Source organism: Parasteatoda tepidariorum, chromosome 12 (genome assembly GCF_982258835.1).
Source record: "Parasteatoda tepidariorum strain Cologne lab strain chromosome 12, Ptep-v5.0, whole genome shotgun sequence".
In the NCBI taxonomy this organism is placed as follows: domain Eukaryota; kingdom Metazoa; phylum Arthropoda; class Arachnida; order Araneae; family Theridiidae; genus Parasteatoda; species Parasteatoda tepidariorum.
Window position 1 is genome coordinate 38,795,484 of NC_141766.1, and position 72,089 is coordinate 38,867,572.

Genomic DNA, 72,089 nt, shown 5'->3' on the forward strand with positions numbered 1-72,089 from the left:
CATTACTGAATTATTTCTATAAAATACATCTTCTATAAAATGCATCCTGTATATATAAACTACATCCAGCGAAGATTTAGTACCAATCAGTCTAAACTAAAAGGAAAAAATTATGTATTTTCCTTAAAAGAAAATTTTATCTTACTTTGAAAGAGAATTTGGAATAATTTAACAATTTTTATAGTTCCTTTTTATAACTTTCCGTATTAATTATTATTTAGTTACAAATATTTTCTAGTTTTCATTTTATTTTTAACAAAGTCTCTTTCTTTGTAACAAATTATTAATTAATGTCTAAATTTCTTTATACAACGTAGCCTGCGTATACACATAAGCTGTATTCAAAACTTTTTATTTAAAAAAAAGAATTTGAATTTAGCAATTTTTGTAGTTTCCCATTTATAACTTTCAATATTAATTATTATTTAGTTGAAAATTATTTTCTAATTTTCATTTTATCTTTTGCCAAAGCCTCTTTCTTCAGTACAAACTGTAAAACAACGTCTAAATTTATCTATACATTAAACTGTGGTAAAAACGTTTCCTTTAAAAAAAGAATTTGAATTTATAAATTTTTGTAGTTTCCCTTTATAATTTTAAATATTAATTATTGTTCAGTTAATAATCATTTTATAATATCTATTTTATTTTAAACTACAAAGTCTCTCTCTTTACTACAAATTATTAAACGTCTAAATTTCTCTATACAGCGTAGTCTGCTATACACTTAAGCTGTAGTGCAAGTCAATCTAAAACTAAAGGATCCAAATAATGCTTCTCCTGTATAGTTTGACATCGATCAAGGTAGAAATATCCGATGTATCAACCGATTCTTCTAAAGCACTATCATCTATTTCGTTATAGCCTTAGAATCTGACATTTTGCTATGCAATCTAAGCAACAAAATCGGCTACTCTCTGTTTTCCTTTCAGAAAATATTCCACAAAAAATTATAGTCTGGAAACAGTAAATTGTGTCCCTAAGATTTACTGATGTGGTAGAAAATATGTTTCGGTATTATTTTTTGAAACAAAATGTAGTCATCAATTTTTTAAGCTAAAAGAAGAACTTGAAGGTTTAGAAACATAAAATAAATCAAGCTAACTTTTTCAAACGTTCCTAACTAAAAGTGTGCTACGTTTTAAATGATAATACTTATTTAATCTTGTAATTTTGATTTCCGTTTATAAAAGCTTTGAATAAAATCTCATTTTGAAAAGTGTGAGAAAAATAAAAGTCGATCTCTAAAAACCAAATAGAAACTTTGACAAAACTACTTAAAAGAATTTCCTTTGACAATTATTTAAAACTTCAAATGAACTTTAACATTTCTCAGTCTGTCATAAGATTTAAACAGGGTGATCTTCTTCGGAATTTATGTGAGTAAACTTGAAGAAGTTTTTGTCTTGTAAAAAACAAAGAAAATTGGTTCACGCGGTTCGAATTTTTATTTTAAAATTACGGTAAAGTAACCGGTAGCCGTCCGTGTATCTAATTAACCGTAAAGTTTAAGGTAAATGAAATTTTTTGACTAGGTGGTTTTAAAACCGTTTACAACCAGTATGGTTGAAAAACCGTGAATACGAAATTATACGGTTTTTAGCCGTTTACAATTTCCATAGCTTCAAAACAGTAAAAAAGAAATTTAACTGGGAAATATTAGTCGTATTAAGCAGTTTTATGATGTTGTCATCTATGCGTGAATGAGATTATAGTATTCTAATAGCCCAGGGTCACACATTGATTAGTGTAGTACAGTAGAAACTCTTCTTGATTTGAAGAAAATGTGAGATATAATATGCTGCCAACGCTGGGATTCGAACCCCTGATTTGTTGGTCTTGAGATTAACAGATTTGCCCTATCAGCTATAATATATATCCAGTGGCAAAGAACAAATTGGTTCCATTAGGTGAACCTAGTTGGTGCTATAAAATTCTGGTAGTTTAACCGTATTAGGTGTAAACAGTTAATACGCGGTTTTTCTCACAGATACCAGTTTAAATATCATTTTATTTACGGTAATTTGACTGTTTTGTTTAAATATGGGAAAAACCCATGGTTCATGAGTTGAGTAAATACCATGGTTTGTTCATTGAGTTAAGCCCATTGTTTATGAATTAAGTGGAACCCAAGGTTTATGAGTTAAGCGACGTCTTTAGTTTATGAGTTTATTGAAGCACATGGTGACTTGAGAACACAATTTTAAGTTATTTAAATACACAAGTGTAAATATGAATAATATATAGAAAAACTTGCGACTGATATTAATATTTTTTGAACTTTCAATAGCCATCCATGTACGAATAAATAATGAAATTATCTATAGACAATATATCTGAATGATTGTTGCATATCATTACTCAAATGAGCATTTATTTTTCTTACATAAAATTTTAAGGAGGCATTTTAATGGTATTTAAACAAGTATAAATAATAGGATTACTTACGAAAATTGTTATCTTACATGATTGTAACATTTTACAACAACGGGAAGAAAAACCAGAAACATTTTCAAAATATGAAGAAAATATTGGATTTTTCGACCATTTGTCTTTTTAAGATTATTGTATCAAAATTATGAATTGATTTTCGCAGAAATTTATGAGTTACAGCATATATGTCGAAAGCAAGACGCATATGAAGGAGAGACGCAAGACCCACATGAATGAGGCACGCAAGACGCATATGCATGATCTTGTGAACTTGTGAGCTCAGTTGATTAATGGAATTACTCAATCCTATCATGACAGTTTAGTAAGATACTATTATTTTAACTATTTTTTGAAGTAATTTTTCAAATTGTGAAAGAAAAAGAATTCATGGTTCTTTCTATACATGTTGAAATTGAATCTTATTTAGATGTAATAATTCTTGTTTAAGGTTGTAAAAGGATATTGATAATTATGGACTAAAATAAGTGTAAATCCTGCAGCCAAACAATATGTTCAAAATGAAGATGACCGCAAAATTTCGACGACTACTCTAAAAACATATGAGACGTCACATGAGGGTAGATCGACAAGGTAAAAAGAGCTAGACTAGAACTTGAGACTACTGAAGATCAAGGAGAAGAATTATCCCATTTACCTGGTATTAATGCATCATAGATAGTTTAAAAAAGTTTTATATATTTATTTGGATAATTTATCACAAAACTTTAAGCCCAATTTACTGGAAACTATATTTCTCTTACTTCCTGTACCTACAACTAATACAGTTTCAAACCGATTTACTTCAAATTTTGACAAAATGTTCACAAAAAATATTGTTTTTGTTGCAGTTGGATTTTTTAATTAGGGTAACTGATTTTGAGTAATCCAGTAAAGTGCAACTATATTTTGGGTGATTTTTTTTTAAATTTCTTTTTTCAAAATACCACCATTTTGCGAGAAAAATAAAAAAAAATTTAAATATTACTTGCAAACGGAGACTGGATTCATGTAGTTTTAAAAATTGAAAACGACATCAAATTTGGAATTTTCATTTTATTAGAGCAGCAAATTATAGATAATTTAAAAAAAAAATTAGTTATAAAAATTGTTTTATATAAGCAATGTTTTTTTTCAATTTTGTATTTGTAAGATGATAAAATAAAGATTAAAATGTCTACAATAAGATAAAAATACATATAAATTAAATTAATCTCAATCTTTCAAAAATAATAAAAAAAACTCTTCTTGTGTACAGGCTTCTACTGCTCCTTTATGAATAATAAGTAATTATTTATAAATTAATAAGCAATTATAAACAATTATAGTGCCCTTTAATAAGCAATTATTTTTCATCAATACAATTTTTTCATCAATACAATTGATATGACAATTACAATTGTTTCTAAAATACTTATAAATATCAGGATTATCTACAAGCAATGCAACTTACATGTTTATGATATATTTACTTGAATAAAACAACTATTTAGCATCAAAAAATAATGACAGAAAATACAATCTATAACAAAAAAATCGACGCACCAAGAACGGACTGAGACACGCAAAATCGACTCTCGATCAAGCTGGAATGATGCCGACTGGGGACTTATAGTCTTTAGCGACGAATCCCTTTTCCAACTGTGTCCTGACGATCATCGAAGACGTGTTTGGAGACGCACAGGGCACAGGTGGGATCCTGCCTTCACTATTGCACGCAACACCAGCCCTCAACAAGGCATTATGGTTTGAGGTGCCATTTCCTTTGACAGCAGGACCCCTTTGGTCGTCATTAGAGGTACACTTACTGCACAGTGGTACGTCGGCGACATCCTAAGACCTGTTTTGCTACCGTTCCTTTTGCAGCTCCCTGGGCTGGTTTTTCAGCAGGACAATGCCACACCACATACGGCACGTGTTGCTATGAACTGTCTGCAAGCTTGTCAAATTCTTCCTTGGCTTGCCAGATCACCAGATCTCTCTCCCATCGAGCATGTCTGGGATATGATGGGAAGGCCACGGAATGTTGATGACCTCGTTCGACAATTGGATCGAATTTTTGCAGGAAATACCGCAAGAGACCATTCGGGAGCTTTATCGGTCTATGCCACGTCGTGTGGCAGCTTATATCCAGGCTAGAGGCGGGTCAATACCTTATTGAACTTGTTACGGTAACTCTGAAATAAATTATTCAATTGTTCTGAAATTTTAATCATTTACCATTCTGTACATTGTCTCCCTATCCACCTATTTTCGTTTCAATCGGACAACTCCTTCTTGGTGTGTCGATTTTTTTGTTATGGAGTGTATATCAAAAAATTGCAATTTATTATTAGTCAAATAAACAATTTAAGCATTTCTTTTCATCAATATATTTGCACAAAACTTATAAAGACTTCTTTTCGCCATGTTTCTCAAATTGAAGTAAGTTTCTTGCTTGAACGCGTCTCAGAAAGATGGAACTTCAAGACCATATGTCACAGCTTTGGTCTTGTTAAATTGTTCTGTTACTAGACAAGCACCGGGCACTCTTGCACAACAGCTTTATGATAGTAATTACTATCAAACTTCTCCTTTAATGCCTAATGAAATAACGATAAGCATTTTTAACACGAAGGAGAAACGTGTTATTTTATTATTACTCTTTCAACAAGCTTTACCTGAAGACATTGGGATTAATTAATTTACAGATGGCGATTTATTTTCTAATTACGTGAAATTATTATTAGATATTAGTTTCTGAAGCAGTGTTATTAAAGTACTGCTACAAGAAAAAACTATAAATAGTTCCTTCGAACGGAAATATTTTTGAAGCACTGATAGAAAATATCAAAAATTTCCCCATATACACTGAGAAAAAAAAAGGTCAAAGCTGCCAGAAAATGGTAAAACTTATCGTGTTTCCGAATCTATGAGAACACCAAAATGCTCGGTAATTTTTCGCCGAAGTGCTTTATTGATGATTTAGGTAAAATTAATAATAAAATGCAGTGGTCTTATAATATGTGGTAAAATTTGATAATCATAGTAAAAATTAGAAGTTTTATCAGGATACATTAAAGCAAGGCATGAAAACTATTTATAGGTAATAAGAACTATTATTTTAAAAATCTGAATTTCAGACTTACCGTTAGAATATAAACGGAAAAATAACCAAATGAATTGTATAAATACCATATATTTTGACATTATTAAGCAGAATTAAGTTTTTTTTATCGTAGTTGTCATCACCATACGTTACGGTATTCTCACCATATTTTTTCCCCGTGTCAAATGTGAAAAATGTTTGATGTTGGAAATTTTTGTAATTCATTTACGTAACAGATTGCTGATTTTTCAAACATTAGTATTTTTCATTTTCTCAAAAAAACATTTTAAACCAAAATATTTACTCTAATATGGAGTTTGATTTTATTCGCAGGTCTTTTTAAAAAGCTGAACATTTCACGTACGGAAAATGTAGTGATACCTATAAATTATCTTGCAACTATTAGTGTTAAAAGCTGTATTTTGGGTTCAGAAAATCTTGGATTACAAGTCTCTGGGCATCCTAAAAGCAGTGTGAAAAGAAGTTTTAAAATAATAATAATATTCTTAATCATCGAATGAATAAACGCAAAAATATCACATTTGTAAGTAATATATCAAAAATCCAAAACTTCCCAAAAATATCTAGTATTCAACAACAATTTCCGATTCATGCTTCATCTACAAAATTTTAAAGGCTTAAAAAAACTAATATTTTAAGAAATTAAAAATAATTCCAAAAATAAATAGAGAATTTTATGTTGAGTAGAAACTTGTCATTTTACTCTGCGATTAGAAAAAAAAGGTTCTTAAGGAAAATAAGTCACCGCAAGGCTTATTTTGAGACAAATGTTTAAAAAAAGTTGTTCGGTGTTGTTTGCTCAAATAATTTCAGATTTAATGTAAAAGTTTTATGTCTTGAGGTACTAAGAGATATTAATATTTTTTAAGCATTTTACAAAAATTTCATTTCAATATATTTTTTCTAAAAAAATTTCCAAGACACAAAATTGCAGACATTTTGCAGGTTTAAACTTTAAAACTGCACAGACTTAAAACTAATATAGATTGGGAGAAACCACTATCGCTTACTAATTAAAATGCTCTCTAATTTATCAAAAAAATAAAAACAATTAACGAAAGTTATAATATGTCATTTTTTCAAATAATTGTCAATTAGCTGAAAGTCTTAATCTAACTATACTAAAATATTAACTAAAGTTTGCTCCAAATTTACAGAAATTATATTTCAGCAAAATTTTCTAAAATTTGAAATAGAAACATTTTATAAATTTTGCAGATGCAAGCTTTAATAAATGCATATTAGGACAACCAATACTCGCTCGCTAATGTAAACTTCCTATAACAATCAAAACTCTTTGTAAATAATTAAAATAATGAGATAGAACATAATAGTTTACAAAAACTATGCTAGGACGTTGCTAAAATAAAGCATCAATTAATCAAAAAATTTTAATCTGAAAGTACGAATGAATTAATTCAAAATTTACACATCTAACTCTTCATTTGAAAGAAGCCAAATTCCATACATTCTGAATAACACAAAAACACGCATATTTTAAAAGAAACATAATACAATGTAGAATAAAACCAGACTTGTTAATTAATTTCACCTAATGAAAATATTCTAAAATCAAAATCAATTATGGCGATATAAATTAACTACAAAACTGGAACTAACTTTCAAACCAACAATCCTCTTTATCAGAAATTGTATACAACATCAAATATAAAAGCACTTAATTGCAAGTGCTTAGGGCTCTCGAGTAAACGAAAGAGGCTGTTTCATTAATTTATGAACGAGTATTAGACAGTTGTAGTTATACTTGTCGCTTTCTAAAGATCATGTTCACTTTCAGGTAAAAAGGTCTTTAATTTTCGAAACTCATCGGAATTTACATAACACATTTTATATTTGAGCAAATTTGTTGCAGTATTAATTACATAAATTAATTTGCTGGAATGAATTTATGATAAATTTAAAATAGTATTGAATATTGAAATGGAAATAAATGGCTATTTAGCTAAACGAAGTTTATTATTAATTCGACAATTAAATTATAAAATTTATTATTGCAAATCAAAAAGTCAAAATCAACTTTTATAAGCATAAAATTAACACATAATTAGCTTACTACTGAACTTTACTTAACACTCAATACTGCGTTGTAATCACTATATACAATTTTTTTAACGCATCATGATCCACAAATCAATGACCAAATTAAATTTCTTTGGCGTCTTAAGAAGCAGCTGCAAACGCTTTTAAAATAGAATAAAAATAAACAGGGTCAGTAGTAACAGTTAGTAACAGTAGTTATCAGTACAGTAGTTAAAAACTTGAGGAAGAATTAGTGTTGAATATGATGATTGAATCAAGGTATGTAATTTGTCAACTACTGACCAATTGCATGCTTTGTGATAAATTCTGGAAAAACAAAAGAATTCAATATCGATACATTTTATCTCTTTATCTATTTGAATGCTGTGTATGACAGCATTATTCAACAGATACGTTCCAAAACAATGAAAAACTTTGATATAACAGCTAAACTATTTTACCTGACAAAAATTACATTTAAGATGGTGAGTGCTACGTGAAACTTGAGAATGACTTTTTTGAAGTCTTTTAAATGGATAGAGGATTTTGGGGAGAGTATGATAGATGTTCTGTCATGCCTATTGTTCAACGTGGTCCTAAGAAAGTTATAAGAATGTCTGGTCTAACAGCTGAAGAAACCATCTACCAAAACACTTTACATACCTTAGCATTTGCTAATGACGTAGCCTTAGTAGATACAAAAAAAGACACAGAATCATTCAATTTGTTTAAGGCTGAGACCTTAAATTAGGACTTAAAATAAACAAAGATAAAACGAAATACACAGAGACTTCTCACCGTACACATCTACAGCCACTTGCAGCGAAAAATTGCACTTTTAAGGAGATTCATGGTTCAAATATCTTAAAACTATCATTGCTAATAACAATCATTTGAGCGTAAGGATACACAACAAGCTCGATATGTCAAACATGGCCTCAAAACCAAACTAAAATCTCGTTTCACAAGTTTAAAAGCAAAATTAACGTCTATAAAACATTAATTTGACCCATTCTGCTTTTTGGATAATATTGACATTTGAAAGAAAAATTTGAAGAAAAATATTTTGTGCAGTTCATGAGAATAATAGCTGGGGATCACTGTTTAAATTGAAAATTTGCCAAATGTACAAACAACATGATAGTTTTAAAATTATAAAATGCAATAGACTGTGATTGTTCTGATATCTATTCAGATCACATTATACAATTCCAGTAAAAAATATCACTTTTACTAATACCATGGGAAATAGATACGAGGAAGACTACCAATTACGTTGTTTGACCCGGTGGAGAAAAACTTTAATATAATAAAAGAGGGAAACTATAAGAGCTTTGATGAGAATAGGGCTATATGGGAAAAACTACTTGAAACAGACTTGACATATACTTGACTTGACTGTAGCGCCTTGAAAACAGAAGAAAGGTTTCTAACATTTGAAGGATAAAAAATTTCATAAATTTTGTAGGTTTAAACTAAGATTAAAAACAACTAAGGATAACCAACAATCGCTCGTAAAACTAAAACTTTCTATAATAATTAAAACTCTTTGTAATTAAACAAAATAATGAAAGCAGAATAAAATAGTTTACAAAAATGTTGTTATCGCGTTGTTAAAATAATATATCAATTTGTAAAAAGTTTCAAATCTAAAGGAACTAATGTATTAATTAAAAAATTTCGCGTATAAATATTTTCTTATGATCTGAAAGACAACGAATTTCAAACATTTTGAAGACATAAGCATTAAAAACACAATATATTTGAAATAAAAATAATGCAGTGTAGAATAAACCACACTTGCTTATTAGTTTAAACGAATGGAAATATTATAAAATCAAAATCGATTATAGCGATATAAATTAACTGCAGGACTGAACTAGCTTCAATACTAGCAATCCTCTTTATCAGAAATTGTATATAACATCAAATATCAAAGCACTTAATTGCAAGTGCTTAGGGCTCTTAAGTAAACGAAAGAGGCTGTTCCATTAATTTATGCACGTGTATTAAACAGTCGTAGTTATGCTTGTCGCTTTCTGAAGATCATGTCCATTTTCAGGTAAAGAGGACCTTAATCTTCAAAACACATCGAAATTTGCATTATGCATTTTATATGAGAACATATTTGTTGCAGTATTAATTATATAAATCAATTTACCCGAATGAATTTATTATGAAGTTAGAATAGTATTCAGTATTGGTTTGGGAATAAATAGTTATATAGTCTAAATAATTATACAAACTATTACAATTGAAACTAATTATTGTAACATATATTAGTCAGAACTACCTTTCATAAACATAAAATTAATACAGTTAGTTTATGACAGAACGCGTAGTATTTAACGTACAATAATGCATTGTTTACACTGTATATAATGTATTGTTTAAAACATAGTAACACACTATTCAATGAAAAAATTAAACACCACAAATGACTTACTTTTATTAACGTCTTAAACAAACAGTTTTGAACGCAATTTGTAGAATAGAATAAAAGAATACAGCCAGATTCGGTATAGAAGTTAAAATTTGGAGAGGAGAGAGGATTAATTAAAGGGATTAAGAATTGCTAAGCAAGCCTTGGACGATATTTCATTGTAAGCCGCTAGGAAAACTTCCTTATTATGGACTGGCTGTTCGAACATTTTCGAATCGGTACTTTTATTTATCTACCCCAATTTTAGATTTTTAACTAATGATTGTGAGAATAGTATTCATATAGGCCCCGAAAATAGCTGCTTTATTGTCGTTATTTGGCGACTAACTTGCTGAGATTACCGATTTAGTTGCCAACTGAGTAAATAAAGATAGAATACATAGGTATGCTTGGGTCTATTTTAATGAAATTTTTTAAAATAACTATTAGAAATTTCAAAATTAAAGTAAGAATTAATTGATTTAGATAGATTAAAGTACCAGTTCAAAAGCTCGTGAACAGGTAGTTTATAATAATTAGGAAGCGTCCGTAGCAGCATGCGACGGGTCATAAAATTTGTAAAAACAATTTGTTTCATACAAAATGCTTAATTCAACTAACAAATTTAGAGGACTGGCAAAGACCACCAAGTGTATGAAAGCTTACTATAGAACATACAGTCAAAAATTCGAGATCAAATTACGGTAAAAAGTTCCGGTATTTCAATGAAGCATCATCCTTGAAGTCCATTTTACCGTAAAATGTTATACCGTAATTTTTGCAGTAATATCTAGTTAGAGTGATTAAGTGATTTTACTGTAAAAATCACGGTATATCAATTTTTTAGTTCCTAAATATGTGCCGGTATAAACTGATTTTTACGGTATAGGTTTTACCGCAATTTTAATCCGGAATATCATCAAAGCATCTAAGCATCAAAACGTAAAACAAAAAAATTCGCTTTTTATAAAAATTTTGATATTTCCATAAATATTTAAGCTAGGCTTACGAAATTTTGTGCAATTATTGCATATAATAACCAAAATAATAGTTATGAGTTAAAAACTTTGTACTACATTGTTCGGTACACAGTTGTCAAAAATATTTTTTTAAAAATTTCATAAAGTGAGATTTTTTAAAAAGTATCGAAGTGTCAGCATTGTTTTATCAAACCCCTGTATGTTAAAGAGAAATTTTTGTACAAACTTTCCCAAATTCGAAATTACCGTTTGAGGAAAAATTACTTATTTGCTTATTCATTTTTAAATACCTTTGTTTCATATTTGTAAAGAAAGTATGACCTTTTTATTGCGCTCTTGAAAATTATTTTTGTTTGAAACTTATCTAGATAATAGCATTAAAGAGTTTCGCTTCCACGTGACTCACGTTAAGAATCATAGTTATAAAGAAATTTAAATGTTGGGTTCGCTTAAATGTTATAGACGGCAGCAAACGAGAGTAATGAGTTAATAAATTTGGAAGCCATTATTTCAATGGATTAAATCTTCAATAGTTATCGAATCAAATTAAAGAGATTTCTTTTAAAAATCAGTTTATCTGAAATTATTAAATTAATATGCATCACGCATTCATTTCCGTAATTGTAAACTATATCTTTTGACATTTCCCCATGAAAGAGAGTCTGCCTATCTCATTAAGAAAATAAAAATTAATTAACGAAACTTCTTTTATTATAAACATTCTTGATAGATTCTGATAATTAGTATTTGCATTTATCGTTCAATCTATATTTTGCATTACTATTTGTTAATTTTTAAAGCCTGATGTTAGCATTAATAACTTAAGTGATAAACAAACTTTCTAGAAGAATCTTATAAATCTCATTTGAGTTTACTTTCATCAATAATTTCTTTAAAGTAATATTTCTTAAACAAATAGATCTGATTGGGGATTTCTCTAATCAGAATGCATTCAAGAAAATCGTGCTTCCTTTTTGTTTTTCTCTTATTCAGTTAATAATTTGATGATCATAAATAAATAATCTGAATTTGTTTCCTAAGAATTCAATTTAGAAGTTAACTTATGAAAGCAAAGAAAGTTTCCTCTCTTGAAATGTTCTAATTAACTCTCATTCTGTTGCCAATGAGATTCTTAAAATCACTCAAATCTTCGCTTAATGAGCCTACTTCAGAGAGGAACGCACCTCCATGAGAGCTTAAAGCTAATATTGTACATTGTTGAGTAAGCATAAAGAATTGATGAAAAACAAATACATTGCACATCGTTGTGGCAGACTTCCAAACATTCTTTCAGTGACAAACGTTATTAAAGAAAATTACGCTCAGTAAACAGAAAAGGGACTCTAATTTTTGAGCTGTCTTGGTTGTGTTCTTGCAAAGCATAATAATTCTATTATTTGTGCAAAGGCGAACAGCTCGGATAATTATTTCTTAGTGCGTGATTTTTGTTTTCTGAAATATTTTGTTATCTGTTATTGAGAGCAATACTATCAAGCTTTAAATATATGAAGTTTTGCTCCTTTTAAAGAATTTCAACCTCTCATCTTAATAGAGAAAATTGTATTTTCATTTATGAAACATTTTTGTCTAATGGTTTAGTTGTACTAGTTCACCACGACATTGTAACTTTTTATCATTCCGACCGAAATCTTAAGATGGCGATAAAGGAAAGGAAGTGCCAATTTCGGAAGATATTGTAAATGCAGCACATTCAAATTTAATTTACATTTACTAAACAATGAAAGCAGTAAAGGTCTTAAACGGTATTAAACAGCAAAGATTTTGGAACAGTAAGTTCTAATCTACTTCAAAATATTTTAGCATCATTCAGACAACTTTAAATAGTGTCTTTTCATAAACTCTCGGGATTTGCAGCAAAAAAACTTTTAGTCGTAAAGTTGATGTTTTTTTCTATTAAAGATATCTTGTAATGACTAAAATAGTGATTCTAGAATCTGAGTGGATGAGGTCTTGCAAATATGGTGAGCAAGTTAGAACATTCCAATCGAGTTTGAAGTGTTTTAAAAGCCACGTAAGATATCAAAAAACTTTTCGATTTGCTTTTTCATCATTATTAAATCGAGGGTGTTTAAGGAAAATATAGTTCTATTGTTTTACAATTTTAATGCAAATAATGTTAAGTCGAACCACGTTATCGTGCCTTTTAAATTTGATGGTACATTAAAATAGTTCCAATGACGCGGAAACATGGTTGAATTTATTCTGTACCAAATTTACATCACATTGATGTTTAAACTACCAATATTATGGTTTTTATCAATTTTTCTGTGTTCGGTATGTTTTTGTTAAATTGTAGTCTTTAATTCGCCTGATTAAGAGCAATATTTTTCTTCAGTCATTTATTCAATTTTTTAGAATAAGCACGCTCACTATTAACCTTCAATTTTCTTAGTAAATTCAGATCAGACCTTACTTATTTATATTAATTAGAATTAAAATATTTACAAGTAAGAAAATTTAATAGTAACAGGTACAGCCGCGATGGCTCAGGGGATAGAGCGTTCGCCTTCCAATGAGGCGAACCAGGTTCGAATCCCAGTACATCCGGCCTGCACCGATCACAGTGCTGACGTGAAATATCCTCAGTGGTAGACGGATCATGGGTTAGAGTCCCCTTGTCGTCAGGCTAACCGTGGAAGGTTCTCGTGGTCTTCCTTTCCATGTAACGCAAATGCGGGTTAGCTCCATCAAAAAGTCCTCCACGAAAGCAAATTTCTCTCATTACTCGATCCAGGAGCTCCCTTGTCTTCTGGATTTCGTTCAAAATTGCAAGGCTATGGAGTTGAACATTAGTCGTAAACCCATAATATTGGATCGGCTGTTTAACGACGGTTATAAAATAAAATATTAACAGGTAAGACAATTTCAAGAGCTAAACCGCACCAAATGATAGCCTAACCCCTTTTAAGGTATTACAATTATGCTCTGATTTTCTATGATTTTACCTATGTTGAAATTGAAGGAAAATATTTTTTTTCCTTTGAATTTAACATATTCATCAACTTTTGTATCATTGTAACGCCATTAGCGAAAGCCTTACTTCTCTTCCCACATTTTTAGAAGAAAAGAACTGAAGGTCATCGATTGCTATATGATCGCTATATAATTTAAGTCACACTTTGTCAAACTGAAAACAAAATAGTTTCTTTTCTGAATTTAACATTTATTGACTTTTGTGTTGATGTAACGCCATTTGCGAAACCTTACTTCTCTTTTACATTTAAAAAGAAAAAGAAGATGTAATTCATCGATCGCTATATGAGGCATATGGAGACATGCTTCATCAATTTCAAATTGTGAGATGCTGGTTTAGTCGATTCAAAACTGGTATTTTTAACAGAAAGGATAAAGGAAAGCTGGAGGTGTCAAAAGATTCAGAATAGGAGGTAGTATTGAACGAAGTTTCGTTCCATACCTAACGCGAACTTAAGGATTCTATTGGGACTTAACTTAACAGTAAAGCCACAGAATTTATAAAGATGTTCTGAAAGCTAGCACATCAAACATATTAAAAATACTATAACATATATATATATATATATATATATATATATATATATATATATATATATATATATATATATATATATATATATATATATATATATATATATATATATATATATATATATATATGCACCGAAAAGCCATTACATTATGACATTATGATCAACCGGCTAATTGACCATCTTTAGCCCTTAAAACTGCTAGCACCCGCCGTGGCATTGATTCCACAAGGTGCTGATAGGTAGTGTGAAATATCTGGTACCAAGAGCTCACCAACTGGTCCTGAAATTCCCTTACATTGCGAGGGGGTAGCGTGGCACCATGAATTTGGTTTTCCAAGTAGAACTACAAATACTCTATTGGATTAAGGTAAGATGACAGACGTCAGGGATTGTTCTATGAGGATTATGGGTCCTAATGTACCCCATGAAAACATTGTTCCTGGGCGAGAAACCATGAGAACTTGGGCGTGCCCATTGTTATAGATGGAGGGTGGTCATAATGTAATGGCTCTTCGGTGTATATATATATATATATATATATATATATATATATATATATATATATATATATATATATATATATATAAGCCTCTATTCTGGTTCGTCTTCAAGAATAGACATTATTGGCTAAAAAATGCTAAATTTATTGCATGAAAAATTATAGATTTTAGCTGTTATAGCCACTCATAGTTAGAAAATAAGTTTATTAAAAAGTAGTTTACTGATATTAACTTCAAACTGAATAAAATAACTATGAAATTAGTCAAAATGAAAAGTGATCAATTGAAAGTGAAACTTACTATTAAAGCAGGAAGATCAAATTTATCACACGATCAATCGTAATTAATACTTCTTTCAATCTCAAGTCATGAATTCCTTTTCAATTTCTTTTCTACTTTAAATTTTTAAAAATTTCTTTCTTTACGTTCCCAAAAATTCAGAAGGAAATGCAATGATACGATTTTAATTGTTTGCTAGTAGACGAAATAAAATATAAATGGAATATATTTAAAATGAATTTATCAGATTCTAAATAAAAATTATAATTAATATAATTTTTAAAAGGCTGAAATATTTTGTGTAATTAAATAGAAAGTGATATACAAGTAAAACGAGCAATTGCATTGAAAACAATTCAAAACATTTCCACTTACCAGAGATTAAATTTCTAAGAAAGGACATACATTTCAAACGTAACGCTTATTTACTATATGCCAGGTTTCTATAACAATCCCTTTTTTGCGCAGAATGACTTCTTTTTAACTAACAACGCGCACCTTTTTTAAAAAGGCGATCTTATGAGGAGCAACAAAACTGATAGTACTAAATGTTCCTATGCTTATATATTTTTTTTGCTCTGTATAGTCTAGGCTTATCAATAAATGTTTACTTTCACCCTCTCAGAAATAAAACTCTCACTTTTGACGATTTAGCAATCCTTGAGATGTATTTCGTTAACTTTGATAATCATTTCACCTCGAAATCACGTGATTTGAGACGAAACGGGAACGCTCGAATATATGACGAAAATGATTCCTCAACTCTTATCCTCATTGCAGTGCATCGTGAGAGATTGTTAACTGGAATGACGAATCAAGAATGAAGATTCCACGATCGAAACTAAAATGATGATATATTTATTTAACTTTGACGAAATTCGTTTTCTCGAAGATATTACGATAATTATTTCGTCTCTCTGACGAAATATTTGCTCGAAACATATACTAGGAAACGGTTTCGTCAATAACATTGAAAAATTCGTGAAATTTGTGTATCCATTTTTTACAGTGCATGTTTATACAAGAATGATAATTATGATGATTAAAAATTCACTTTTTCTGTGGAGACGAGCAAAGAGTCTCGACATTCAGTTAAACAAATACTTATTAATCAAATTTTTTAATCTCTCAAAAATACAAAACAATTCCAGGGTAGTTAGACAATAAAAAATTATGTTTTACACATATTTTTATGAGTACCATTATATCATTGTTAAGTACTTACATTTAGTATTAAGATAGTTAAAGCCTAATGAATACTTACAAAATACTTTTGTCTAATACATTTAATAGCTTCATTCATTACGCTCAAGATACAACAGTAGAATCTGCCTTATAAGAATTAATTATCTGTTTAAAAAAATTCATTGAAAATTATTATAATTATGGAGTTAAGCTAATAAATAATTTGCACATTTTCAATATAAAAAATAAAAATATGTATAATTTTAATACAATATTCATAGTCAAAATACAGTGCACATTGTTAAAAAAATCGTTTATTTAAAAAAAAAACAGGTGCCGTATTTATTTGACCCTTAAAATGTTATTATGCATAAAAATTAATGAACACAAACTTTAAAGAGCCTAATGTCTCATAGAAACTGCGCAAAAGTTCTCAGACCATTGTGAAATTCACTTTAGAATCTCAAATATCAAGTTTATTACTTTATCGATAGCAATTACTTCCCATTTCAGCACCGTTTCTAAATTTCTTCTTCAAAATAACTTATTAGAAGAGTCTAGTGAATTAACTTTTGCATTTTAAGAGGAAAACCCCTTAACCAAAATGTCTTGCATCGCCAAGCAATTTTCCAGACGTAATTGTGAATGCAATTCTTCATTTGAAATGTTTTCAAGGAGTCAAAATAAAAGATAGACGGAGTATCCGTAGAAAGGAATTCCTGAGATACGAAATAAAACCCAGAGTGAAAATTTCTCTCTGGAGATTTAAGCCTTCTTTGAAAGCACACGTGGAGCTATGCGTGGCATGCAAATATGGCGAATTTTAAGAGGCTAATGAACAATTGTAAAGAATTCAATTCCCAACAAGATGATTTCCAGAATGCAGCTTTCTTAATGAAGTTATGGAGCCTTCGATTTACGGCAAAATCTAGGAGAGATATTGAATTGTACAAGTATTTATAGTTACATTAAAATACTTATAGTTAGAGTACAATATTTATTGATAGAATGATATAGATATTATTAAATGATACTAAATTATTTAAATTTGAATACATGGTTTTAGCTATTTTAATCTCATATACAATTAAAATAGTTACCAAATAAATAAATTTCATTAAAATTTATGGATGCAAAATTTAAAGATCATTTAAGAAATTACTAAGAAATAATGCAGAAAGTATCAGCTATAAACAAAATTGCTTAAATATATATATATATATATATATATATTTATTTTATCGGAGGCAAATACGTCATACCTGAGTTCTATGCTATAAAATTCTTTTTTCCAAATAGAGAGTTAAGTGAAATAAAGTTTGCATGTGCAGCCAACATGTATTGTGTCACCAAGCAAATTTCAAGGCGTAATAGAGAATCTCAACTTTAATGGGAAATATTTTGAAGGAATCAATTTCTAAGGTGTGAAGGAGTAACCAAGGATATAAATTCCTGAGATTTGATGTAAAACATTCAAGGTTAAAGTTTCTCTCCTGAGCCTTCTATGAAAGTACATGGAGAGCAATGCGAGGTATGTAAGTACTGCGAATTTTAAGAGACTAACATGAAGCTCACGAGAATTTAATCACTAAGAAGGCGATTTCTAGAATAAATATTTCTTAATCAAGTAATGGAGACTACAATTTACAACAGAATCTAGAACCGAAATTAAATTATAAGAAATTTGAATAAGATACTTAGAATACATTATTTATAGTTAGATTGCTGCAGACAAAATTGAGAAAAACAAGTCATTTTAATTAAAATCGCTGGTTTTAGTTATTTTAATCAAACATGCTTTTAAAAATTTTCTTAGTAATGAATTTTATGAGAATTTATAAACAATCTCTAAAGAACGTAAAATTTCTAATAACTTACGTATTGCAAATGCTGTCAACTCATCGTAAAATTCACTATGGTAGCTCAAATATCAAATTTGTTCCAAATATTCTTCAAAATAACTTATTATTTCTTAATAAGTTATTATTTTAAGTAAATTAACTTTTGCATTTAAAGTGTGGCCAAAATTCGCGGTATCGCAGAGCTGTTTTCATGGCGTAATTGCAAATACCATCCTTCATTGGTGAAGGAGTCAAAATACAAGATAGACGGAGTATCCCTGAAAATGAATTCCTGAAATTTGAGATAAAACACACAGTGAAAATTTCTCTCTTGAGATTTAAGCCTTCTAAGAAATTACAGCGAGAGCAATGCGTGGCATGCAAATATGGCGGATTTTAAGAGGCTAACGAACAATTGTAAAGAATTCAATTCCCAACAAGACGATTTCCGGAATGCAGCTTTCTTAATAAAGTTATGCAGACTTCGATTTACAGCGGAATCTAGACCGGAAATTGGATTGTAAAAACAATTACGAAGCTCTTTCTTTTTCTTCCGTTTCCAATTCTTACTCGTATAATTTAATACTATCTTCCTTTAAAACTACTATAAAACAGTATATCTTTTTTCCAGAGACTTGAGAATAAATTTTTAATATCTTATGAGGAAGGGTAAAGAGTTTTTCTTCGTTGAAACCAACACCGTATCGAAAACTAATTTCGTTATTCACGTAACTTACATCATTTTTAAGAGGAATTAGGATTAAAAGAGAAATAGAGAAGTATATTACTTTCATTTTAGCTATTATTTTCATTCATTTGTTGAATTTAGCCAAAAATATTTCTCATCTCGTGCATTTGTTCATTGATTTGTTCATTTCCTTATAATAAAATAAGATAATTTTATTATTTAAGATAAAACTTAGGAATTTTATATTTCATTTACATGATTTTATTCTTCGCATGCATCAAAAAATTTTGTTTTTGAGAACAATTATTTTTAAAAAAACAGGCACATTAAGCAAACTTGACTCTTGGCAAGGATTACTCTAAGCAAAGATTACTCTGAGAAACTTTTTTCTCTTGTTACATAATTTTTTTAATAGATCTTAGATACTTTTGTATCGCAGATTTCAAATCTGCAATCGGTTCACCTCTCCAAACTAACCATTAAAATGACATTTGCAGTCTATATTTGTCGAAATGTAAGTTTAAAACGTTATACGTAACAAATGTTCTCCTAAATGTAGCGAAAAACGTCGAAAATAGTTAGGGCACATCATCAGGATTAAAGATGCATAGAAACCCATGTCCTGAAACGTCATCATACGCCACTAAGGGTTCCTCCCAATTTTAAAGTATTTCTTCGTGTGCTTCTGAACAAGTTATAGAAAGAAAGCGCCACTAGCTACGTGCAATTACATTTCCAGGCATAGGTTTCTATACAAAAAAGGCACAGGCTTCTATACATGAAATCCGTCTCCGTGAAGAAGCGGTGGTAGTTATTTCGTTCCTCTGGCAAAATGTTCGCTCGGAACATACACCAGGAAATGGTTTCATCAAAAACGAAGAAAGTTTCTTGAAATCTGAGTATCCATTTTTTATAGCGCTTTTTACCTTTGGTCACGGTATCAGAGAGTTGTAACCTCCATGGCATAACTGACCCACAGCGAGTTGTAGCAGGAATGCTTTTCTTAACTTTTTCAGTTTATATCACAAAGTGTCTAACCTTAATTTCTTCTCCTTTTTTCAAATGCTTACCTAGAGTAGTATTATAATGTTTCAGTAAAAAAAAAAAAAAAAAAAAAAAAAAAAAAAAAAAAAAAATTTACTGAAATTTGTTAATTTTGTTCAGAAAACCGTAGCGTAACTATTCTTAACATTTCACAAAAAAATAAAGCTCTTAAACCATTAAACATGACTAAAACATCAAAGTATCGAAACCAAAAGAATTACTAGAAACACTTAATTGTGAATTAATTGGCTCCGCGACAATAAAAATCATTTTTAAATGATTGTCCCCTGTTTTTGTTTCATGTAACTTCTTGTCGCTAATCATTGCTTTGATATTAACATCTTTTGTTTTCATATTTCCACGTGTTTTCCCTTGTTAATAAATTAAAAACAGACTAAAAGTGAGAAGCGAAGAAATATAACAGTTGAGCTGGGAAAAAAAACTATGAACAATGGCCCAAATCTTTGACAAAGTGCTTTCACTAAATGAACAAAATGATCCTTCCGAAGAAGTTATAAGCCGACATTATTTTCAAACGCTACGCAACTTGCTTAATTAGTCACCTCGGTTTTCGTTTTTGTTTCACTTTGTCGCCCGTTCTTAATTTCCAATTTAAAAATGAACAGCTTGTTCTGTAAAATGTTTGAAGGGAGATTAGAATAAAGTAGCTGTGATTATAAAGTAAAAAAGTGATGACTCATTATTCGCCTCATTAATATTTGCCGAAAGGTTTGATAACTTATAAGAAAAGTATTAATGTCTAGAATTTTTTAGCGATACCTTCAAAAAGCTATCTATAACTTTCAGCAAGGCTTATGTGTTCATTTAGATATTAGGAGTCACTATTTTTTTTTAGAAGAAGGAATTAAATACTTTATAGTTCATGGTAGAACTAAAAGAAAGAATACCTCCTGATCCTCAATTTCATTTGATAAAAAAGCAACTTTTTGGGCTTCCCTTGTGGACAAAACTGTAATTTTCTAAGTAATAAAATAAATGCAATCACGGACAAAAAACAAACTAATCACTAAAGAAGATTTCGGGTAATTAACTTCCCAAAAAATTCTTTCCCAAAGTGTCTGAAGAGGGTTTTTATGAATGAAATATACATCGAGGGATTATTTTAAAAATAAATTAATTCAAAATCAAGCTAAATTATTTTGTTTTTATCAATTTTTATTTTAATCATTGTTACGCGAGTAAAGGGTTTAATTATAACAATGTAATTTTTTATACTCTTCGATATTAATTTCAGTTAGTTTTTATATTTTATTAATTCCTTTGAATGCATTATCCCTTTCATTCTCTTCAGAAATTAAATGCATCCCTAAAAATCGATGAATTCAAATCAAGTTTAGTCGCAACGCTCGATTTAAGCCATTATTCATTTCACCGTTAGTTTCAATTGTCAATAAATTTGTTGTGAACAATGATGCCTGACAGCGTTGGCAAACATGTAATTGTCCAATTCCTTTTGCTTACACAATGACTTGTTCGGAATTCAATTTCTCAAAATGCAATTTATACAGAATTGAAGAAAAAATTATCTTAAATTAGAAAGTAAAGTTCTCTGCTTTGAAAAAGTGCGAATAATCCTTTGCTTTTTTTTGAAAACAAATAAAAATAGAGTTGATATTTTAACAATGAACATTTCTTTAATTTTTTTTGGGTGTAAATTATGTGCTAATCATGTCAAATAACCATAAATAAAATGACATTCAAACTCTTAACTATCAGAAAAACGTTTATTAACTGCCTTCACCTAATACGGTTAAACAACCAAAATTTTATCGCAATAACTAGGTCCACCTAATGAAGTCACTTAGTTCCGTGTAGCTGGGTACATGTTAGGACCGAGAGGGCTAATCTGTCAATCTCATGACCTGCAGAACAGGTGTTCGAATCCCAAAGACCACACCAGAACACTTCCTCCATTCCTTTCAGCACATGACGTTTCCAGTGTTCGGCACTCCCACATTTGTGACCAATTACAAAACAAAAAGTATCCAATCTCCTATTAAATTTCTTCTTAACTATTTTGAAACCATGCTGGTTGAAAATGTTTGAAAAACCGTATAGTTTTGTGTTCATGTTTTTTTAACCATACTAGTTATAAACGGTTTCAAAACTGTAAAGGTAAAATATGTTTTTGGCCCTAAATTTTACGGTTGATTGAATGAATAGATTGCTGTCGTTTATTTTGCTGTAATTCAGAATGAAAATTTCAGCACTATATATATATATATATATATATATATATATATATATATATATATATATATATATATATATATATATCATAGATGGCAGCACTAATATTTCACTTACTTAAAAGTTTTTCTACTTCGATCAAATATATTTTTTATTTATTTTATTCGATTCAAGCTATAAGCACCACTTCAAATATTTACCTCTTCGCTAATTTCACTAACTGTTTGCTTGTTATACTTTTAAATCTAAAACCGCATTCTGCTACACGCCTTTAAGTTTGATTGCTTTTTACTTTTATTTCATAAATTTTCAACTATATGTTTTTTGCGATATGGACACATATAAAGAATAATTTTTATCTTAGGATAATTATTCTTTATTCAAAAATATCGCATTTATAGCAATAGATGTGTCTTGATAACGACTATTTGCTTTTACCATTCTTGTTTCTCTACAATTTAGTTTTTTATTTTATTCATGTTTTTCATGTTAATTTGTGTTTATATATATATATATATATATATATATATATATATATATATTATATATATATATTATATTTATATATATATATATATATATATATTTATATATATATATATATATATATATATATATATATATATATATATATATATATATATATATATATATATATATATATATATATATATATATATATATATATATATATATATATATATATATATATATATATATATATATATATATATATATATATGACTTGTGATTAATTACATTTATCTGTTATTCACATATTTAATCAATTGCATTTATATACAATTGATAATCAGTTTTAGATTAAATATATTTAATATTGCTGTTGATGTCTCGTTAAGCATTTTGATGATGACTTAGATACATTTTTAATGCGTGGATTTAGTTGAGTTGAAGTAAAATTTATGTACTTCTTGTTTAATCAAAACAACGAATCTAGAACGAATCCCAATGTTTTCTTTTTTTAATTTTAGTTTTAATTTTAATTCCTGTTTCATAATTCATCAATTATTTTGACATACAGTAACTAAATGTATTTAGGAATAAATGCATTTTTCAGAAGAACGTTGATTTTGAGAAAACCTTTTTACGCGAACACACATTACAAAAAAGTTTAGTAAACAGTTCTTTGAAACATTGTATGTACATTTTACATAAAGTAAGCTATGTTTTGAGCAAAACCAATTGACCTTTTATCACGCTTTAGATAAGAATGTTTAGAATTTTTTAAAACATTTCAGTGCTAAACAATATAATTAGTTTTATATCCATGTATATTTGAAATTTTTCAAATATTTTTTTTTCCAAAACATAAGTAATTATATTATTGATCTATGAAAAAAAATTTTTTTTGATATTTATGCATTACACTTTATACTAGAGCTGTTGGCGTGACATGAAACATTTTTAGTTTTCATTCTCAAATTTACCCTTTTTAAAAAAAAAAAATATTTAAGCATTTTTATGTTTACTTTTAGATTTATAATGTTAGGAATAAAATTTCAATTAAAACTGTTTTCAAAAAATATTATGTCAAACCCATTTGGATACCATAAATTTTTCCATTGAAAGGTAATATTCCTTAAATTATATACATATTTTTCTAATTTTTAAAAACTCAATAAAGCCATCCTAAACATAACCTAAAAGATTTAGTAAATTTATGAATTGTGAATTTCTACTGTTCTTTACATACTTAATGTAATTTTTCTTATTATATCTTTTATGCTTTTATCGCGAAACTTTTCAAGAAATTAAAGACATATTTTTAAGAGAAATCACGTTCTTGTAAAGAAACTACCGAATCTCATTAAGCCTATGTAAGAAGTTTTACTTTTAGAATAGAAACCAGTAATAAATAAGCTTGCTCTGAAGAACTAAAATAAATATTACGAAATGATTAATATAATTCTAGAAAAATATTTTTAAAAAAAAAACATTTTTAAATTTTTATTACTTTTTTTAAACTTGTAATTTTTCTTATTATATCTTTTATGCTTTTATCGCGAAACTTTTCAAGAAATTAAAGACATATTTTTAAGAGAAATCACGTTCTTGTAAAGAAACTACCGAATCTCATTAAGCCTATGTAAGAAGTTTTACTTTTAGAATAGAAACCAGTAATAAATAAGCTTGCTCTGAAGAACTAAAATAAATATTACGAAATGATTAATATAATTCTAGAAAAATATTTTTAAAAAAAACATTTTAAATTTTTATTACTTTTTTTAAACTTTTAGCAATTCCTTTTTGCCCCTATTAAATTAGGGTCAAGAAATTTTGTGGGATCGAAGTGAAATTTATTGGGCTTATATCATAATTTTATGTCTTGTTTGTCCTGTTATAAAAAGACGTTGCATCCTTTATAACAGCATAACCAAATGCTGACAAAATTTCGTAATGATTTGTCTATTACAGAGAAAATTGATGCGTCTTGGAATTCCCTAACTAATAAAGTATCAAAAGAAATACATACGGGTAAAAAATTATTCTATATGCCTTATTTTAAAAGAAAGAAAATCACTAGCAAGTGAAAATTAAAACAATTTTCATCAAGTACAATTTACCATTTTTAAAGAGCTGTCCTAATTTACTAGGACAGTACTAGATTGCCGCAATAATTTCTTAGCAAATAAAATATGTGAATATGATTATTTAGCTGGAAATAGTGATTGTTTTAAAAAGTAATCGATAGCAATTGCATAATTTTTGGATAAAATAAATAAAACGTTTGAATCGAACGTTTCAATAAAATATTATTTTGAAAACATTTGAAATATCGAAAAAATACATTAATGTTAATTAACTTCAGCCTAAAAGCAACAATTTTAATTTATTTCCTATATTGTAGAAGTGAAGTAAGTAACCATAAATATCACGTAATTAAGTCATATGACCTAATAAACCTCGTACTGGATATTTCATTGAAATTAATGGCTCGAACATCGAATAGCAAATGTTCAAGAAAAGTAAAAACACAGAATGCCAGTTTAAATTTGTAATTCAATTATTTGAATCAGTTATTGTAGTTTTTTACATTTTAAAATGTCAAATTTTCAAACCTATTCAATAACAAAAAATATTTTTGGAGAAATTTAAACACATATATTTTGGATCAATAATTGCAGATTAATTTTAAAATCGATAAATACAGCACAGCCAGGATAAGAAATAAAAACAAATTGAACCATAATTTTTGTATGGTTAAAACTATCAAAATATGGTGAAATTTACCGTGCTTCAGGCTTTTTGGAAATTCCAAAAAGTTCAATAATTTCTACCGAATCGCTTTGGTAATGATTTTGATAAAATTAACAATAAAAAATAATTTTATAACATGTGATGAAATTCGGTAAATGTTGTAAGATTTGTTAAATTTATCACGGTACCATAGAGTTTGGTATAAAATCTACTTATTCGGTAAAATCTTCTTTACAGTTTCGTGTTTTTATGTGTTTAATTTGTGCTAATAAGAAATATAATGCCTTTATATCAAGTCCTTTAATTCAATAAACCGTAACCAAATGAACAAAAAATAACCAAATGAATAATTTTAATATTGAGTATTTTGGTCTTATTAACCAGAAATGTCAATGCCATTCAGTATGGTAATTTTAAAAGATTTTTTCCATGTAACATATTGTTAAATGGATATTATTTAAAATTTTCCTTTTTGGTACGCTAGTGTGGTAAAAATAAATAACGTAAGCATTTTATGCTTAAATAAATCGCAACGTAAGGGCATATAGAATATTGCAAAAATTAAAAAATATTCTACAATGACAAATAGATTTTTCCTTAAATTGAATGTAATAGCCCTATTGAAAGCATTTATCACAAAATTATCCTTAAATTAACAGATATTCAAAAATTACCATCGAAGATAGGGAATTCAGCAATCTTTACGGAAACACTCATTTCGTTTATGCTAGGTTACACAGTAAGGCAAGATACTCAAATTAGAAAAAATATCCTCGATTTTGACGAAACCATATTCTAAGAAATGCTCCGAGAGAAACTTCTGATAAATCGAGGTAATTACTATATTCATTTATTTGAGGATATAAATTTCATCAAACTCGCTGGACGTAAGGATACATATTGATTAGCACAATCGATTACAAAAAACACTTTGAAATAAAATAAGATTGAGCCAATGAGAATTCAAGACAGTGACACGAGCTTTTCGTCAAATGCATTAGGCTTAATGCCACACATATATCAGCTCAATCAAATTAGAAAAATAACGTAAAATAAAAAGAGTATGAGCTAATGAAGATTCGAACTTGAAAGACCTGCTTGCAAGCGCTGCTTGCTAAGCGAACCTGCATAAATCCAAATCCTGTATTAAAATAAGATGAAATAAAATTCGAAGAAAAAACCTTCCAGAATGCTCTGATGAAGAAAACTCTTAACTTTCTCTCAGCTAAATATTTGAGAGCTTATATTTTGTCAAAAATTCCGTGATTTCGAGACGAAATGATTGTCTAAAAGGAAGAAAAAAGAGAAAGAAAAAACGATACGCAGCTATACCGCTCAAGCATTGCTAAATCGTAAGAAATAACAATTTATTTTTTAAATTATTGTTAATTGGTTTGAGATTACGAACAAGGGATCTGAGCGCAGCTATAATATGTCAAACTCAAGGGATAAATGTTCTACACTTTTAACAAAATCGATACTTTATCAACAGCAATATCAAATGCAGCTAGACATCACATAGGACTCAATAGTTAAAAAAGAGGGAACAAAGAGAATTTTAAATTTATATATACTTCATTAATAAGAAGAAAAACAGAAAAGTTTATAGTATAAATCATTTTTAAGTTTATTCAAAAAATTTGTAGAAGCATAACAATTTAATAAAAAAATTAATATTTAAATAGAATTTTATTTTTAAGCATAAGCATCGAAGCGAAATAATTTATAAAGACAAAGTATTAGTTTAATTTTAAGTTCATTCACTCGTGGATTTAAGAAACTCCTCAGGGACCTTATGGTATTTGTTTTATATGAGATTAGAGTGTCTGTGTTAGTTCAGCGTGAAAAAAAATCAAGTTGCATTTTTTAAAGTTATAGAAACTTCATAGTTTGCAAAATTTGCAACAAAGAAAGAGCTGTATACAGAAATTATTACTTTCTACGTACTATTGAGAATAATATTTTTATTCCTATAATGAAAAATAATTAAGTTGAAGTTTTAAATTATTCAATTACTTCGACGTAATTGCTCCAACATTTATTAATATTATTTATAAATGACAACTATTAAAATCAGATAATTATAGTAATTGATTTGCCTTAACAATTGAGTTTTGTAGGAATAATTATACGAATTTTGTAAAACCCTAAAGAAATATTAAAATACAAGCACTAAATATTTTAAACATAAATATTAAAATTTTGTTTCATCATTTTTCGAGGCTTGAAATTCAGTTAACTTGCAAACCTAAAATCTCAAATCTATACTCCTTTGATGGTTTTGGAAGCATATAATAAACAAAAATTAAGGCAAATGCAACAAAAATAAACCTTGCACTAAATACAAAAACCAGTTCAAAATCGTGTTTACAAAATTAAAAGTCATTGGATATGTCAGTCATTGTTCCACAATATGTGTTAATTTGGTAACGCAAACATGCATTTGATGACTTGAAACAGAAGCAGCACAAAGTCTTTAGAGCGTTGACAATAAAATACATATTATAGTAAGAAGGACTTTTTCGTTGAAGGATCGAACATGTTCTCCCAGCAAATATTCTTCTTCTGAAGAGGCCTCCTAGTTCAACAGACTTAAAGTGCTGCAATAACGTTAAAGTGAATTGCAAATAAATATCTTAATCTTACCAAATATAAAACTCGACACACGGTACAGAAGATCACTCTACAGTCACACAAGTCATTAATTAAAGATCCATAGACCAAATACCTATACAAAGTCTGTAAAAAAAAAACTTAAATAGCTTCTGTATTTAGCTTAAGATTCATAGTTTCTCTATTTAGTGCCAGATTCAGAAAATGTGTATTTGGGGCGAAATTCACACAGTTTCTGTATTTAGTGCGAGATTCATAGCTCCTGTGTTTAGTGCAAAATCTGAAACTTATATTAAATACGAGGTTTATATGTACTTAGTGCATGATTCAAATCTTGTTTAATAATTCAAGATAGCTCATGCGTTTACTACGAAATTCATAGCATCGGTACTCAGGGTTAGTTTCATAGATTCTATATTTAATGCAAAATTCTATATTTAGTACGAGATTCAAGGCTTCTGTGTGAAGTGCGAGATTTATAGTTTTACTAGTGTGAGATTCATACCTCCTTTGTCATTTCAAAATTCATACCATCTCTACTTAATGCGAGATTAAGAGCATTGGCATTTAGTGCTAGTGTCATAGCTTTTGTATTTAGAGTACGATTCATAGCTTCTGTACTCAGTAAGCGATTCTTTTGCCTTGAAGACGAGATTCATAGTTGTACTTAGTGCTAGTTTTATAGCGTCTTTGTTATTTCAAGATTCATAACTTCATGTATTTAGCGCGGGATTCATAGCGTCGGTATTTAGTGATAATTTCGTAGATTCTGTACTTAGCACAAAATTCGTAGCTTTTGTATTTAGATATAAGGCAAAATTCATAGATATTCAAAGCTGTCGTATATAGTAAGAGAATCATTCCATTTTTTATTTTTAGAAAAATAACTTTATTACTGTTGATACATAACTTTATTATTATTTATATCTTAATTTCTGTTTTAATCTCAGATATTTTATTATAGCTTTTTTTAACATGGATGGGAAGTATGTATCACTTTAACTTTATCACACTTTTTCTAGTTTTAAAATATATCATTTAGTTGTCTTATAACTGCGTTAACTACTATTATTTTTTTTTTCAGAAAGCATTTCAATTTTACGAAATGTGTTTAAAGGTTTAAAACTATAACTTTATTTAAATGCGAAAAACATTTTATATAACGTTAACGTCCTCAAAGATATATCATTCAGGCATTCACATCATGTTAATTGTTTTCCTCTAACCATAGTTGAGTGTTTATTTTGTTAAAGTAAATTTTTTTCTGAAATTTCCTTTCATTTGTTGGACTTGAAAATAAAATATCTAAACACACGGAGGCAGGCAAAATTCTCCGCCCAGTTTATTTTTACAACTCTTATCTGATAATGCATGTAAATTTAAAAAATACATACATTTTTTTAAGATTCTTAAAAAAAACATGGCCCATTGAACACATAAAGCAATTTCAAAAGCTAATGATTTTCATTTTATTGCAATAAAATTAAATTTACAATATACTGGTCGAAGACTTTTCAGCGCCACTTTTTTATCAAATTTATGAAATAAATCATTTTTACATGTAATAATTTTTATATGTAATCATCTATAAATATTAAATACACAGTCGATACTTAGGTGCTATGTTATATTTTAGAATTTTCAGTACTTTTTCTCATACATGCATTCAAGACTAATGCATATATTTAAAACACTTTGTAATCGATGAGACTATAACTCAAATAGAAGTTATTAAAACTAGTTTTAATTCAGAATTTTTTTTATTGAAACAAAATAAAAAGTAATATATAAAATTTGCTTTTTTAGAACTATCTGAAAAATGTGTGTAATATACCTGTTGGTATACATTTAACTGAATCGGATGAAAGTTGAGAGAATTGTTAAGCACACCTTCCTTAAAATAGATTTATGAAATCATGTTTTTAGTTTAACAGCACTTCTTTCTTAATTATTTTAAATGCAGCTCAAAAGATACATAATATTGTTAAACTAAATGCAAACATGATCATTGTTATACAATCAATGAATTCATTTAAATAAACAAGCTCAATCACGAAACTCATAGTAATATGTCCCCGTAACGTAATACTGAAATTAAATCACGAATTTCCATTCTAAGATAAATAATATATCAGTAACATTTAATTCTGCTAAAAATCTAACCGAAAATGAAAATAAAATAGAAACAAAACAATCATAGAAGAATTTAATTTATTTTCCAGAGAAAAACTACCTCTTGTTTATAATTTAGTTAGTTTCGGATTTTACATCGCAATAAATTTAATTGCATTTCTAGTAGGGGAATTTATTATTGGCTTAAGACCAATGAGGAGAATTCCATTTCCAAATAAATTTCGTTCAAAAAAAAGTAGTTTTTCTGTAAACAGCTCATACTTTACCACTTTGGCAAACAATTTCCAGAACTTCCAAGAAATAAACAGGATATTATTGCATTTCCTCTAAATAAGATTGTCAGAGAAACTCTTCTCCTCTCAAGAGAAAAGAGGATTTTTCCTCTATTGCGAAGTCTCAAGATCTATTTAAATAGAGGTTAAGCTAACAAGTGTTATTCAAATAGCTGCTGAAAGAAAGCGTGACGAATTAAAATTCCGGACACCTACTGTTGACAAGATATAAGACAAAATGTTTGCGGGAAATTTTTTTTATCCCATGGCGTGGGAAGTTTGTAGCGTACTTTCGAGTTCAATTTTACTGTAAATAAGTGTTACAAAAATTAGATTGTATGCGGTGGAAACACAATTTGAAAATCAAATTACAACCGAAAAGAAAAATGCACTAAAAAGATAATTTACAAACTTCAGTACATTTTACAGCATCTTTATACAACAATGGAGTTCTTTTTTAAAAGACTTTTAAAGCAATTTTCTTTTACTTTGCTGAGCTAAATTGAAATAACTATTTAAAAAGGTTTCAGAGTCTCAATCTTTATGAATGTTGTAGACTAACAGAAAAACTGACTCTGTGTTCAAAATGCTGACATCACTTTGCTGTGCGTTTACAAGGCTCACTGCTGTTGATGTGTATATATATATATATATATATATATATATATATATATATATATATATATATATATATATATATATATATATATATATATATATATATATATATATATATATATATATATATATATATATATATATATATATATATATATATATATATATATATATATATATATATATATATATATATATATATATATATATATATATTCTATATATATATATATATATATATATATATATATATATATATATATATATATTCTATATATATATATATATATTCTCTTTCAATTTCTTTTTGACATACTAATTAAAAAGATTCTGGTAAAAAAGTGAAACTATGTTACGCATGTGCATAGCAACAGAAAGTAGTCACAAGAAGGAGGAAACATTTCATTGCAGATTCGGGCATGTTAATCAACAAGCTATTCACCTTAAACTTTAATCTACATGTTTCTAGGAAAAGTGATAGGAAAAGTGATAGGTTCATTCTATGTTTATAGGACATGTTTCTAGTTTCAAATTTTTTCTGCTAGAACCAAAATAAAATGCCCTATAGCATGCGTTATTCTATCGGAGCTTTTGCACTTCCAAATGTTCATCCATAACCAATGTGAGAAGACTTCCGATTAAGTGAAGAGAATAAGTTTAAACTTCAACTTCATGGTTGCTTTAGCTGCATTAAGTCCATTTTTTTTTCTTTTACAAGATTCAATAGGCTCTCACGCAAATAGTTTCAAACTATCGAAATCATGATGAGTACACCTCGAATGCCCTGGTTTTGCTACTCTCAGCCAAGGACACAGTATCAAATGTAGTCTTCCAAGAAACTATGACCCCAATCTTTTTTGGATAACAAATAGATATCTCTCATCTGTAATAATGCATTATTTTTTTATAGCTCATTTTGTCAAAATAAAACTGATTTAGGAATAATTAAAAGTAATATGATTGTGATTGAAAGACTTGCCAGTGTATTATTTAGATATTATTGGTCTGGGTGTTGGGGAAATTGCTAATATTTAACGGAATATTTTTGACTAAACAGCAGATTAAGCCAGGAATAGTATGATTCAGTTTGTGGGGTGAAATGGGACTTAACAATGGCGGATTTGCTTATATTTAACGAAATACTTAATCATATGGGACTAAATAAAGAAATAATTGGTAACAATTTGATTGGGATAAAGAAACTTTCTAATGCAGCAATTTACAAAAATGAGACTAAATATTGGGGTAAATATTACACTGTTAAGAAGGGATAAAAAACAAAGTTGAACAAAAATGTCTCAAAATAGCTCCAAAACAAATATAGTTATACTCATTATTGAGTTTAGTGGTATGCTAAAAATTGAAACAGCATTAACTCATTTTTGAAAAAATGGTATCTAGAAAATGACACATCATGACTAAATGATGCCTCATCAACAAATGTGACAAAGTTCAAACCATATTAGTTAAAATCAATTAAATTAGTTAAATTCGATCAAATATTTGAAAATAGAATCTAATTAGGAAAAAAGTTTACTGTATTTACCTTTATTCCAAATTTATTTTTCGAGGAAAGAAAATCTTCAAATCACAAATAAACACTTTTCTACCTTGCCGCCATTATTATATACGGATGAAGATGGATTATCAGAATTGTTTCAATTTTGAGCATATTAATATTCTAAGTAATGATTACGCGGAATTTTCAAATTCGACTAGATTTGCTTCGGAGCTAATTTGACCAATTCTTACTCAATTTTGAGAAATCTTTCTGTACAATTTAATATTGCGCATATGATTTAGTTTAGGGAGTCAGCTAATGCAATATTTAAGCATAAGAGAACTAGTTTATGTATTGAATTAAATTAGTAAACTGTAGGAAATGGATGCTCAAATTTCACGAGACTTTCTTCGTTTCTGACAAAGCCTGTTCCTGATATATGCTCCGAGCAAACATTTCATTAAAGTGACGAAATAAATATCGTCACTTCTTTCAGGAAATAAATTTCATCAAAATTAAAGAAATATTTTGTCATTCTATTTATTTATTTTTGCATTTCTAATAATCAATTTATTGTGGTTACCATATAGGTAGAACACAATGTCGCCCAAACTATACAAGAAGGACAGACAGATAAATTATATACATGCCTGAAGCGGGATTCTAGCCCCGTATCTTCCTAGTACGATAATAACTAATTGACTACCAAACAGCCGGTCGGCTGATTTCGCTATTTTATTTTTCGTCTTGTCTCCATTCTTGTTTAGTAATTCTAGTTAACTACCTCTCCCAAGGAACTGCGATGAGGTTCCGAGTTGAGGAAACATTTTTGTCACGTATTTGACAGTTCGCGTTTTGTCACATATAACGTGATTTTGTGGCGAAATGACTCTCAAAAATAACGAAATACAGTTTAAGGATTTCCGCATCGCCTAAAGTGAGAGTTTTGTTTCCAAGAGTGCACTGAATTACCGACTATATTAAGGTAAAATCTATTTTATTTGTTTAACAATTTATTTATTTTTTATTTATTTATTTATTTGCACCATGACGTTATATTTTATTAATTTTTTATCATGCTTGGTTATAGAATACTTTGGCATCTTTAACAGAATTACAATGTTTAAAACATAGTTCTTAACATAACAAACGATACACATTAAAAATAATATCATCCCGTTTAAAAATAATATTTACATTATATATATGAGTATGTCTAATACTTTGCATGCTCTAAATATTTTAAATTGTTATACTTCTATCGTTAATGCTTATGGTTAAATCATTTTGAAATTTTCTTTTCATCTTGTTGACAATTTATTGTTTCAGAGTAAATAAGTATTATACCACTTTTCTTCTTCAAGCATAATGATATGTATATTGCGATCCATAAAGTTTTTTTCTTCCAGTTTTTTTTTTATTTTTTATTTCCCGTATCTCCATTTTTTGCTTCGTTTTACATTTCAGTATCTTTTTCCTGAAAAGAATGCTTACTGATGCGACAAATGTTATGAAACGTAAATTCTAAGACTTAACGACATAATGTAATGTCGTTCAAAATGACGATTTTGAATCTCCTCTCAATATATTTTGTTTGCTTTTAGATAACGTAGGTTGAAAATTATCTTTCAAGAAACTGACAAAGTAATTTGATTAGAAAATTCGAAGTCAAAAAACTGACATAATTTTGAGACAATTTAATCCCTTGTACCTCACCTTCAAAAAATTAATTAAATTGATAACATTTATCGCGAATTATTACCTTAAAGAACTGCATCTCTCTTTAACTTTTGAATGGTTTAAACTGAATTAAATATGCTTTTGTAAATTTCCCACCTCGTTTTCCAATTTTTTTTTTAATTTTACGAACACTAATTATATTTGAATTGAGGTGGAGAGGAAATCTCAACAATATGTTCTAAACCAAAGTTATTTTAATACATAATTTGTAAAAATGTTTGTACACTTGAAATCTTATAAATTTATTTATCGTTATTTGCGTTTGAAAAGAATTGCCAATGTAAGATAATTAGTTTATGAATAAATATCCCCTTTGAGCTCATTTTTAAAATTAACGAAAAGGCCCTTGTATATTACTATTACTGCTAGCCTGAATTAACTTAATTATATTAGCATTAAAATCTTAACTAATAATGCATTTCTGAATAAAATAAAGATTTTTTTATAGATTATTAAAGTGCATTTCAATGATCATTTTGCATTAATCTTATATTTATTGATTAGTTATTTTTGTTTTTAATTTTATTTAATCATTTTAACGAATGTTTAAGAATATTTTTACAGAAACACCTATTCTAATATTGTCAAATTTGCATATTTTAATTTTTACTTAAAAATTGTTTCAAATAATTTAGATCATTGGTATCATTTTTTCATTCAAATCAAAGTATACTCTTCAGTTAGTATAACTATTTTAAATCTTTACTCATCTTTTTCCACATCAATTCATTTTAATGATTGAAATAATATTAATTAGTTTCAAACAATATGCATAAAAGAAAGAGTTAATTTTTTTTCTTTTATTTTCGATTCAAAGCATATAAAATTAAAATTAAAAAAGTATTGGCATTAAAAATAAAAACTACATAATAAACATTAAATTTATGAATTATTTTTAAAGCATATTGCTGTGTTAAGAATCTACTAAAGCACTTTAATTTTGAAAAAATTGAAAGAAACTCTAAAATTGTCTCTGCTGATAAATAAAATTAAAGTTATATTTTTAAGGCATACTATTAAAAATGTAAAGTAAATACAAAATGTCATAAATATTGAATTATTTTTGATTAGCTAGATACGGGAATATTTAAAGTACATAAACATCTTAGCAAAATAGAGTATATTTATATTATATCAATAACTGAAATATTTTATAAACATTAATTTAATATTATCAGTTTTCTCTGCCTGTAGAGTAAATCTACATTAAATCACCCAAATAAAGAACAGAAATTTTTTTTCTTCGATTTATAAATCAAATTTTCAATAATTATTGAGAACTTTACCTTAGCATGAAGTTTTCTTTAAATTGTCAGGAATTAACAATAAAAGAATTTTTCCCCACATCTTCATTTAAACTTAACCCATTAGGTGTTGATGTTCCGAAATTGAAAAATTGTCCTTCTTTCAAAAAAGTGAAGAATAATATTTTTATTATTTTATTCTTAGTATTCATTTAAAAACTCAGACATTTGTTTGCACCTGGGTTTACCAAACTTTCTATATCAGTGGACCTCTTATTATAACAAATACTTGACATGAACTCTTAAGTTAAACTACTAATTTAATGCATATCTTTGCATTCACTTTGAAAACGAAAGGGGTTTGTGTACATCAGTGGTTCCCACACTTACTGTGTCCATGGATCCCTTTTTATACCAAAAACCTAGCCATTTTTCTAATGTGGAATAGCTATTTCAATGCAGGATAACTATTTCGCATTTATTTTGCAAAGCAAGTAGATCTTGGACACCAGTGGTTCCCACACTTGCTGTGTCTATTGATCCCTTTTTATACCAAACACTTAGCCGTGTGGCTAAAGTGAAATAGCTATTTCAATACAGGATAACTATTTCGCATTTATTTTGCTAAAGCAAATGGTTCTTGAACACCAGTGGTTCCCACACTTGCTGTGTCTATGGATCTCTTTTTATACAAAAACCTTAAAAATGTATCTAAAGTGAAATAACTGTTTCAATGCTGGATAACTATCTCACATTCATTTTGCGAAATTAAGTCGCTCTTGAAGTGGTTCCTACACTTGTTGTGACCATGGATCCCTTTTCACACCAAAAACATGGTCATGTACTCGGAAGGGAAATAACTATTTTAATGCCGGACAACTATTTTGTATTCACTCGCAAAAGCAAGAAGTTCTTGAACTGTAGTAGTTCCCTCACTTACTGTGCCTATTATGGACCCCTTTTTATTCTAAGAAATTCACAATGCACTCTGAAGTAAAATAATTATTTCAATGCACAAGTGAAATATTAAGAATTTGACTTTGGTGCCTGAATGATAAATATTGGCACAAAAATAAAATATAATAAAAACATTGGAATATCTGACTTATTATTTATTTAAAATAAAATTTGATTTTAAACTATAAATGCATAGCTGCCAACTCTTGCGATCTTTGCCAAAGATTTCTTATAGTGGTAGTTCAAAAGCAGATTAAATCATTAAAGTTAATAGCATTTTTTGAAATTTTGCCAGGCTTTTACATGCATAAGGCATACTTTTAAGGATATTTATATTTTTTAACACTTTTTTTATGTTGTAGTGGTTAAAATTATTTTAAATCAAATTTTTTAAACATATGGGGATAAAAAATATAATGGTAAAATTACCGTATTGTAAGGACATATCCTGTAAAAAAGAAAAAACAAACAAACGTTATTTTGGAAATGAAAACTAAAATATATGGTATTTAAACCATTCATTTGGTAATTCGTCCGTTTATATGGAAACGGTTATCCGAGATTCTGGTTTTCAAAATAATTATATTTATGACCACACACTTAGAAAAAAGTACAAAACTAAGCTGTAGATTTAACAACAAAAAAAAATGATTTTTATGCCATGCCCTAAAGTATCATGATAAAACTAGTAAATTTTACCCCATTTACAAAATTTTATTGCGTATTCTATAACCATATTTTATTGTTAATTTTACGAATATCATTATCAAAGCACTTCAGTATAAATTACCGTTGGTGTGATCATAGAGCCACGCTAAATTTTACTATATTCAGGTAGTTTTAAACATAATTTTTTTTTCCATGCAGAGAAATATAGTATAGCATAAAATCAATTGCACTAGAAAATGTCATTCGTAAAAATCTAAAAAGTTCGCAGATATTATAACATATATATTAAAGCATAAAATTAATTACACCTAGAAAATATCGTTCGTAAAAATCATAAAAGTTGACACGTATTGTAATATATTAAAGCATAAAATTGGTTACCAATTGAAAATGTCTTTCATAAAAATCTTAAAAGTTGGCAGGTGGGTAGTATTCTCCAGATTTTCTTTCTTGTGATGAGGCTCAAATTTGCACTAAATACACCTTCCACAAAATAGGAAGACGGTAAAGTACTTCTGTACAGTAACCCATAATACAGGAAATTTGGTATGTGTTTTTGTAACCTGATTATGTTGTATCTCTGTTAAAACATTGGTATTAGCTCCTGGTTTGTGGATAATTCAATATATTGCTCATATATTAATATGAATTCATCCTAGTTTGTAGGTATATTTGCAAAAGAGCCCAACACCCAATTTTGGATTACAGAATTCGGAAAAACGAAAATGAAATATTTCGTTTCCAATAGCAGAATGCATTTAAATGTATTTCACTACTTCGAATTTTCCAAATTCTGTCATAGTGTTTTTTTTTCCTATTTTTTATCTTTTTATTTTAGATTAATATAATCATTTACATAAGTTTTCGGTGTGATTTTTTTTATTATTCGGTTGAATAGATCCTGAGAAATCGAATTTTAAATATACGACTTTTTTTTAAATTCGATTTCTCAGGAACTATTTAACCGATTTTGCTCAAAATTAGTATTTTGCAATGTACAAATACATGCTTTAAAATGACGTAAAAGAATTTATACCTTACATTTCAAAATGCTTTCAACTATTATTTAATAAAATGATGAAAAATAATAAATATTTATCAATTTTTTTTTGTGTGGAATTATCTTTGAATAAACGTATTTTATAAGTGAGTGCATAAAATTTTTCAATTCACTTAAAAAGTTCTCGGGGTATGGCGAAATACGTGAAAAGTAAAATTAACATTAAGGGGTTCATACATTGGACCTCTCTCCTGATCAAACTATTGGGACCATAATTCCCGGATTGCCGCTACCCCCTATATTTTGGGGGTCTGAAATTCAAATCCGCCTAAAACAGGTATGTTTATTCAGAGAAAGTACGTTTTTGTGCCTGATTTTGTAACGCAAATTATCGTCTGCACCCATTAATTAGCATATTTGAGGTTACCCCTTCTTATCATTAAGAATGAGTGTTAAAACGTGAATTTTCGATCATTAACTCAAAAGTTATTAAGGGTGGTTCGTTTTTGACTTTTGCGCACTGCACACAAAAATACATGCATAGCATGAATATATTTTAATCATATGAAATCTCCCGGTTGCTATTTTTTTAAAAATTTCAGGTGGCAGCAATAAAATTGAAAAATATCCATATGGTTTAAACACAAATGTTCCAACATTTTTCAGCAGTGCTACACTTGTACTAGAGTAACACTACCAGTTTTAGTACAGAAAACAAAATGTTGCATGTGACCTTCTTTTAATAAAATTGAGTGAAAATGCTGCTTTTTATAAGACATTACTATTATATTTTAAAATGCTATTTATTTGAAAAATATCTCTTTAAAAAAAATCTAATGTTAAAAAAATGGATCCCTGTATTCTAATAAGTCAAAAAAAATTATAATTGAACAAAAGACATATTTCTTTCTAGTTCATAAGAACATATTTCTTTTTGCAAAATTTATCAAATTTAGCATTATAAATTTTTAATTATTATTTCAAATTCAAACAATAATTTGACACATTAAAACTAGCTATAAGCTAATTGTATGTGATATTTTAAAAAGCAAACATACTTTAATAACCAGAATGTTTAAAAAGAAAGAAATTCTTGTCTAAATACTAAAATTCTATCCAAACAACAATAATAGATTAATGTCAATGGATGCACTTAAAGCATGAATTGAGCAACATTCTAATATTATAAATTTAACCCACTTTAAAATAGACAACATAGAAGTTATTTATGTTTTTCTGATGAATGCCAGATTTGATATTAAATTTTTTTTTGAACCAGCTACACTTCGGGTAAGCAAAAACGTTCTTTTATTTCAAATTTAAAAATTTTAAATTTGGAAGTTAAAATTAGTAATTTAATTTTTTAAACGTAAATAAAAAATGACAATTTTAAACGTAAATAAAAAACGACGATTTTAAAATTTAAAAAAAAACACACACGACATAAATAAACAAATTTAGTGATTAAATACCATGAAAACTAACCTGACTTATTTGAAATGCAGTTCTGATTTTTTTTTTTTTTAGGTATGATTTTTTTTTTATTATTTAATTTTAGCTTATAGAAGTTAGGCATTCAATATTTTCCTTCTAAGAAAAATATTTGAATAATCCGGAATATCATTACTTGAAAATTCAGTTAAAATGAACAAGGTTTGTCATTTGGAAGAACAACTTCAGAAAACCAGTAATATAGAAAAAAAGAGAGAGAGAATTTTGTTCAGAAATTCATCGTTTCATGTTATGGAAACACAAAATACAACAAAAAAAAGTAAGAAAACGACTTGAGATATTTCTTCACTTATCATGACTCATATTCCTTAAGATGAAAATTTGCTTCATTAAAGTTTCTGAATAAGAAAAACCTGAAGATAAATACAGCCATCTTTGGAAACCTCCAAAGGTCTGGCAACTCCACATAAAGTTCCGGCAAATCAAAACTTGTAAACAGCTAGTATGCAGTATAAAGAGGAAAAAAGGGGAAAGAAGCCCTATGCTCCAAATAGAGAAAAATCTACGAATATCGCAATCATTCCACTTCCCAATAAAAGTTTTCCTTTACAAAACAATTGAAGCATAAATGTAATCTATTTTAATCAATAAACGTGAAGGAAGTTCTTATTGATATTATCCTAAATTTGAAAATTCATAAATCTTTATGATTTTTAATAAATGCAATTAGATTAAACTTATTAAGATTATAATCAAGAACCTTCTGTCACAGGAATAGTTGGAAAACTTTTCCAATAAAATTAGTAATAAACGATTCAGATTACTATTGTTATTCCATATTAATTTCATTTTGATTTTAAGATATTTGAATTGTATTAGTGCTGCGCTAATAATATACTAGAAAAATGGTAAAAAAAACTACTTTAAAAAGACCAGAAAAATGCAAAAAGTAATTTAGCTTCGTTTTTTTTTCTCTTAATAAGTCTTTATAATACAACACAAAAACATAAAAACTAACTTGAGATATAACACCCATCATATGCTTTGCAAAAAAATCAGCTTCATTAAAGTAAAATTTGGAAGTTTCAAATAAATCTTTATGCTTGTTGAAAAACATAATTAGATAAAATAATAATCAAGAGTCGGTTGGGAAAAGAATACTTCGAAAACTTTTCCAATAAAATTAGCAATAAACGAAAGTTGTTTTAGATTGTTATAATCATTCCAGATTAATCTCATTTTGATTTTGAGATATTTGATTCTTATTAGCGCTGCGCTATTAGTATAATAGCTAAATGGTGCAATAATACTACTTCAGAAAGACCAGAAAAATGCTCATAAGTAATAGAAAGTCGGGAAGAATTTGTCATTTTTTGGAATAAGTCTGTATAATACAAAAAAAAACATAAAAAATAACTTGAAATATTATTCCACCCATCATAATCTTTGCAAAAAATCCGCTTCATTAAAGTAAAATTTGGAAGTTTCAAATAAATCTTTATGCTTGCTGAAAAACATAATTAAATAAGATAATAATCAAGAGTCGTTTTTGAAAAGAATATTTCAAAACTTTTCCAATAAAATTAGTAATAAGCGAAAGTTGTTTCAGAATGTAATAATCATTCCAGATTAATCTCATTTTGATGTTGAGATATTTGATTCTTATTAGTGCTGCACTATTAATATACTAGATAAATGGTGTAATAATACTACTTCAGAAAAACCTGAAAAATGCAAAAAAATAATAGAAAGTTGAGAAGATTTTGTCATTTTTTGGAATAAGTCTCTATAATACAAAACAAAAACGCAAAAAATAACTTGAGATATTACACCCATCATATGCTTTGCAAAAAAATCAGCTTCATTAAAGTAAAATTTGGAATTTTGAAATAAATCTTTATGCTTGTTGAAAAACATAATTAGATAAGATAATAATCAAGAGTCGTCTGTGAAAAGAATATTTTGAAAACTCTTCCAATAAAATTAGTAATGAACGAAACTTAAATCAGATTGTTATAATCATTCCAGATTAATCTCATTTTGATTTTGAGATAATTGATTCTTATTAGTGCTGCGCTATCAGTATACTAGCTAAATCGTGTAATAACACTTCGTCAGAAAAACCAGAAAAATGCAAAAAAGTAATAGAAAGTCGAGGAGATTTTGTCATTTTTTGACATAAGTCTCTATAATACAAAAAAAAACATAAAAAATACTTGAGATATTACACCTATCATATGCTTTGCAAAAAAATCAGCTTCATTAAAGTAAAATTTGGAAGTTTTAAATAAATCTTTATGCTTGTTGAAAAACATAATTAGATACGATAATAATCAAGAATCGTCTGTGAAGAGAATATTTCGTAAACTTTTCCAATAAAATTAGAAATAAACGAAAGTTATGTCAGATTGTTATTATCATTCCAGATTAATCTCATTTTGATTTTGAGATATTTGATTCGTATTAGTATACTAGCTAAATGGTGTAATAATACTACTTCAGAAAGAGCAGAAAAATGCAAAAAAGTAATAGAAGTCGAGGAGAATTTGTCATTTTTTGAAATACGTCTCTATAATACAAAACAAAAGCATAAAAAATAACTTGAAATATTATTCCACCCATCATAATCTTTGACATGAAAATCCACTTCATTTAAGTCTCTGAATAAGAAAAGCCTGAGGATAAATACAACCATCAGTGGAAACCTCCAAAGAGCTGACAACTCCAAATGAAGTTCCGGCAAATCAAAGTTTGTAAATTACGAGTGTACATTATGAAGAAGAAAAAGAGGAAGGGAGCCTTACGCTCCAAATAGAGAAAAGGATATAAATAATTACAATCATTCAACTTCCCAGACAAAGTTTTCCTTTTCAAAACAATTCAAGAATAGATACAATCTCTCTTTGTTAGTAAACGTGAAGGTAGGTTCTTATTGATTTTTAGTTTAAAGTATTGTAAAATTAGGAAGTTTCATTAATCTTTATGGTTGTTTAAAAACATAATTAGATAAAACTCGTTAAGATAATAATCAAGAGCTGTTTGTAAGAGGAATGGTTGGAAAACTTTTCCAATAAAATTAGTAGTAAACGGAAGTTGTTTCGGATTGTTATAATCATTCCAGATTAATCTCGCTTTGATTTTGAGATATTTGATCCTTATCAATGCTGCACAATTAATATACAAGCTAAATGGTGTAATAAAACTACTTCAGAAAGACCAGAAAAAATGCTAAAAAGTACTATAAAGTCTATCAGAATTTGTCATTTTTGGTATAAGTCTCTATAATAGAGTACTAAAACATAAAAAATAACGTGAGATATTATTCCACCCTTCATACTCTTTGAGATGAAAATCAGCTTCATTAAAGTCTTTGAATAAGAAAAGCCTGAGGTTAAATACAACCATCTCTGGAATCCTCCAAAGAGCTGACAACCCCAAATGAAGTTCCGGCAAATCAAAGTTTGTAAATTACGAGTATACCTTATAAAGAAGAAAAAAAAGGGAAGGAAGCCTTACGCTCCAAATAGAGAAAAGGATATAAATAATTACAATCATTCAGCTTCCAAGTTTTCCTTTTCAAAACAATTCAAGAATAGATACAATCTCTTTCAATCAATAAACGTGAAGGTAGGTTCATATCGATTTTTAGTTAAAAGTATCGTTAATTTTGAAGGCATCAGAGGGTTGTTCATGAATATAATCAGATTATATTTCCTGGTTTACAAACTTGGTAAAATAATAAGTGAGTGCTATGTACTCTGAAAAGAATTTTTTGAAAACTTTTCTGTTAAAACTAATAATAAACGAAAGTTGTTTTAGATTATTCTAATTGTTCCATTGAGATTTGAGATACTTGATTATTAGTGTTAAGTGAATACCCTACTAGCTAAATAATATCGCAATTTGCAGGAAGTGTGAGATTTTTAAGTTCGAATTTAATGCGACGAACATTGATTTGTAGCGTAAGATCTATGTTGTTTGAGGACGATTTCTTCTTTTTTTTGCAAGCTTATTAAAAGAAGGATAAAAAGTTCATGTATTTAAAAAAAGAAAATAAAAAGCTTTTCGAGTAAGTTTTAAAGGGTTCTTAACTTTTTTTTTATTTCCAATGAGCTGCACAATCGGACTTGCCGATGAGCAGACCTAGAGCGTTCTCCAGAGGTGGTATCCACTCTTTCAGGATCACCACAATGGGTGAGATACCATTGGTCATGTTAATTTGGACGTCTAGTTTCTGCCACACTAGATGGCAGCACCGAGACTCTATTTGGATGCTAAAGTGCACTATAACTATTCTGTGTGAAGCTTTTCGTGGTTTCGATATATCTGCTTCATCGTTATTACTCTGAAGCATTACAAGCTACAGTTTGTCCAAATGGGTACTGGTAGGTTGTGTGAGATTGCTGCTAATTATAATATAGTTCCATGAAACGAGTATATTGATTTATAATGTTGCGAGTATAATTTTGAAAAATTATCTGGCTTTGAAGTATGTATAAGGACTGGAAAATAGCATGGTCGAAATAAAAAGGTAAAGCAAGCTTGTAAAATTACCATAAAAAAAAACATTGTAATATCAGATCACGAACGCTATCCAAGCGAAAAAATGTATGATCAATACTGCCAGAATATGGTAACATTTACAGTGTTTCTGCCCTTATGGGAACACTAAAAACCTCGGTATTTTTTTAGCTTTGGTAATGATTTATATAAAAATAACCGTTAAATATGGTTCGCATGATATGATAAAATTTGATTAAGGTGGTAAGATTTGGTGGGTTCCTTTATTTTTCATGATACCTTAGAGCATGACATAAAAATATTTTAATCACTTAAATTTCTTTTTCAATCATGACATTTTACTGGATGTGTGGTAATGAGTACTATAAATTTAATAGCCTGTATTTCCGCCAAACAGTCACCTTATGAAAGGGAAAATTATCAAGCGAATAGTTTAAAGACCGTATAATTTGGTTTTATTTCCAGAATTAGGTTTTTCTTTCTTTTATGCAGAGCCATTTCCATTTTTAAATTATATGTAGTTGTAAAAAGCAATAGATTAAAATCATTTTGTCAACACTGTATTACCACATATATTTAACGTTTATGACCAGTACTACTTCAAAAAATTTGGAGAGACGTATTAGATTGACACCTGGACCGAGAGACATTTGACAGGACGCTAAACAATGGATCCCAAATGGTGTTCCACAAAGCCCTAGGGTCCACGGAAGAGTTAAAAGGGTTACGTAAGTACTGGTTGTACTTTTGCACATTTACAACATCGGAGAAGCTTTGAAAACTAGATATTTAAATACAACCTATTTATTCAAAATTTATTTAATCATTCAGTTTCCTTTATGAAATCATTTCAAGGAAAATACCTATAACATAAAAAATGCCATTTTAAAAGAAAATATGATATTTTTGATAACGAGATATTGAATAAATTATGAAAGGAATAAGCATTTACAAAATATTGCATTAATATTTCCTTTTCAAATCAAAATAAAATAATTAAATTCTTTAATAAGAAAATATATTTCCCTAATAACCATTTGAAACGTTTGTAGCAGTTCTTTAACGTTTTCTTTTTGAAGTTTACCATAATTCGATTAATTGTATTCATTTTCAGATTAGGTATGTACACCAAAATCAAATTCATCACTAGAATGATATAGCTCAAGAACTGTTAATTTAACTATCAGATACAAAACCTGATTTAAGATTATTAATGATAAAACAATAAAAAATCTTCATTCTTCTACTTAAATATTTAAAATATAGTCTTTTATAGGTTATAACGTTCACAATTACTTTAATGAACTTTTGTTATGAAGATAGGATTCCGCCGAAAAAAGGTTGATAATTTAGAGTTCCGCAGCCACGTAAAAATCGGGAACCACTCCCCTAGAGAGAAACATTATCCAGACGCTAAAAGATCCACAATAACCACAGACGCTTTGTCATAGAAATATTTATCAGACACATGAAGACGCACATTATATAAAAACTGCATGAAATGGTACACCTTCTCAAACATACAATTACATAATTTGCAACCTGTTTTAGAGATATCGGATGGTAATTGCAATCTTATGATCCTATGTTATCCGTTATTCTTTTTGTATGCTCGTTTTGACCTTTCACTTTGGCCACGCCATTTTGATACAATCTGCATTCGGAAATAACCATACTTTTAGTATGGGTACGGTATAACCATAGTATATGGTATTATGGTATATGGTTCTGTATAGTTTTAATACAACCATACTTTAATTTTAAGCATACTTTTGATATGGCTATTTCCGAGATTAAGAAAATGTAATAATGCACTGAAAGCATGAAATGCTATTTTATTCTAAATATATGTTTAAAATCCCAATTCTGCGAAGTCAAAACGTAACATGCAAGCGGCTTTTAAATATTCCTGATAATCTTTAAAATAGTTTCCTCGAATTCGCCAGAAATATAACTTAAAACTTTAATCCACTCAACTTTTCAATTAGTACGAATTCAGATAAATAAAAGACAAAATGCATTTATTTAAATAATTCCAAAAATTTCGTAACTCCAGTTCCTTTTATATTGAAAGCATTTTGCAATAAATAATCAACAAGTTATTCGTTAACTGACTAAAATAATCCAAAATACTTTTAAGAAAATCAAAAATCAATTAGTTCGACACTTTCTCATCAAATAAGCTAACTTCAAATAAAGCCATTAACTTAGTAATCCATTAAATGCCCCATAGCATCACTTAAAATAGTTTTCTTATTAATTACAATTTAAGTAGCGCCAAACGCATAGGATATCTCCAATCGCGGCATTTGATTTGGCGAAGTATTTGCTTGCGAGTCAAATATATTTAATGCCAAACATTTTGTAGCAAGAGAAGCTAGACAGTACTAATAGCAAGTTTTCAATTAAAAGTAAAGAAACTTCGGTTTCACTTAAATCTTTTGACGCGCACTCTTAGCAATGGCGATCAGAGACAATTTCAACAGTTTCTATTTCAAAGAATTTCGTAAATGGAATGCCATAAATGAAGTACAGTTAATGAAATTCTTTTACTTCTTAGCAACCAGAATGATACTACTCTTGAAATGTCATGAATTTTCGCATCGAAAATGTATATCCGCGAAAGATTGAGGAATTTAACTTCTTCGCCAGTTAAAATTAACTATTCTATGGTTTAACAAAAACAATTTTTCTTTCTGGTTTTTGCTAGTTTTATTTCAAGAATTCTCGACGTTCTCGATTAGTCTTAAAAGATATAAAAAAAAATATTATTTAACTATTCCAGAGTTTTATTCTAAAAAATTGATACATTTGAAATTAATTGTCCTTGAATTTTTCAGGACATGGTGACAGTTAAAGCAATTAGAAATGAAATGTTAACTTCATATCATTGCATTTTTTTCACGTACTGACTCCATAAAAAATTATTCTTTATTTTTCGATAAGGAAAAAAATAGTGATTTCCATTTATTTGTTTAACTGAATTTGTTTAAAGAGATAACTGGATATTTACCTTTGTTTTAACTTCAGATAATTTAAAAGTTTGTTTTGCGATCTTAAACGTATTCTTAGATATCCTGTTAAATTGAAGCTTTGAAAATAAAAATTTATTGCTAAAAATGAGTATGATTGAATTTTTTCTTTCTTAAAAAAAGTATCACAAGTTCGCTATTTCCAATTATAATTGAAGTATGGAACAAAAAAAATTTTTGAAAAGAAAGATTGTTTTCTAAATTTGTATGTATGTTTTATAACTTTGTAAATGGGTATTAGAAAATTTGATTTAAAAAAAAAATTATTTATGCCATTGTCTTAAGAGATATGGCTACAATTATCGAACCTAAAAAAATCATTCTAGGTCTGAAAATATTATGATATATATATTTTCCTAATTTTTGCTTATTTTTTAAATAATTTTTAATCATGATTGGTTTTCCGTTTCAAGTCCGATTTTCTTAATTTTAAATTATACTCATAAAATACTCTTAAAAAATTGAGTTAAAACAATAAAAAAACTTGAAACTCTCTTAAGCATTGTCTGAAGTATCAAAATTTTCTACTTTAATAAAAACGAGAAGGAAACATTCATTCCTCCTTAATTGTAATCTTTTTCCATTTTAGAATTGCCATTTTGCAATCTTTGAATTATGCTTTATCCCTTTTAAGAGAAAGTTACTTTAAAAGTTTCGTGTTATATACTAAAATAATATCATTTTGATATAGCCTAAATTTAAAAAAATACATAAATAAATAAACAGCAAATATGAAATAGTCAAAAAATTCGTAGCAAATTTAAAGAAAAAGAAAGTAAATCACTAACGCAACAGCCAATTCTTGTCCATGAAGATGATTGAGATCAGGGTTCAACAATTTTGTAATCATTTGCAAGATGTCGGCAATGCAATAACCATTGCGCATCGACCGAAGGTATTTCTCTAACCAGCTGCTACACATCAGTAACTGGGTTGGTTTTGAGCCGGTAACGGGGATAGAACCACAGTCCTATACAATGACAGCTCAGTTTCTTTACCACCGTATCATCATGGCTCCAGTTTCATATACACACAGCAAGAAAGGGTTTTTCAAAATTGAACAAAAAAGTGTCAAAATTGCTCCGATAAAAATATAATAGAGTTTATAAATCCCATGATTTCATTACTAAGTATAGTAACATGCAAAAATTGTAACAGCTCGGAGAATAAATTGTAAATAAACAAGGTAATAAGGTAGAAAGGTGGAGATTGCTGATCTTTATTTGGGAAATAGATTTGGAGTAATGGTACGTGCAGGGAATTTTTATCTAATTAGATTTTCTCTTTTCGAATCACTGTAAACTAATAAAATTTGAACTTTGCCACATTCAGTCATTATTTATCATTTTGTAATATGTGTCATTTTTGTTTGGCTTGAAACTGAATATATGATGTTTCAATATTGAGTTTGTCGCTATATTCAATAATGAGTACACGGATTTTCAAATTCGATTTTATTTGGTTCGGGGCTATTTTGACATATTTTTCATTAGTTTTGCGAAACACTCTTTTTGAAGGATACTGTATTCTAAATTATGAACATGGGCCTTTAGAATTTTTTCTGAATTAAGTGAAATGAATGAATGAAAGTATACAATTTCAGGAGCCAGCTACTATATTTGTAATCAAACAGACGATCACATTGATTGTTCTAAATAATTCTTGTAAAGAGAAGAAATTTATTTGCTACTAAAATACAGAACTGCTAGAAGGTGCTAAAGGTGTTATATCATGCAACATCGCTAAAAAAAGAGACAAAGGCAAAATTAATGACATGTGGTTCCAATACTGGATAAAAATAGTGAACGGTAGCTGTTTAACATACTGCACAAAGGCTATACATGCTGTACAAAGACAAACAAAAAAAGGATTGGCTTACAATCATGGAAGCACCATGCATATCACTCAGTATAGAAGTTTGGTGACAAAGTCCTCAGCATATTCAATAACACAAGACCATTTAGCTGTCACTGGATAAAAATTAATTTTAAAAAAAAAAGCAGAGACATTAATGATCTGATTAGAGTGGTGGCCAAGCTACGAGTCACACTTTATATATATATATATATATATATATATATATATATATATATATATATATATATATATATATATATATATATATATATATATATATATATATATATATATATATATATATATATATATATATATATATATATATATATATATATATATATATATATATATATATATGACGCCCGGTGGCTGAGCGGTAGCGCTTCGCGCTGTCGTGCCACAGGTCCCTGGTTCGATCTTGGGCCGGGAAAGGTTGACACTCAGCCTTTCATCCTTTCAGTGGGTCGATAAATGAGTACCAAGCATGCTTGGGAGCTAAACACTGGGGGTTCCACGTTCGGCTGATCACCTGACCGGAACATCTGCTCCTGCACCCCAGAGCCCAAGGTCAAGAAAACTGAGATGGGCACAGTAGGCCTTGGCCCTCATAGGCTGTCGCGCCGCTGAGTTTAGTTTATATATATATATATATATATATATATATATATATAAAAGAAATTTAAAAAATAAAGCCTACTAGCTGAATATTTTAAATAATTAAGACTGTTAGTAATTATATGAATTTCTTAGATCAATATACTTCTTAAACCATCACAAAATCATTAATAGCGAACAAATACTTAAATAATTGAAATATATCTGTAGTTCATCATGACATAAAATGTTTTTAATGACATATAAACTTATTTTTGCCGATTAAAACGCATTAAGTTAATGATATCTGAAACAGAAAATGCACACATTAAACTACTATTAATGTATACATTAAACTCGCATTAATTTATAAAAGCTTAGAGCATCATTAACAACTCTTATTTGAAATTGTACATTCACGCGTGGTAGTAATAAATTAATTTCTTTCTTCTAGTAATGACCTGACTTACATAAAGGACGAATTAAGAATTATATCTTTCATTTATTAAATAAATGCCATTTTGTTTTTTTTTCTATTACATTCAACATAAACATTAATAAAAACTGTGAACATTGAAAGTTCAAGATACTTTAAAAAGAAATTATAAATCTTTGTTTTGTAACAAAAAGAATTATTTTTAGGTGCTCAAACTTTTCATTCAAATCTACATCTACATTCTTTGAAAATTACTAAATTTCTAAATCAAGAAATATTAAAAAAAAGTTTTTTTTTTCAAATTTTTGACCAGCGTATACATAAGTAGATTTTTATTCAAAAATTCAAGTAAGAGGGGAATGTTCAGAATAAAATTAGAACTTAATAACCTTGTTGAATTTTCAATGTAAAGGATGAAAATTCCGAAATATCTGGCTGTAATTTTGTTTTATATTAAACACCGACCGAAAAAATTGTCACCCTTATAGAAATTACGACAAGCCTTTTTTAATTCTGTTAAACTACTTTGTTAAACATTTCTCGGGAAAAATGAAAAAAATTTTAAGTTACAATTTATTTAATTGTCACTTTACCAAAGTCAAACAAAACTGTGAATTAGCTATAAATAAGATAGTATTCAAACTGTTAACTGTGAGAAAAAACCAATTTGGAATTGACTTCACCGAATACGGCTAAACAACCAGAATTTTATCGTTCCAGTGTCCTGTAATCCCCAATTTGTGACCATGGACTATCAGATTACGATACTCTCCTTCACACATAAATGGGAGCATCTTAAAGCTGCTTAACACTGCATGTATTATGTTTCCCATCTCTTAAGATAAATGAAACAATCAGATTAAACCACATTCCACGGTTTATTTGATAAAACACAAATCAACCAAAACCGAATTCCTATACACATTACCTAATAAAACACCTAGTTTTTACGTCCAGTTAAATTTTTGTTTTTACGGTTTTCAATACACTCTATAACAAAAAAATCGACGCACCAAGAAGCAATCATCCGATTGCTTTGAAATTTCGTATGCATGAATGTTTTGAACAGATCAGGCTGGAATGATGCCGACTGGGGACGGGACGTATAGTCTTTAGCGACGAATCCCGCTTCCAACTGTATCCTGACGATCATCGAAGACGTGTTTGGAGACGCAGACAGAGGAGAATCCTGCCTTCGCTATTGCACGCCGCACCGGCTTTCAACAAGGCATTATGGTCTGGGGTGCCATTTACTTTGACAGCCAGACCCCTTTGGTCGTCATTAGAGGTACACTTTCTGCACAGCGGTACGTCGACGACATCCTGAGACCTGTTTTGCTACCTATTCTGTACATTGTCTTCCATTCCACCAATTTTCGTTTCAATCGAACAACTCCTTCTTGGTGCGTCGATTTTTTTGTTATAAAGTGTAGTTAAGAAACGGTATAATTTTGTTTTCATGGTTTTTTAACCATACAAATTATAAACGGTTTCAAAACCGTAAAAGTAAAAATATTTTTTTACTGTAAACCTTACGGTTAATTTGAGGGAAATATTGCTGCCGGTTATTTTAATGAAATTTTAGAATGAAAATCTAACATTATATGCATCTGGACTTCGGAATTGCTCGAATTTCTTTAGGAAAGAAGTCGACAATGTTTTGCAAGAATATTGCATCCAGTTTAAGCCTATCGCTGAGGATTTGATCGGGTATATCCACCAAATTGCAGATATACTGATTTCGGTGTTTTACCCGCTCTTCTACACGTCTCACAGATTTTCTATAGGTTTCAAGACTTTAATGCAAATCATAATGTTATCTGGTGTTCAGGCTCACATAAATCCAGTCATAGGTTCTATCAGTGTGAACTATTTTCACTGTTAAAGAGGATTTCCAAAATTGAGCAAAATAGCTCCGCAACATTTATGTATAAGAATAAATATATTTTGAATGAGTATAATGACAAGAAAATTAAAACAGCATATACTAATTTTTGAACCAAGTGCATAGTCTCAAAATTGATGTGGAGTGAGAAATGTGTGAGAAAGATGTTCGTTGACATCAGCCGGCAGGATTTGAATCAAGGATGATCGAGTTCGTAGTAGCATGCTCTAACCACCATAGTCGATGGAGAGTTTAGAAGCCTTATATAGCTGCCACTGCACTGAAGAATCATTACATACCTCGCTTTATAGCTAAGATATAGCAAAAAAAGCAAAAAGTGAAATTAAAGTTTCTGATCTCCTGACTTCGCTATTGGGATAATATTGTGAGATTGAACCATTGTATACCTTTGAACCATTGAAATAGGAAATTAGCATGTTATGATGTGTCATTGCAGTGGCCACTACAAAAAGGTTTCTATTACTTCCCCTGGACTGGGGTGGACAATTACGGTGGTTAGAGCATCCTACAAAGAACGCGGAAGATTTCAATTGCGCAGATTGCCAAGGAACATTTCAATCATACATTTTTCAATCCCTTCACATTTAAGACTATGGATTTTGCTCCAAAAAATATATACCGCTTTAATATCATATCACTAAACTCAATAATAAAAACATAAGGTTTTCATACTCAACTATATTTGTTTCGGAGCCATTTTGAGACATTTTTGCTGAATTGAGAAACTCTTTCGTACAATGTTGCTGTTATTCTTCCCTAAGTTTTATAATTAGTTACAAGTTTTATTATTAGTTTTATTATTAGTTTTATATTTTGTTTGTCCAAGAAGGTGTAAGTAACTGAAAGAAAACTACAAAACAATTTTTTCATAAAAACAATTTTTGGAGCAATACTTTGACGCAGTTCAAATGACAGAAATGACTATGACAATATCTTTATTCATTTTTATTTCATAATCCTAATTTGAAGTAAAATAAAAATTGAAAAATATTTTAAATTATATAATCGCATACATGTTACAGCATACTTGTGAAATAAGTTTTTAAGAATTCAGAAATTTATAAGTTACTCAAAATGTTAAGCTTCAATACTATTTTTTCATAAAAAATAAAAGTACACTCCAATTTCAAACCAATATTTGAATAATTGAAGTAGTTACAGAAAATTTTATTCACATAAACTATTCCTGATTCTACACAAAAAGAGTTTTGCTGATTAAAAGCGCCGTTACTCCTGCAACTTCAAATCTACTCATTTAACTTCCATTAATAAAAATTAAATACTAAAATTGCATTACTTTATATAATCTTAGAGCATCATTACTATCTTATATTTAAAATTGTACATCCATGTGAGACTTAAATGAATTAATTTTTTTATTAATACTGAACCAACTCTTATAAACTACGAATTAAAAATTGTTTCTCTTAGAGTAAACAAATAGTTTCTCCTTTGCATTTTTATTTATTTAGCTTCGTATAGTTTTAAATAAAATTCAAACAAACCGAAAGACTAATATATCTTAATTACAAAAAGCAATTCTTAATTATGTAACAAATATTTAATTCATATCAGTACAAGAAATAATTGCAAACTCAAACGCCAACTTAAAGGCTGGGAGTTGTATTTTCTCATTTTTTATTATTTATTAAAGTCAATGAGAATTTTTAAAATGAAAAGTAGTTTTCGATGTTTAGCATTTCGCTTATACAGTTTTAGAATAATAATTAGCCAGGATTTAAATATTTAAAAAACGGATATGATTTAAGTTTTAATACTTTTTACTAAAGTGATGAAACACATTCAGTTTACCTGCTATGAAGGATCATTTTCAGTAGCAACTTGCATGATTTTGGAAATGTAGACTGTAAAAAAGTTCGGATCAAATCACGGTAAAAAGTACCGGCACTCAGGATGCTGGTACTTCTTACCGTAAAATCCTTTTTTCCGAACATATTACGAATGAAAAAATCTGATACATCATAATTTTTACTGTAACAATAACCGTAAATTAGTGAATCATTCTAATTAAATAATTATTACTGTTAAAATCACGGTATTATGTAAAACAGTCAGTTTGCCCGCTTAGAGGGATGAGTTTCAGGAGCAACTCGCATGATGGTGGCAATTTATACTGTAAGAAATTCCGGATCAATTTATGGTAAAAAGTATCGGCAACCTGAGTACCTGCAGTTTTTACCGGAATTTGATTCGGACTTTTTACAGTGCATTCAGTGCTGTGCACCTCATAGAAAAAAATGCATTTGATTCCAAGGCTGATTAAATTACTTCTGAAAAAATTATATGAATTATATTCTAATTTATTTTCAAAGTAACCTCCGTCGGCTGTAATGCCATGAAAAAGACTGTAAAGCTTTCAGAAAAATGCTATATGTTTTCTAATTCACTTCATTTAGGACGTCCGGATTCAGTTAAAGATTTCGTTGATCCTTCAGCAAATATTTTGCTTACAGACGTTGTGAAAATGTATCATTTACCAACTCTTCGAACGGAATTTTCGTTTCTGTAACTGAAAAACTTTGTTAAAGGAATCAAATTTTAGAATGTCGATAATGTTAAAAGAACAAGCAAGAACTTTCAGGAAGGAGACTGTAAAACATGTTTCTAAAACTTTCACAGCCGAGTGCAAAAGTTTATTGCGTTAGATGGAGATACGTTCAAAACTTATTAAATGGGAATTTAAATCATATACAAAGGAAACAATTATGTTGCATTTACCGTATCGTATGGTAAAGACATTTCTGGTAAAAGAGAAAAACAATAATTCTGGTTAATGAAACGAAAATATACGATATTTAAATCATTCATTTAGTAATTTTACCGTTCATATAGCAAAGCCAGAAATTCTAGTTTTTAATATTTTAGTGCTTAATATTATAGTTAATATTAAGAATATATATAATTCTTGATATTATAGTTCTCAATATTATACTTCTACTGTGAACCAGGTCCAGAGGCAGCCGAAGGAAAAGGTGGAAAGGCGACGTTATTGACAACTTGGAAATAATGAAGATCGTAGGTGGGGGTAGAAGTCAAAACAGAGGGTTGTATGGAATAAAATTGCTGAACAAGCCAGGACCCATCAAGGGCTGTAGAGCTACAGGAGAACAAGAAGAAGAAAAAGAATATAGTTCGTATTACCACACATTTAGTAAAATATACGAAATTGAAAAGTAAATTTAACCATATAAATGGCTTTTATACCATGCTCCAAGGTATGATGAGAAAATTACCAAATTTCATCATATTTACTAAATTTCTTGCGCATTATAAAATCATATTTTATTGTTAAGTTTATCAAAATCATAAGCAAATTGCTTCGTTAAAATTTATTGTATTCCCATATAGCCTAAATACGGTAATTTTTACCGTATTCTGGTGGTTTTGACCATACTTTTTTTCTTAGTGTATGGAATTTTTAAGGGTTATTAGAGCAGTCCTGAAATTAAGACTCAACACATTATAATTTGCGTTTTTTAAACGCTTACAAGATGTTGATAATACTAAAAAAAATGCTTGAATTGCCAGATATATAATTTGTTACATAAAATTAAACTAAGTATTTTTTTTTTTTTTATATGACTGAATCCAAGATTTGAACAAAGCCTCGTGAATAGGTTTTCAGCTGCTTAGTTTTAAAAAAAAGTTAAATTTAAATTGTAATTTCTCAAAAACCATTTGACCGATTAGGTTAATATAATAGTTTTTCAGTTTTTGAAATATTTTGAGAAATTCATACTTATTACAAAAATAATATTTGTAAATGGTGATTTTACTTACAAATGTTTCAATTAATAAAAAGTCTTGAACTTGTTTTTACAATTTGTTCATTTTGAAACAGAAAAGTAGTTTAAAATATACATTGAAAAATAAAATATTTGAACATTAATATTTGTCCGATATTGAGTTAGCAATATTTTTGGACATCATACAGCTGAAAATTGCTAATATAATTTTTACAATAAAAAGCAACGTAATATAATTTATTGTATGCATTGCTTAAAAAATTAAAAATAAAACAGCAAAGGGAAAGGACAATACTATCTATCTACTCTACGATCGATTTTTATTTAAGAAAATATGTTTTAATAGTTAACAAAGTAAGTGAGTAACACAAAATATTTTTTTAAAAGAATTAACTTAAACTGTAGATTTTGGTAGTATTATCAGTTTCCTTTCAAAATAGCTGTCTCTTGACTTTCACTGATAATATTAAACATATTTTCTTTTCTTTTACTTCAGCTTTTTCTGACAGACTCAGCTTAACTCAATTAGTTTAAAATATTATGCACGTTTAAATTTTCTAAAAATAGTGTAAAGTTAGTTACAAAATATCACTTCCTTGATTAATCCTGGTTAAATCTTTTCGTCGAATAACAAAGCTCTAGTCATCTTCTAATCAAATTCAGAATGTTTTTGCTTACAACTTCCAGATCATGTCTAGCCATCTTTTCAATAAAGTAAAAGTAAAATTTTCGCAAGATGTTTGTATAGTTTTAATTTCTAATCTTATCTTGTCAGATTTTAATATTATAACAGAAACTAAGAAAGAAAGTTGGCCTTTTTCAATGATAAAATATTCATTTATTAGATTTCTTTATTCATTACTTATTAATTGTTTGCCATTATTAAAAAGTTTTAGTTGAACAGTTTGAATATAGATCAAATATGCAACCATCGTTGAGAGAAAAAAAAGTAGGGTTCAATTTAACAGAAAATGGTAACGTTTAGAGTGTTTCTAGCTCATGGGAACAACAAAAATCTCTATAATTTTTTACAAAAGCAGCTTTAAAAATGATTTTCGTAAAATTAACAATAAAATATGGTCTTATAATTGGTAATAAAATTTTGTAACTGTAATAAAATTTGGCAAATTTAACATAATAACTTAGAGCATGGAGTAAAGATAATTTATTCGGTTAAATTATCTTTTCTATTTTGAATTTTTTACTAACTATATGGAACTATAATATTGTAAACCAGAATATCCAGTAAACCGTTGCCGTATGAACCATATGAAGGGTTGAAATACCGTATGTTTTTGTCTTATTAGCCAAAATTATGTTGCTTTTTTACCAGAAATGTCATTACCATACAATACGGTAATTTTACCAGAATTTTTTTTTCTCAGTGCAATATAAATTTCTTTAAAAAAAATTTTAAGAGTTATATTTAGAAGTGCAAAATGAAACAATTTACCTAATATATATCATTTGTTTAGTCTTTTATTTAAAGTTTTAAAATATTTAGCAGTAAAAAAAAGTAGAAGAAGTTCGTAGAAGTTTACTATTTTATGCACATCATATACATGTTTTTCGTACACAAGTTTTGTCGTAATCACAAATTTAGTATTAGAACAATCTGAAACATTTAGAGATAAATGAACTATAAATATTGAATATATAAAAAGTTTAGAATATTTGTATCGAAATGACTATTTTTAAAAGTTTTAATGAGTTTTATTTACATAAAATATAATTGAATACTTACAAAGATAATACAAGTTCTAAAAAGTGTGATCAAAAAACAAATGGAAGAAAAAAATTTAAATGACAAAAATTATCTATAAAATGGTAGGTTTACAAAATGTGTTTCTTATCTTTTATTTGAGTGAGATCTGGAGTTCGAATCCAGAGAGCCGAAGACTCCCGGTGTAGTAAATGGTGACCGGTACATGTTAAATTTGTCTGGTCATAAAGTCCTCCATCTTCCCATAACAAATCAATATCTCCGGAGGTACTGAATTGGAGAATGATCGTTCTCTGTTTCGGGTCAATATTACTATCTGTGGATGAGTGAATGACTGTATGAATGGGTGTGACGTATTGGTGTAGTAGAAGTCGATTTCTTGGCCATAGATGGCGCCACTCGAAAACAAGATCAATAGCACTGGTTACCTTAATGGCCTACGACAAATTCAACAACATGTTTTATCTCATGAGAAAGTTCAAAATGCAAATTTTGCAATAAAATTAAGAAAAAGACCTTTAAGACAGGATGAATAATTTCTTAGATATTTTCAAATTTTTCTCTACATTTTGGTTTCTATAAAGCGAAATTTTTCTCGCAAAACACAAATATTCTAAAAAAACAAATAGAAGGAAATAAAATAACTCTGATAAAGTTTTCTGATCGTTTCTAAACTTAAATATACTAAAATATGTGATGTATTCAAAGAACCATGCAATTGTGATTCGGCTTTAATAAAATGTGTGTATGTTCAAAATTTGCATATTCCTTGAAAATGCCTAACTTTTTCTTGAAAAAATTAAAATAAAATTCAAAAATATGTATGAAGAAGGTTTTTTGATTGAAGATGTTGATTGATTTATTTTCAATTGTCCATATTTTATTACAGAATGATATAGTTGGTAGGTTGGTACAGGTAGGCACATTATTTACGTCGTACTAGAACTGCATATTGAGCTATTGGCGATGGTCTGGGAAACATCCCTGATGATGATCCGAAGACAGCCATCACAATTCGTGAGACCATTTCCTCAAATTAGACGTAGGTCTGAAGGGGAAGGAAAATTCTCTCCAGATCCCTGTACCCATGGTACCGACCACAGGACTTTCAATTCCAAGGATTTTACGAGCACTTATATCACATGTACTTGGTGGGTCTTAGCGGAGTTGAGAATCTCCCCTCTGTCCTCCCGGTCTTGAGTCTTAGTCTCTAACTACTGAGCTACCACGACCCCCTTAAGGATATAAGCAAACAGTTATATGTTAAGGAGTCACAGTACTCTTGCAACATTTTTTTTTAAATAAAGGTTTAATCATTCATTTTGTTGATGCCTTACACGCTCATTTAACTTTTAATCAATAATTTATCTTCAAAAAAAAGTTGAATTTTTAATTTCTTTAAAATTTTAAGAAAAATTCAAAAAATTCAAAATTTTTTTTCTTATTAATTACAATTTTCATCTTAACAATTTTGTGCATTCATTTGCTGATATATTAAATTTGAACATTTTTTATAGATTATTTTGTAAAAAAAGTAGAAAAAAAGGGTTAAAAATTCCTGTTAGGTATATATAACATGCTGTAAAGATTGTAATACCTCATAAAATGCTTATTCCATGCACATTTTTGATAAGTGTATTATACTTAAGATAAAAAAGTTTACTTCAAAGCTTTATCTTACATAGAAAAAACTCCTTAGGGATTTAAATAAAATTAAAACACAAAATTATCATCTATGAGAAAAAGCAATTCAAAATCTGTCTGCTGATCAAATTTCTGTTTTAGGGCAATCTAAAATCATTCAAAAAAAATTTAAAATGTAGAAAGAGAGAAGAATTTTTCCTCAATGCTTTTGAAATATTTTGAAGTTTTATTATAAGCTGTTAAAAAAATATCGATATTTTCATCATTTTCTGGGTACTGTGACCCCTTAAACGTCACAAACTACTCTAATGAAGAATCAAATCTGTTAGATAATAAAAATCTTTCATTTTTTAAAGATGGAACACCATCAAAACGAAAAATTAATATTCATTTTTAACACACGCATATTTCATTGTGTGATAAATTGTAAAAATGGCCCGGAGGTAATGGCTACAGGGGCAAGCCCCACACACCTCCATCAGAAAATTAAAAAAGAGTGACATATATACATTAGAATAGTTTTCACCAAGGAAAGTTGAGTAATCCATGTATTAGCTATTAATTGCTTTAATTGATTGCTAAGGCTTTTTTCTTAGCCTTACGTATTTAAATTTGTTGGCGGAAAAGGAAATGTTAGAAATAATAACAAATTTTAATAAAATCAAAACATTTAGGAACCATGTAACGGTTATAGAATTCCATGCTAATGTGCTAGACAGAGTCAAGATGGCTAAGGGGATAAAGAGTTCGCCTTCCAATAAGGTGAACCGGGATTGAATCCCAGCAATGGCTGGTCGATGCGGTTTGCACCGACCACAGTACTGACGTAAAATATCCTCAGTGGTAGACGGATCATGGGTTAGAGCCGCCTTGCCGTCAGGCTAACTGAGGGAGGTTTCCGGGGTTTTCCTCTCTCCATGCAACGCAAATACGGGTTAGTTCCATCAAAAAAATCCACCACGAAGACAAATTTCTACCAATACTTGATACAGGAGTTCCTTTGTCTTCTGGATTGGGTTCAAAATAACAAGGCTACGGAGTTGAACATTAGTAGTCGTAAACCCAAAACATTGGGTCGACTGTTCAACAACGATTATATAAATAAAATAGAATAATGTGCTAGGCAGATGTTGAAAAATATCTGCAAATAGGAACGTTTGTGCACTTCATTAAAGGATATTGTATAAAGAGATTACAGTTTATAATAATAAGTTTTTTTCCTGAAAAAAGATTAAATTAGATAATAATTTAGTTTTCAAATGTCAAGGAAAATATGATATGCATATTTTTGCATGAAAATCTGTTAATTGGAATTTAAGAGTTTTTTTTAAAAAAACATAAAATAGTTAATTTGTTACTAACTGATTTGAATAAAATATATTAATAACTGATAACAGATTTGTTACTAATAATAACTATAATTATAAGCAATTTAACAAGATTTCAACTGGCAATTTAAGCAGCGTACATTAATTTTCTTAACCTTTTTCTTAAAGCCGTTAAAAAAAATCCTCAAACTAGTTCTATTTGCTGCAAAAAAGAGAAAAATCAACAAAATATTTTCACGGCTTTCGAAGAAATTTCTGCCACTGTCTCATACTTTCTCTATAGACTTAACTATTACTGACAGTAAACAAGATATACGATACTTGTTTCCCATGAGTAAGAAGAGTAAAAATAGTAAGTAGCAGAAGGTGAAGTTCAACTCAGTTTCTGGAAGTGCTTTTATTCATAAATTTTTAATTGGATGCAGAAACGTGTCGATATTTTTTTGAACACTCGATATAGAAATGTTTTTAAGGGTCCATAAGTTGCACTATTATCACTCTTTAAAATTTAACAATAAATTTGCAAGAAAGTACATGAACAAATTTCAAAAGAAGAACATATTTTCTCAAACTTTCCTTTCTACTCATATAGAAGCTTCCATGCCACATCAATTAATCAATTTTCAGCTACCTTTAATCTATATATATATATATATATATATATATATATATATATATATATATATATATATATATATATATATATATATATATATATATATATATATATATATATATATATATATATATATATATATATATATATATATATATATATGCAATAATGCAGCAAATACAAAAATACAAAAAGGATAATAATAAAAGGAAAAATAATAAGTTTTATTTGCTGCTTATAAGCTGCTAAGTATATTGGACTCACAAAATAAGTTAAAAATATAGAGAAAACATACAAAATAATATAGTAAACATTAATGAAAAGTAAAGAAGAAAAATTATTAAAATAAAATATTTTTTAATAAGAAACATTTTCTATAAAAAAATACTAAATAGCCGGAAAACAAAATAATAAAAATCTATAGTCTTGTCATTAGCTCAAATGATTATATTCGCATTCCTTTTTGTGGAACATTTTCTGTGCGAAAAAATTCAAATACCACTAAACTTTCTTCGTTTTTTAAGGAAACCGTTTTCTGGTATATGCACAGTGCAAAAATAAAAAAATATTATTAAAGTGACCAAATAATATTGTCACTGCGTCAAAGAAACAAATTTTGTCAAAATTAATGAAATATTTCGCCACTCTATTTTTTTTCGAAATGGAGAAATTCTATTTTTTTTTTCCGAGAACGACAAACAAACGTAGAGGAGACGAATTTCATCTACTTTTTTCCAAAAAGAAAAGAAGAAAAAAAACATCGTAGACATCATACCCGGATTTGAACTCGAGATCTCACTGGAACGGCACCGACTCCTTGACCAGTACACATGACAATCGGCTTATAATGTCACTTCATTTTCGATCGTCTAGTCTTCACTCTAGTTTCGTCATTCAAGTTAACAATCTCCCTCATTGTACCACTATAAGGTTTCGAGTTGAGGAAACATTTTCGTCATATATTAGAGAGTTCTCTTTTTGTCACAAATCACATGATTTCATGACGAAATGATTCTCAAAATTAACGAAATATGCAGCCCAAAGAATCGTCAAAAATGAGGGCTTTAATTCTGATAGTAAATGTATTCCCAACTCGCAAACCAATAAATCAATAAATCCAATTTTTGTAGTCAATAAATCATAACTAAACTTATAACTATTTGTTGAAAAAATGCAAACTCACATTTTAAATTAAAGAAAAAAATATCAAACTCTGAATTATGCTGAAACACGAGGAAAATTTAGTTTTAAAATAGTAATACGTAGCAAATTGAAATAAGATATGCTTGATTTAATAACTATAAGCCTTAATCATATTGCTGAGTAACAAAGTTATTTTCGAGTTCAAAATAACATTATTTTCTATTTCCTTAGTTAAAACTACTTCGTCACTTTTTCAAACGACAAAAAATAAAAAAAAAGCAATAAAATACTCGAAAAAGCCTTTTTTTCATACTTTTATTTTCTACTTTTTTCCTTTGAACTGAAACTTTTACCTTTGAGGAAAGAAAATTTTGTCTTTTTTTTTAAATGACTGAAGTATTTCTTTTGGCCTATACAGAATGTCTTGCACCATGGAATGAAACCTTTTTCTTATTTTTTTTATTCGCTAGATTGATTTTTTCCATTGATCGTTTACAATCGAGTTCACCCGCATCAAACTTGCCTTTTTTTTTCTTTTGCAATCCAAAGAGATGTCGAAATGCTTTCGTTTCACTAAAAAGCTCAATTTCATATAATATTTTTAGACTTTAAAACACTTTAATCAAAAATAGAACATATTTATTGTTACAAAAGTAGATTACGAAATGGAAATACCGAAAACCGTTTCAATTTATTGCACACATTTAGAAGACATACTTCCATATTACATCAAAAACCAATTATCTTTAGAAAACTCTCAAAAGATAAATATAGCTATATAAATACTAAAATTCCAAACTAAATGTTTAATAATGTTACACTGTTAGAATTTCCATTCCAAAATTATGGTAAAATAGCCGGCTGCAGTCTGTCCATCCAATTAATCGTAAAATTTACCGTAAAGAGCATTTTTTTTAACCTTTACGGTTTTGAAACCGTTTCCAACTCGTATGGTTAAGAAACAATGAATACAAAACAATATGGTTTTTTAGCCATTTACAACTAGCATGGTTTCAAAACCGCAGGAAACTGGAATATCTTCATCTGTTGAAGAGATTGGGTGAAATATTGTGATGTTAACGCTAGGGTTCGAACTCACGTTCTGTCTGTCATGAGATTAACCCTCTCGGCTATAATAGATACCCACTATCAGAGAACTAAAGGGCATCATTAGATGGGTCCGGTTGGTGTGATAAATTTCTGGTTGTTTTACCTTATTTGGTGAGATAAATTTCTGGTTGTTTTACCTTATTTGGTGAAGACAGTGAATAAGTGGTTTTTCTCACAGTTAATAATTTTAAAATTATCTTATTTATGGTTAGTTGACTGTTTTGTTCGAATGTGGTAAAATAATAATTAACTAAATTGTTTTCAATCATTTTTTCAGAGAAATTTCTAACAGTGTATAGTTTAAGAGACAGCGTTACCAACTGTATCGATCATAAGAAAATGATTGAGCTTCAAAGATTTCCATTCACAGCGTGGTTGTCTTTGTACTAAAGAGTCATTATTGTTGCAAAGCATTTTCTGCTTTTAGGAATAACTCCCATAAACTTGAATTTGCTTAATCTTAAGTTTAATTAATGGGTTCTAACCATGATTTGCATTTAATCGTCTTCTTACAGTGAACGGACAATATATGAATAGAAAATTTTTTATTCACTTGGAATTTTTTTATTCTTTGTCAGCTTAGAATGGAATTTAGCAGCGACAAACGTAAAATTCCTTTCCCAAGTAATGTTGAAATAAGTTTCCTTTACAAAGCTCTGTCTCAAATACTATTTTAAGACTTTAAAACTGTATTTATAAATAATTCGAACACATATTGTTAAAGCATATATTGTATTATTCAGTTAGTTTTATAAATATTTGCTTTAGTATAGGATTGTATCAAATATTTCGCAAAAATGATAAATGTGAGAGGGTATGTCCTTCTTCAAAAAAATTTAAATTTTTATTTTATGCGTAGTTTCTATTTTTAAAAAATTAAAAAAACTAACCTATAATGACTATAATTATAACATTTATTTGTAACATTAAAAATTTTGATTCCTATAAGAAAATTTGCAAGTTTAATAATAAAAAAAAAAGCATTTCGTCTTAATTTGATAAGATTATATCTTTTCATAATCTGCCATATTTGTATGAATTTATTGATCATTACATAAACATAACAGATAAAGCTCGAGTTGCAATATCATCATCAGCACTTACATTACATAGAAATGCACTTATTTCTTAAATCTGATATGACGGATGATGAAAGCTGACATTTTTGTCAGAAACTGATTTCTTATTTCACTAAATACGTTATTATAAACGAAAAATAAAAATAGAAAACCGAGTAAGAATTTATATCTTCCTTTAAATATAATTTATATTTAAATTCATACCTCACAGACATGATTATATGAATGAATTATTTTTTAACGGAAATGTATTTATATATAAAATAACTCTAATCTGTTAAAAGCATTTCTAGCTAAGCCCGAAAGACAATTAGCTCTAGTCTTAAGATACATTGAGTTTAGCTATACTAACGCAGCACAAAATTTAACATTTATGTCAAAATATTTTTTAAGTAAATCATCAAATTATAAATATTATCAAAATATTTAAGTAAATAAATTACATTTTATTATTTTTGGTTATCAAATTCACATATACGTACACATCCCAAAATGTTGCATTTATGTTTCAGAAATTTTTTTTCTTAATTTCTTGTGCTATATTAAGTTAATTATGTTTCACAAACATTTTTTAAATTAATTTTTAAGCAAATTTATCTGGGCAGTCCAAAATGCCAAATTAATTTTTCAGAAATGTTTTTAATTTTTCATTAACTTGTAATTTCCATTTGCTCTGAAAATTGCTTTTCAATTAAAGAAGGCTTAAAAATGTAAATATTTTTTTCCGAGATCCTTTTTTTTTTTATGTGCTAAAGAACCTAGCCGAAGCAAAGAATATAGTAAAATACAGGGAAAAAAAATCACGACAAAAATTGGAACTGTGATTTTTTAGTAACAATAACTAAGTTTTTTTTCCTTTGCCTCGTTGCATAAAAACGTCCTTCTGTATATTACAGAACCGTTTGTCTGCTTTATAATCTTGTTATTACCAAGTTTTACTTAGTTTTACTCTCATCTCAAAGGTAAACTTTTTTTATATTTGGGTATAAAAAAACTGCAACTGGAAAAAATTATGGTCATAACCACCAGAATATGGTTAAATTCACCGTGTTTCCGGCTCTATGGGAAGACCAAAAAAAACGACAATTTTTATTAAAGCACTTTGGTAATGCCTTTTTGGTAAAATTGGCAATAAAGTACAATTTTTATTACCAGGCTGTTTGGTAGTAAATGTGGTAAATTTTGGTAATATTAGCCTAATTCGGTAACTTTAATAGTACTTGCTGTCTCTCGTAAAATTGTGCTATCTGTTTTTAAAACTGAAAAGAGATTTTAATCCATCCTTTGATCCTCAAAATCCAAAATCCAAATCCAAAGAAACCCACATATTGAATAAACAAATTAAAAAATCCTACTACCCCTTGAAGGGATGGAGGAAAACAGTCACCCTAATCTGAAAAATCTGTGTTTAGTATCTTTAAAACATTTTAATTTAACTTTTAAAGCCAGCATTCATGTCCTTCTAGCCCTTGTTATAATTGAGAAACCATATTAGAATAAGAAATAAGAAATACTTATCTAACGCCTATCAACCATTTAAACAAAACGAAATTTTAAATAAACCATAGTAGTCTAAACAGATTATCACCATTTTATTTTATTTCGTGAGAGGCACAAAAATCAAAAGGTTAAAATTACCAATTAAATGGCAAAATGAGTGACAGCTCTAAGGAATATTCTGGTAATTTCATCGTAGAGCATAGCATAAAAACCATTTGTTTTGTTAAATATACATTGCAGTTCTGTATTTATTATTAAACGTAAGGTTATAAGTGCTAGAATTTTGAAAACTGTAATTTCCTGTAAGCCATGACCATGGTGAATGGTAAATTAACCAAAAGATTGATTTAAATACCGTATACTTTATAGTATTATAATTTATTTTACCAGAAATATCTTCACCATACAAGAATGATATCTTAGCCCGAATTTTTTCTCCGCGGAATTTGAAGATAAACTACAAACTCTCAGAAATGAAGCTAATTTATGATCAAAATTCTGGTCCCTGAGTTGTATTTCATTATTTTTAATAAATTTTTCGTCACAAAGTCACGTGAGACTTCTAACGAAATCCGAACTCTCAAATATTTTAAGAAATTTTTTCCCTACAGGTTTGTCACCTCTTTGCTCCTGGGAAATTTTCAGCATTTGCTCTATCTGATTTTAAAAACATTTGCTCCTTATAACAGGATGGTATTGGGGTTAGTGCGTTCGCTTAGCAAGAAGAATTCTTGGCATTAATTCTCCGCAGTGACTTAGTACAATTTCACTCTTTCTAATTCTGTTTCATGTTGTATTTCTTATTCGATCTTTATTTATATGTAGCACTAATGCTTTTGACCAAATGCGTTTGATGAACACCTAATCAAAACCTTCATTATTTATATTTAATCAAAACCTTCATATTAACTTTAATTTTTTAACCTTTTCACCCTTAATACTTTTGATGAAACTTGTATCCTAAAACATGTAATTTTCTCAATTTGACAAGATAATTACTCAGAGCATTTCTCAGGAAACTATTTCATTAAAAATGAAAAAAAAAACGTCAATTTTGAGTTTGCATATATTTTAATGAATTAATTTAATTCCGTCTAAAGCTTAAAGTATATATTTTAATACGCAATAAGAACGGCTATACTGTGATGCAGAATTTTATTTTAATACATTTATAAAAATTTCACTAATGTTTACATATTCATTTTAAAATTAGAAAAAAAGTACAATGGTTACAAAGAATTTTGCGATAAACAAATTTTATCTTTTAGATGTTGTATTTTTAGCGTCATTTATGTCGAATCCTTAGACATTCCTTTAATAATATTAAACCTCAGTTTATTACTTTAGTTAAGAATATACTTTATTCAAGTTTTTTTTTTCATAAAAAATTACTAATTTGAATTGAGGTTGAATAATTTTAAAAAAAAATAAAAACAAGAACATATAAATTTTTAAAAAGGTGAATGAAATCTAATGAAAGGAGATAATTATAATTAAAACGAATGCATATGAATAAATACCTTTAAGCAATTTAGAACAAATATCTATTCCAATGTTTTAAAACAGAAAATTAGATTTTAGTGGTTTCTATGCTTGTAAATAAAAATTAATAAACTATTCGTTAAAACTTTCATTTCATCATTAGTAATACAAAGGAATATTCTTTTGTTTTATTGTATTTATTGGAACAAAGCAGTTAAATGTTTTATAAATCTTCCGAAACTTATTAATTTGAATGGGTAAAATAATCAATTTAAGTTATTTAATTTATTTTTTTAAGAGTTCATTGGTTTAAATATTGCTTTCAAAAAAAGAAAATATTTAATTTATTCGAATATTGCTAACAGTTTATTTATGCCATAATTAAATATAATTAAATAACGAAAAATACGAAGAAATTTGAAGTTAGTGAAGTAAAAGTTAATTTTTTTTCCTCACCATTGCTTTGGTCATTATAAGATACAAATATATGTTTAATTAAGACTTTATTTTTCAATTAATCAGTGCAAGAAAATATTTACATTCTGAATGCGTTGATTCAGAATTGAATAAATAAGGAAACTTTTCTTTAAATAAATTAGGTTTTATTTTGCGAAGAATTTTATAATATATTTGTACAATGATGAATAGAAACTGAAAGAATTTTTTTAATTGAATTAACCGATAAATTTGAATAAATTTCACCTTGTGAATGACTAATAAGGTATTGCGTTGGTTCTGTTTGTTTATTAAAATTAAACTTCAGTAAGTGAGATAAAAGAGGATGTTATTTTCAAAAATGCTATGTTTGGTCTAGTGCTGTTTATCTTTCAAGCTAGACATAAATTTATTGTTTGATTTCTGAGAATGAAAGCAAGGTTTATAAACACATTTTTTAATATTTGTAGTTTATTTAAGAGGGAATAATAGCTTCGTTAATGTAAGCATTAGTCCGTTAAAAATCTCATTTTTGCAAGCAAAATTTTAGAAACATTTCTTCTAAGAAATCATAATTCTATTCTAAATTCTATAATTCTATAGTTTTCATGAAGTCTGTATAATTTCAATCTATTATTTAAGACAATAGACTGATAAATAAGAGGAATTAATTCAAATATAAATAAATACCAGTTTTTTGTAACAGATTACTACAAATATTAGATTTTTAGGTGTTAAAAAGTGGTTGCAATGAAGCACATAAAATCGATAATCGATTTCAACCATGTCCACTGTACACTGAGAAAAAAGTATTGTCAAAACTTTCGGAATGTGGTAAAATTTACCGCGTTTCTGGCTCTATGGGAACATCAATAAGACTGGCAATTTTTACCGAAGCGTTTTGGTCATGATTTTGGTAAAATAAACAATAAAATATGGTTTTATAATGTGTGATAAAATTAGGTAAATATAGTAAACTTTGGTAATTTTATCATGATACCTTAAAGCACGGCGTCAAAAATTATTTATTCGGCTAAATTTCGTTTTCAGTTTTGTATTTTCTTACAGAAATGAATGGTAATAAAAACTATAATTTTGAAAACAAGAATTTCCAGTAAGCCGTTATCATATAACGGGAAAAATTACAGAATGAATGATTTAAATATTGTTTATTTTGTCTTTTTAATAACCGTTTATTTGTTTTGTTTATTTGTTTATTTATTATTGCTTATTTGTTATTGTTTATTTGTTTTTTTTATTAGAAATGCCATTACAATTTAGTACTTTAATTATATCAGAATTTTTTTAGTTGCAACATATACATATCATTCACAGAAACAGTTTCAATTTTATTCTGTTACACGTCAGTAACTCATCACATTTATCGGTACTAAGTTTGTTCAATATATTCGCTGCACATATTTCCATCAATCGTTGCAACGATATCAATAACTTTTTGCACTACGTGAGGAATGTCTGATCCATATGCACATGCAGTGCAAGAGCAAAGAAGTTCAATTTCGAACCATATCCAATATCCGATTCGTGCATATTTATCGGTGCAAGTTTCCTTCAATGTATTATCTGAGAAATAAAACTCTCAGTTTTGACGATGTTGCAATCCTTAAGCTCTATTTCGTTAATTTTGAGAATCATTTCGTCACGAAATCACGTTGCATGTGGCAAAACACGAACTTTTGAATGTATAATGTACCTTATCGCAGTGCATTGTGGGAGAGAGTTAACTAGAATGACTGAACGAAAATGAGGACAAAACGATCGAAAATAAAATGGTGAAGTCAGCTGACCGGCTGTATGGTGATCAACGAGTTGTCTTCATACTAGAAAGATATCGGGTTCGAATTCCGCTTTGGGCATGTATGTAATTCATCTGTCTGTCATTCTGGCATTGTTTTGTTGACATTGTTCCACCTCTATGGTACCGACAATAAATTGATTATTAGAAATGCAAAAAAAAAAATAATAAATATATAAAATAAATAAATAAATCGAATGACAAAATATTTCCTTAATTTTGACGAAATTTATTTCCTGAAAGAAGTGACGATATATATTTCGTCACTTTAACGAAATGTTTACTCGGAGCATATATCAGGAAAAGGTTTTGTCAAAATCGAAGAAAGTCTCGTGAAATTTGAGCATCCATTTCCTACAGTGTACTATTTTAATTCAATACATAAACTAGTTCTCTTATGCCTAAATATTGCATTAGCTGGTTCCCTAAACTCAATCATATGCGCAATATTAAATTGTAAAGAAAAATTTCTCAGAATTGAGTAAGAATTTGTCAAAATAGCTCCGAAACAAATATAGTCGAATTTGAAAATTGCGGTAGTCATTATTTAGAATAATAGTACGCTCAAAATTGAAACAATTCTGAAAATTCATCTTCATTTGTATATAATGATGGCGTCAAGGTAGAAAAGTGTTTATTAGTGACTTGAAGATTTTTTTTCTTCGAGAAATAAATTCGGAATAAAGGTAAGTACAGAAAACTTTTTTTCTAATTAGATTTTTCTTTTCAAATATTTGATCGTTATAACTAATATAGCTTGAACTTTGTCTCATTTGACAATATTACGTCAGTTAGTCATGATGTGTCATTTTCTAGATACCATTCTTTCAAAAATGAGTTAATGCTGTTTCAATTTTTAGCATGCCACTAAACTCAATAATGAGTATAACTATATTTGTTTTGGAGCTATTTTGAGACAGTTTTGCTAAACATTGTTTTTGTACCTTTTTAACAGTGTAATATTTACCCCAATATTTAGTCTCATTTTTGTAAATTGCTGCATTAGAAAGCTTCTTTATCCCAATCAAATTGTTACCAATTATTTCTTTATTTAGTCCCATATGATTAAGTATTTCATTAAATGTAAGCAAATCCGCCATTGTTAAGTCTCATTACACCATACAAACTAAATTATGCTATTTCTGGTTTAATCTGTTATTTAACGAAATGCTTTTTGAATTTCGGTGAAATTCATTTCCTCAAAGAAGTGATGATACATATTTCGTCACTTTGATTAAATGTTTGCTTGGAGCATATATCAGGAAACGGAAGAAAGTTTCGTGAAATTTGGGAATCCATTTTCTAAAGCGTATTCGCTGTATATAGTTTATCAATAGTTGCAACGATATCAATAACTTTTGTTACACGTTAGCAATGCGTTATGCATATGCATTTTGGAATGCATACATCTTCTCTTAGGAGCAACCTTTAAGTTTCATCCCCAAACAAACTGGTTCGACATTTATTTAACTTCACTTTAGTTCTCATTGCTCTTAATAATGATTAGTTAATGTTTGAAAATTGTTATATATTTTTCTGTTAATTATTAACTGGCAACCGCAAATATTCATTTTTTAAAGTTAAATTTAAATAAAATTCAAAAATATATATTAAGGGTGGTTATTACTGAACATCTTGCATGCATCAGATATCTTATTTTCTATTATAGTTACATAAGTAAATGAACAAAACTTATTCGATTTTTTTTTTCGCAACCGGTGTTGAATAGCTGAATAAATTCTGAGTTTACGACAATCTATGTTCAACTCCGTAGACTTGTGATTTTAAGCCTAACCCTGAAAACAAGGAAACACCTGAATCAAGCATTGGGACAAGCTAGCCTCCATGTAGGACTTTTGTGGAACTAACCCACGTGTACGTTGCACAGAGAGGAAAACCACTAAGACCTCCCACGGTTTGCCGAAGCAAAGGTGATTTTAACCCATGATCCACAGAGGATATTTTACGTCTCTGCTGTGGTGTCTGAGAAGCTGAAAGAATTCGAATCAAACAATCATCACTGTGATTTGAACCTGGGCCGCCTCATTGGGAAGCGAACGCTGTATTCCCTGAGGCACCATGACTTTATTAGACTTACTGAACTTCAAATAACTGTCAAGATCATAAATTATTTTTTTAAAAAATTAAAAATCGTCAGCTGTTTTGAGACTATAAAAAATACCATCCTCAGGATCAATCAAAAAGATCTGTGAACCAAAACAGTTGTTTATAATATCTGTATCTATAATATCTGTGTTTTTCACGTTGTTTTCGATGCTATTATATCCCAATGAAAAGATAACACAAATTTCTGTTAATACACATTCATATCTTTTCCTTACTTTCTATTTATAAAATAAATAGGCTCTAACCCAATTATAGTAACTAATAACTAAAAAAAATATATTAAAATCTTTGTA